This window comes from Lissotriton helveticus, chromosome 9 (genome assembly GCF_964261635.1).
Source record: "Lissotriton helveticus chromosome 9, aLisHel1.1, whole genome shotgun sequence".
NCBI classification, from domain to species: Eukaryota; Metazoa; Chordata; class Amphibia; order Caudata; family Salamandridae; genus Lissotriton; species Lissotriton helveticus.
This window is the reverse complement of record NC_136070.1, coordinates 1,173,961,276-1,174,033,364: the sequence shown is the minus strand read 5'-3', so window position 1 is coordinate 1,174,033,364 and position 72,089 is coordinate 1,173,961,276.

Below are 72,089 nucleotides of genomic sequence, written 5' to 3'. Positions count from 1 at the left end.
CACGATGCTTCTAACCCTGACCTGGCAACTGCCCTCCCTCCTGATTTTACCATCCTCAGGCGGGACAGGCCCAACGGTCGAGGAGGTGGGCTGGCTATCATTATTAAGAAACTCTTCAGGTGCCACACATTCGATCTAGCCCCCCTCAAGGATTGCGAGAGCATTGGCTTTGTGATCCACATCAATTCCTCCTCCTCCCTATCAGGAGGACTTGTCTATCGTCCCCCGGGGAATGCCACATCATTCTTGGACTCCCTTGACGAGACTCTGGGATCACTCATGACCCACTATCCCACCTTCACCCTTCTCGGGGATTTCAACCTTCCCTTGGAATCCCGCACAGACCCTCTCACCTCCAACTTCTTACATTCATTGGAGATCTTCGGCCTTTCCCAATTGGTCCACCTCCCTACCCACCAGGCCGGACATACACTTGACGGCATCTGCTCTAACCTGGCTTTCCTAGAAGTCTCTTCCCCATTACCGCAAATATGGACAGACCACTGTTTCATCCCCTTTTCCATTTTGACCAAACCCTCTTCGTCATTGCGCCTTAAACACTTTCCCACCACCTTTCCCACCAATTGGAAGAAAGTAGCTGAGCGCATCAAACTGAACCCGCAGCCCCCTGTCCCCCCCCCCCTATCGAGGGAGAGGCATCACAGGATTCTATAAACTTTCATTTGTGGATGGATGGTGTGGTTTCCGCCAACTCCAACCCCACCACCCAAAAACCAGCCCAAGGCAAAAGGAAGCCTAATGCCCCTTGGTACACCCAGGCCCTCACTGAGTGTCACCTAAAGTGTAGGGTCCTGGAAAGAGAGTGGAGGAAGACGTATGACCCCTCATCCAGATCTATATACATCCTTCAGAGGAAACATTACCTTTCTTGCATAAAAAAAGCAAAAAAAGTATTCTTCACATCAGCCATAGACGCAGCCAAACAGAAACAACAAACCATTTTTGACATAGTAAAGTCTTTCACCCACCCAAAGGCACTGGCTCTTGAAATTCCCCCATCCCAAATCCTCTGCGACCAAATAGCAGACTTCTTCATTGATAAAATTAAGAATATCCATCAGGATTTCCCTGCTCCACCTACTTTCATACAAGACTGTGGCACAACCACTCCCTCTTTGAACAACTTTACCTCAGTCTCCTCGGCACAAACACAAAAAGCCATTATGACCTGCAGATCAGGAGCCCCCACAGATTCCTGTCCCCCGATTATTTTACAGCACCTCATCGAGGCTGTCACCCCATCAATCAACGCCATTATTAATGAATCTCTTAACTCCGGCACTGTCCCTGCTGATTGGAAGAAGGCTACAGTTAAGCCCCTCATGAAGAAACTAAACAAGTCCCCAACTGATTTATCCAACATGCGCCCAATCTCCCTCCTCCCAGTACTCGGCAAAATCACCGAGCAGTTAGTCCACGAAGAACTAAAAATTTTTGTAGAAAACAATCGCATCCTGCATCCACAGCAATCCGGCTTTCGCCCGGGCCACTCCACAGAAACTGCACTCATCGAATTGTCGGACACCATTAAGTTCTTGCAGGATGGGGGCAGACAAGCTGCTCTCATCCTGCTCGACTTAACCGCGGCCTTCGACACCATCTCTCATGCCATTCTCATTAACAGAATGCGTGAGATCGGTGTCGCAGGCTCCGCCCTGGCCTGGATAATTTCATTCCTTTCTAATCGATCGCAAACTGTATCCTTAGGCCCCTTTCTTTCCGGCGAAAGACCCATCACCTCAGGTGTGCCCCAGGGATCAATACTGAGCCCTCTCCTCTTCAATATATACATGGCTCCCCTTCTTACGTTGATCGAATCCCATGGGATCCTCGTGACTTCTTATGCTGACGACACTCAGCTTGTCGTCACCATTGACAAAAGACACCCTGACGCCGCCCTTGGATTTCAAAATTGCCTCTCCCAAGTTTTTCCTGGTTTAACCTCAACCATCTTAAATGTAACAGTGCCAAAACTGAAATAATACCTCTAGGCAAGGACATCCTCTTTTCCCCTAAAGACTGGTGGCCTCAGAACTCCCGTGTGCGGTCACCTCAGCCCGCAATCTTGGAGTCCAATTTGACTCGTCTCTTAGCTTCGACAAGCACGTACGCATTACTGCTGGGCGCTGCTTTAGCCTGATTAGGCAGCTAAAGAAATTTTTTGACTTTCTGCCCATCTCAGCCAGGAAATCAGTCGCGGTGGCCCTCATTCTCTCCCGGCTGAATTATTGCAATGGCCTCCTAGCAGGCATAAAGAAATCCTCCCTTAAGAAATTGCAAAGTGTGCAACATGCAGCGGCCAGGCTTGTTCTAAAGCTCCCCCGCAGGTCCTCGGCCTCTGCAGCTCTTAACACTCTCCACTGGCTGCCCCTCCATAAGAGAATTCTTTTTAAGCTCCTTGTCACTGTGTTCAAATCCACCAGGCACACCGGCCCATCTTACCTGATCAAGCGCTTTCCGCGCTATATTCCAACGCCTTGTCTGAGGTCTTCAGGAGCCAATTTAATCTCAGTACCCAAAATTAAACTGAAAACTAAAGGTGGGAAAACTTTTGCTTTTCTGGCTGCTAAGGCATGGAATTGTCTTCCCCCCAACCTTAGGCATGCCCCTTCAGAACGCCTCTTTAGGAAACTCCTGAAGACCTGGATCTTCGCTCAATCTGACTCATTGGTCCTCGCAGCTATCTGATCCTGCTCTCTAACGCTGGTTCTCTGTGTGCTCAGCGCCAAGATGCTCCTCCCGGAGCGATAGTCGCGCTTTACAAATTTTAGTAAATATCAAATATCAAAATATCAAAGGGCGGCAAGGACGGGTGTCACACCCGAACTCTAGTTCTGTGTGGACTACAGAGGGCTCAATTCAGTCACAAAGACTGACGCACACCCCATCCCCAGGGCCGATGAGCTCCTTGATCGACATAGGGCTGAACTGCACCTCAGCACATTTGACTTAACTTCTGGTTACTGGCAGATCGCCTTGACTGACGGGGCCAAGAAGAGGTCAGCATTCTCCACACCAGATGGGCATTTCCAGTTCCGTGTTATGCCCTTTGGGATGACGAATGCCCCTGCCACCTTTCAGAGGTAGGTCAACCAGGTGTTGGTTGGACTGAATGAATTCAGTGCCGCCTACCTGGATGACAACGCAGTGTTCATTGCCAGTTGGGAGGAACATCAGCGCCACCTCTGGGAAGTGTTATTGGCGCTGCGGAAGGTAGGCCTCATGATCAAGGCGAGTAAGTGCCAGTGTGTACTTAGGACACCAAGTTGGGAGTGGCCAGGTGGCGCCCCTACAACCCAAGATTGAAACCATCCTGGCTTAGGAGCCACCCAAAACCCAGACAGAGGTGAGGGCCTTTTTAGGACTCGACTTTTGTATTTCGTCCGAAACCCAAGAACAACATCTCATTGTGACAGTGTTTCACCATATGGGCATGGCTAACAACTGTTTGAAAATGTTATGTGGCCTAATGATATGCCTATGGGATGTCAACTGTTGATTTTGTGGCTACACCAAACCCTTTGAACTGTCTACACTACTTCAATCCTCACAAAATCACCTTCCTTCCCCACTATCCCAACCTCACCCTCTCTTCCAGGCACAACGTTCATGTGTAATGTATTTTTTCATATATGTGCTCTTGTGACCACCTGGATTCCCTCCATTGTGGTCGCTCACCCTGCACTCGGCTTGCACTTCGGAGGCTTCTCTCCCAGCTGCCTGCCTGTCCTGAGACCTGCTGCCTGCCTGCCCTGACACAGCGCATTGCGCAATCTATAGCGCTTGGTATCGTTATTAATCAATTTCAAAGCGCTGTTTATGTGACATTGTATGCACGCGCTATCGGTCTACTTAGCATTTAATTTATTTGCATACCTAGCATTGTAGTGCGGCTAAGAAGCGTGACTATTTACTTTATTAGGGAACCTCACTCGAACTCGAAATCCAGCCCTGCCCCAGTTTCGATTTTGAGAGCGAGCGGCCATCTTGATGTTTATTTTCTTGTGCCCGTGGCTCCTCCCCGCTCCCCGCCTCCCAGCTGACCCTCCCACACACGGATAGTTTACTATCGCCCCGTCCTCTCCTTCTCTGTGACCACCTGGATTCCCTCCATTGTGGTCGCTCACCCTGCACTCGGCTTGCACTTCGGAGGCTTCTCTCCCAGCTGCCTGCCTGTCCTGAGACCTGCTGCCTGCCTGCCCTGACACAGCGCATTGCGCAATCTATAGCGCTTGGTATCGTTATTAATCAATTTCAAAGCGCTGTTTATGTGACATTGTATGCACGCGCTATCGGTCTACTTAGCATTTAATTTATTTGCATACCTAGCATTGTAGTGCGGCTAAGAAGCGTGACTATTTACTTTATTAGGGAACCTCACTCGAACTCGAAATCCAGCCCTGCCCCAGTTTCGATTTTGAGAGCGAGCGGCCATCTTATTGTTTATTTTCTTGTGCCCGTGGCTCCTCCCCGCTCCCCGCCTCCCAGCTGACCCTCCCACGCTCCGCCCCCTCCACTATCCACTTATACTCTCCTCGCCTTCAACGCAGGACGCACCCCACTATGCTGCATAGCTACCCCAGGACGTACCCACGGCCCATTCTCCTGCCTCTCCTGTAAGTTCAACTGCGTCAGGACCCTCACCAAACACACTTCCTCCACACTCAGCTCCGAACCCAACGACTTGAAATGCATCCTACTGAACACCCGCTCGGTCCACAGACACGCAACCGAACTTTGGGACCTAATCGACACTGTGTCACCTGACATCGCCTTCCTCACTGAAACTTGGATGAACGCATCTTCTGCCCCCGACATCGCCATAGCCATACCGGACACTTACAAGATCATTCGAAAAGACCGCACCATTAAAAAAACTGGAGGAGGCATCGCCATCGTCCATAGAAACACCATCAAAATTACAACCAGCTCTGACGACAATCTTGCAACCGCCGAACACCTCCACTTTCAGATCCACACCGACCCCAGGACCACCCTTAGAGGAACCCTCATCTACAGGCCCCCAGGCACCCGATCTCAATTCAGCGACGACATCACTGACTTCGTCAGCCCGCACGCCCTCGCCTCCGAGAACTACATTCTTCTAGGAGACCTCAACTACCACCTTGACAACATTCTCGACAACAACACCACCACCCTCCTGGACAACCTGTCCAATCTCGGACTCAAACAACTTGTTGACACCCCCACTCACACAGCCGGACACACGCTCGACCCTATCTTCACCTCCAGCAAGCACATCTCCTTCGATCACACTACAGCTCTCCACTGGACGGATCACAGCTGTGTTCACTTCAGCTACAAAACAACTCTGACCCACAACCGTCCACAACCCATTCCCCGAAGAAAATGGAACAAAATCACCACCGACCAACTCCTCGCATCCCTCAGCCAAAACACTCCCACTCTAACAACGGACCCAGACCAAGCGGCCACAAACCTCAGGCAATGGATTACACACAGTGCGGACGAACTAGCACCCCTGAAAAAACACTAGTTGAAATCATTCAGCAAAAAGGCTCCCTGGTTCAATGATGACCTTAAAAAATCCAAGAAGGCATGCCGCACCCTGGAGAAGAATTGGAGAAAAGAACCAACCTCAGACAACATGACCTCCCTCAAGACAGCCACCCGCAAACACCACCAACTGATTCGATCCGCCAAGAAATCAGCATTTAAGGACCGTCTCGACAACAATTCTCATAACAGCAAGGAACTCTTCAATATCGTCAAAGAATTCACCAACCCTCCCGCAGCATCCAACGACATCACTAACTCCCAAGACCTCTGCAATGCGCTATCCTCCTTCTTCTACAACAAAATTGCCGACATCCACAACAGCTTCAAGAACACTCCCAATGACCAACTCACCCCACCCCCTTCTGATCCCACCCCTCCAACTAACTACCTCAATTCCTGGAACCCAATCACCATTGAAGATACCATTCGCCTCATGAACTCAATCCACTCTGGCTCACCTTCTGACCCCTGCCCCCACTACATCTTCAACAAAGCTGACTCCATCATCGCTCCCCAACTCCGCGATGTCATCAACTGCTCCTTCAACTCAGCCACCTTTCCAGAAACATGGAAACACGCCGAACTCAGCGCCCTTCTGAAAAAACCAACAGCAGACCCCTCAGAACTGAAAAACTACCGACCCATCTCCCTCCTCCCTTTCCCGGCCAAAGTCATCGAGAAAGCCATCAACAGCCAACTCGCAGCCTTCCTTGAATCCAACAACTCCCTGGATCCCTCACAGAACGGCTTTCGAGCCAAACACAGCACCGAGACTGCCCTCATTGCGGTGACCGACGACATCCGAGCACTCCTGGACAACGGTGAAACAGTGGCCCTCATTCTTCTCGACCTCTCCGCCGCCTTCGACACTGTCTGTCACAACACCCTCATACAACACCTCAACAACATCGGCATACAAGGAAAAGCCTTGGACTGGATCATCTCGTTCCTAGCCGGGAGAACACAGAGAGTCCGACTCCCCCCTTTCTACTCAGAACCCACCGAAGTCATCTGCGGCGTACCTCAAGGCTCCTCACTCAGTCCCACCCTCTTCAACGTCTACATGAGTCCCCTCGCCTCCATCGCACGTCGACACAACCTCAACATCATCTCCGACGCCGACGACACCCAGCTGATACTTTCACTCACGAAAGACCCCAACACCGCCAAGGACAACCTTCACGAAGGTATGAAAGAAGTAGCCGATTGGATGAAACAGAGCCGCTTAAAACTCAACTCAGACAAAACTGAGGTGCTCATCTTTGGATCCTCCCCCTCAGCTTGGGACGACTCTTGGTGGCCTTCCGCTTTGGGATCAGCGCCCACACCCACTGACCATGCACGTAACCTTGGCTTCATTCTAGACTCCTCTCTCTCAATGTCCAGACAAGTCAACGCCGTATCGTCCTCCTGCTTCAACGTCCTTCGCATTCTCAAAAAGATCTTCCGCTGGATCCCCCTCGAAACAAGAAAGACTGTCACCCATGCACTGGTCACGAGTCGACTAGACTATGGCAACACTCTCTACGCCGGAATTACAACAAAATTGCAGAAAAAGCTCCAGCGCATCCAAAACGCATCAGCGAGACTCATATTAGACATCCCGCGCCAAGAGCACATCACCGGTCACTTAAAAAACCTCCACTGGCTTCCCGTCAACAAAAGAATTACTTTCCGCCTTCTTACCCACGCACACAAGGCCCTTTATAATCTAGGACCAGAATGCCTCAACTCCCGACTGTCCTTCTACTATCCCACCCGCCAACTAAGATCATCCATTCAAGCCCTCGCCGCAGTCCCGCGCATCCAAAAAACCACCATGGGTGGCAGATCCTTCTCCTTCCTGGCTGCCAAGACCTGGAACTCACTCCCCACCCACTTCCGCCTTACTCAGAATCACATCTCCTTCAGAAAAGAACTGAAAACTTGGCTATTCGATAAACAATGAACCCCTCCCTCTAGCGCCTTGAGACCCTCTGGGTGAGTAGTGCGCTTTATAAATGCCTGAACTTGAACTTGAACTTGTGAGGATGTGAATAAATAACATCTCTCACTAATTCAATGTATAATTTCCTTTTTTACAATATAAAGAATCTGTTTTTGTTCTTTTAAGAGTGTATACTGGGACCACTTTTCTCTGCAACATTGAATACCCAGGTCCCAGTACTTTTCGGTCAACCCTTTATGTAATGGCTTGGGGGATTGGCCTGCAGTGGTTGCCTTACTGCCAAAGGAAGGAGAAAGGAACTTTGTGTACTTTGCTTTCAACTTGTGAAGGATCTCCAAGGGCTTGAAGAAGAGCTTGCCTCCTGCTGAAGTCTCAGGGATAACAGACTTCAACCCCCAGCACCCCAGAGGTCTTGTGAAAGGGCCTGCTGCTGTTTTGGGCCTTCTGAGGAACTACGTGTCGCAAGGAGCTGGAAGCGCGACGCAACGAGATCGAAGCATGTCGCTGTCGCTGCTGCCGCCCTCGCACTTCTGAACAAGGGCGTCGCCGCTGGAGTTGTCGCACCGCATCGAGAAATGCGTGCTGCAACGAAGAGGAAGCGCGTCGCCGTCGCTGCTGCTGCAGTTGCACTTCTGAACAAGGGTGTTGCCGCTGGAGTTATCGCACTGCACTGCATCGAGAGAAGAGTCTCGCAACGAGGTTTGGAGCGTGTCGCAGTCTCTGTGCCTGCCGTCGCACTTCTGAGCAAGGGTGTCGCCGCTGGAACTGTCGCACTGCACTGCATCGAAGAAAAGCACCTCGCATCCCCGAGAAGCACGCTGCCGTCGGAGCTGCTGCCGTCGCATCGTGGATGTCGCCGCTGTAGTTGTCGCATCGTGCGGAAGCTTCACGCATCGTGGAAGAAAAGTGTCACAGTTGGAGGTGTTGCCGTCGCATCGCTGAACAAGGGTGTCACCGCTGCAGTCCACGCATCGAACCGAGAACTTCTTGCATCCCCGGAGAAGCGTGCCACATCTGGAAGATCTTCATGTCTTTATTTCTTTGCACCTGAACTTTGCCGCATTTCCCTCCCTGCGACATTGCTTGTCGTGGAAGCGCAACGCATCGTAAGGTACATTCACGCAAATGACTGAACGCAAAGGACTGAACTAAACTAAGCTAAATCTACTACCTTAAAGTGACAGTATTGTGTATTTTTGTCGCTTATGGTCTTGTGGTAAATCTATTTAAAGTATACTTATTTTTTACAAAAAAAAAAAAAAAACTTGTGTGGTGTCCATCTGTAGTTTTGACTCTGGGTTACTGTAAGTGTTCACATAAGCTTTACACGCTGCCTCTGAGATAAGTCTGTCCGTTCGTGCCAAGTTACCAAGGGGGTGAGCAGGGGTTATTTTAGGAGTGTAATCCCCTTATCCTGACTAGAGGCAAGAGTCCCTATTTGTCACAAGTACCTACCTGTGCCAACTAGAGACCCCCAAATCTAACAAATATATATAAAATATGATTATTGCATAACTTACATACATATTTAACTTCCCGCCATATACCCCTACAAACCCAGCAGCCCACATCTAATATATATCTTAAACATTTAATTATTACACACTTCACATAATAAATAAATCAATAAATAATTAATAAATTAATAATTAATTGTTAATTCATTATACTTATCTTTCCCCCCTAATCCCCTATAAACCTATAAACCTGCTAAAACACTATAAGTTACTATAAGCAATTACATAAAAAATTATGGATCACTTAAAAATTACAAACTATATGTAAAAATATTATTAACAATTATACAAACAATAACACAACAATAATATATGAACTAAAACACAATTAAAAAACAATATTTTTTACAATCATATTTTTGAAAATGATATTTACAACTATAATCTTGACTTCAATATTACTAACCTGAAGAATCGATATCTTGGCAATGATATTTCTGCATCACAATATTTTTGTTTTTCAAAAATGTTTTCTGATTTTTTTTTTGTTTAAGAATTTTTTATAGAATTTTCAAGAACAAAAAAAGAAGGAAACAATAACAAAAGGGAGAAGCGTACATAAATGTGTAAAAGAAACATATTACAAAGTGTAATTAAGCAAATAAATATGCAAATGTAGTATGAGTATATCAAAAGAAAGAGGAGAAAGAAAGAAAGGGACAAAAAGAAAAGATAAATGGAAGAGAAAAGATAATTATATATGAGAAGAGTGAGGGGCAAAAAAGAACTAGAGTAAGGAAGCATGTGAAAAAAGATAAGTTGTGAAAGGTAACCAAAGAAGATCAGATTTGATTTTATGAGAGAGAGAGATAGAAGACACAGTAGCAATTCTATGTTCATCACAAATGAAATTCCATCATAATAATGAAGATAGTTTAGAATTATCTTTCCAGGATGATAAAATAACTATAAAGGCTACTGCAATAAAAAGGTCAAATAACATGGAGATAGAGGAGAAGTCATCGATATCAATTGTAGAAGAACCTAGAAAAATGTTTTGTATCGACAATGTTAAGTCACATTTGAACATTTTCATACAAATATTCCAAACAGATCTCCAAAATGCTAACACATTTGAACAGTCATAAAGCATGTGTCTCAAAGTACCAACAGCATTAGAGCATGACCAACATAATGAAGAAGAGGATGGGGAAAACTTGGAAATACAAACTCGGGTGATAACAGCCCTGTTATAAATTAAATACAGAGATTGGGTTATGCGTGCAGCAGCAGAAACTTTAAATAACTTAGACCACAATGTATCCCAACCCTCAATAGAAAGAGATATGGACAAATCAGTTTCCCACGAAAGTTCAACAGGGAATTTGGGTCTTTCAGTAACATTTGATAACAGTAACTTATATACAAGACCAGCTTTATGCATCGGGAATAAACTATATAATGGAGTGTGTGGAGTGAGAGAAGGTGTATCAGTTTGAAGGACAAAAGATGCTAATTGCATTTGTAAAGCATTTGAAATTACGGTATATTAATTAATGCAACGATCAGGTAACTGAAATTGTGCTTGTAGGTCAAGAAAAGGAATAACAGAATTATGGTGAAGTAATTGGTGTACAAATATAATTCCCTTCTTCCAGTATTTGTAATAAAATGATTTGCCTTTCTATTTAAGAGATTTATTGTACCATACTGTGGATGATAAAAAACATTGAAATGTAGTTAAACCACTGGAAAATGTATTATAAAGTAAACTCTGAGAATATTTTAAAATAGGGTTAGTGAAAATGAAAGTACTATTGAACATAGAAATTACATTCTGAAAAGAAAAGGCTTTTAGTAGTGATCATTCGAAGACAATCCATCTGGTAATAGGGACATCAGCAAAATCATAGGATAAAACGAAGGATTGCTTCATCAAAAAAGCTGAGTGGTAAGCTTTAAAATTTGGAAAATGTACTACAACTTCAGATTTAGGACAAATAAGTTTGGCAAGGGCAATTCGTGGATGTTTCTTGTTCCATAAAAATGTTATACATATGGAGCTAATTTGAGAAAAATAAGAGAAGGGAATCCGGATTGCTAACATAGAGAGTGTACAAAGGACATGTGGCACAATCCTCATTTTGATGGTATCTAACCTACCACACCCGAAGAGAAAAAGAGGAGACCAAGGGCCATATGTATCAACAAACTATTTTGCATTTCCTAAAAAGCGATTTTTAAGGAATTGCTATTTAGGAATTGCAAAATGGTATGTATGAAAAAAATCGCTATTTTTTAGCGATTCCTTAATCTTCCTTATTTGCGAATTCGCATTTTGCGAATTTGCAATTAAGGAATAATTTCCAATGCATTCCTATGGGCCAAGAGGCCCATAGGAATGATTGCGAAAAAATTCTCAAACTGCGAATTCGCAATTTGCTAATCGCAATTTAAGAATTATTTCAAGGGTGCAGGGGTGTCTCAAAGACACCCTGCTGCACCCCTGAAATGTACATGTGTGTGCATATGGCGCACATACAAGCCCTATGGGCATGTGTGTGCATCACATGCCACCTTAAAAAATGCCAAAATATGCATTTTTTAAAGAATTCGCAAGTTACCATCAACTAAAAGTTGGTGGTAATTTGCAAATTCTTAACCATAATTCGCTAGCCAAAAATGCTACATACATAGCATTTAAGAAATCACAAAATTGCGATTCCCTAAATGCTGTGGCAAAATAAGGAATCGCACAACTTTGCAATTCCTTATTTTGGGAATGTTTCATACATCCCAAAACATGCAAAACGGCCGTTTTGCGAGTCGCAAAGGACGAAATTCTGCGAATTTCGGCCTTTGCGATTCAAAAACGGCTTGATACATATGGCCCCAAGTGAGAAGGAGCGATTGGATTTTAGTAATTAATGCAGCAAACATATGTTTAATTGTGGCAGAAATGGAAGCAGAAAACCTGACCTCATCCAAAAAAGGCAGAAGGGAGGTAAGGGGATTTGACATGACAAGTAATATATCATACGCATAAGCTGATATTTTGGTTTCTATGGAGTAATAAGTAGGACCAGAAATGTTTGAATTAACACAAATACGCTCAAGAAATGGTTCAAGGCACAAAACAAATAAGAGAGGGGAAAGAGGACATTCTTGGCCAGTGCCTCTAGATAAAGAGAAGAATCTGGAAACATTATTGTTTACAAAAATACTGGTGCATGGGCAGGAATACAATAATTTAATATACAAAATAAATGTAGGCCCAAAACAAAACCATTGGAGAGTTCTGAACATATATTGCCAATTAATACGATCAAAAGCCTTTTCGGCATCTAAAGACAGAGCGGCCAGGGAAGAATTATATTTTTTCCCATATGAAATAATATTTGCAAACATTCGAGCATTATCCGATGCTAGCCTGACTTTCACAAACCCAACTTGGTCAGTTTTAACCAGTAAAGGAATATTATTCTCGAGACAGGATGCAAGTATCTTGGCAAATATTTTGCAATCATAATTAATTAAAGATATGGGGCGATCATTTTTGCAAAAAGAATGATCTTTTTCAAGTTTAGGAATTAGATAATTAAGGCATCCATAAAAGAACCAGATGCCTTAGCATCAACTATAAAAGAATTAAAGAGGTTTAGAAGTTGGGGTACAAAAATAGAAGTAAAGGTGTCATAAAATTCAACAGATAAACTATCCGGACCAGGAGCTTTTGATTTTTTTAAGGATTTAATGGCATTAATTATTTCTTGAGCTGTGATCTCCTTCTCTAACGCGCTAAAATCTTCTGATAAAGAAGGTGGAGAACGAAATCCCGAAAAAAAGTATCTAGGTTTTGATTAGAAGGATTTGTGTCATCAGAATAAAGATATCGATAATAGTCATGAAAAACTTCAGCAACATCTTCATCCGATGACCCCAGAGTGTCAGTGGATTCATTCAGGATGGGCCCAATATTTTTACGCTCAGATTTGATTTTTAAATAATTAGCTAACATCTTACCCACTTTATTTGGACCACCATGATATTTGGATTTAATTTTAAGAAGAATATTACAGGCGTCATAGCAAGTTTGCTAAGTTCAGTTTCAGCCATAATCAATGCATGAAGAGTGGAGGATGATTTGTAAGTAAAGTAGGTATGTTCCAATAATTTAAGTTGTTGTAGTTGAGCAGTATATTTTTTCTGTGTATCTTTCTTTTTTCTTGAGACATAAGAAATAGTAAAAGCACAAAATGAGGTGTTTAAGGCATCCCAATTATTATGAACAGAAGTGTCCAGTGGATTATTGAAATTGAAAAATTCAGTAATGAATGTAGTAGCCTCTTTGATGTAAACAGTATCAGATAATAAAAAGTTATTACGTTTCCAACAACTGAATTGTTGTGAGGTAAGTGAAAGGTCCAATAAAGCATGGACAGGTGCATGATCAGAAATAAAAATGGAACCAATTTCTGATGACTGAATTGAAGGAAGTAGGGATTTACTAACCAAAATGTATTAAATTCTCGAACGTGTTTGATGAACATTGGAAAAAAAAGTATATTCAAGAGAGTTGGGATTACAAATCTTCCACACATCATATAATGAACAAGAGGCAATGGCCGATTGAAACGCTTTATGGGATTTATCAGGGTTAAATTTACATTTAGATAATCTATCAGAATAGGGGTCAATCCATTGATTGAAGTCACCAGCTACAATAATGTTAGGGCAAACAATGGAAGAGAGTAAAATCTTAATGTCAGACCAAAGCTTTGTATCAGGTTTAATAGGACCATAGATGTTTAGTAGGAATGTAGTTTGGTTTCATATAACAACCATTACCCAGCGTCCATCATCATCATTTTGTGTAGACACAATTTGTACAGATAAAGACATATGAAACAATATAGCAACACCCCTTTTCTTGTTAGAGGCAGGAGAATAAACAACTTGACCCACCCAATGTCTTTTCAATATATGCGACTCAGCTTCAGTACAATGCATTTTCTGCAGAAAAGAAACCTGTGAATTTAGTTTGGATAAGTGGGATGATACCTTTTGTCTTTTGACAGGATTTCAAAGGCCATGGCCATTCCACGTGACAAACTTACACATGGTGGAAGGAGAGGGGGATGATACACGAACAGAATTGACACACGTCTGGGAAACATCTAAAAAAGGAAGCACACCACACATGAGATGCATAAATGACAAATGCTACAGAAAAATAAACATTACTGATGTACACATGCAATGAGAAAGAAATCTCCATTAAATAGGTATAGAAGAACCAGGAAGAAGGGAAAACAAAGAACAAAAAGAAAAACAGAAGAAAGAGAGGATAGATCAAGGAAAGATATCTAGATCTATGCAGAAAAAAAAGCAAAAAATGCATGGGACACAGCTGCAACGACAAGTGATGGAACAACAGAGAAAAAGATACAAGTACTAGAAGAATACACAGCCATAATGAATAAGATAAGCAGAAAAAGCAACAGGAACATTAAGGATGACTAGAAGAGTTAGCTTTGGTATTTGTAGAAATACTTTGGAGAAAGGACCGCAATTTAAGAGGATCGTCAAATGAACGTGTGGAACCATTGTGAGTAATTTTACATAAGCAAGGGTGCAGAATACCATATCTAATATTCAATTGTCTCATCTCAGACGTAGGGCCAAAAACTCCATTCTACGAGCATTAGTGGCATTGGATAAATCTTGAGAAATGAAAATGTTATGGCCAGACCATTTAAGATGACGTTTTGCTTTAGCAGCAGAGAGGACACACATCGTAGTTCCAGAAACAACATAATTATTCCTCTAGGTTTTGAAGCATGAGTTTGTAGTCTGTCAAGTCTATGGGCACATTGGATATTTAATGCAGGTTCTAATGGAAGGTCCAAAAGTTCTGACAGAAATTTCTTCAGGAAAAGAAGCATATCAGGACCCTCGAGATTTTCTGTTAGACCATAAAGACGTAAATTATTGCGTCTATTGCAGTTTTCAGGGTCCTCTGTATGAAGCTTTAATCGTTGAATTTCCTGCTCCCAAAGCAGAATTTTAGTAGAAACACCGTGCAAATCACTGATACGTTGCTCCATATCTAGGACCTTTGCTTCCATACTAATCCATCTGTCTTCTATTTGTTGAAGCTTCTCGTTGGTCGTGGACATAAAAGATTTAAGACCTCTAACTTCATCCAAGATAATATCAAGTACAGGGTTTTGAGATGAAAGAATTGGAGAAGGAGGGTCATTTTTGGCTCCTTTTGGGCTTGGTACCTGTTGAGGAGGCTCTTGCAGAGTGCGAAGTTTCACTTGCCATCTTAAAATCGTGAGGAGAGTGAGAGGCAATCTTCAATAAAGTTTTCAATCTGCCCATAAGCCAAATAAAAAACGCAATCAGAAATGTATAGGGCGCTGGAGAAAAATATAGTTAAAAAAGAATGACGTCACCCGCCTGTCACATATTCGCTAAGTAAAGGATATACTAAAAGCTATAGGGCAAGTAGTAAATCACAAGCCACTTGTACATGAGGCTAAGGGGTGTGACCAAATGTAGAACAAAAATGCCATAAGCTCCATAAAAGTAGTGAGAATAAAGGAAAAAAAAAACTTCGGTCATTTATAGGCTGAAGAAAGAATTAAGCATGAGAACAAATGTGGAGCAAAAAGTACTGATGGCATTTTAAAAAAACAGCAGCATACTTGGACTGTATACGCTGACTGTAACATTGTTGGGGCAAGATACTCAATACCTTGCAATGTGAGGGAGTTATTTTAAAAAAAAAAATGGAAAGAAAAAGCAAAAATTACATGTTGCCACGCGTTTAGAAAGAAAACGTAAGATGGCGGCCACCGCTAACATCTGTAGTGGAGAAATTTCCTTTGTTGCTGTTTTGGTCCCCGGTGGCAGTCAGAAGCTAGGAAGTGGCTCAAACGCTTCCCCACACCTTCATACAGATGTGCCCGGCATGGGAAAGATCCGTTGCGACCAATAAAGGGCTGAATTCCGCTGAAGAGCCCCGCTGCCGTATGGAGCTCACGGGAAAGGCGCCATCATCCTGCAGCACGAGACCACGACCCCTCTGATATTTCTTTAACTCAATATTTTAAACTTGATATTTTGGACAAACCCCCCAACACCTCATGCCACCTACGCTACAGGGGGTGCAAGATTCAGAGACGCAGCACTGCCTGCCTCTGCAATATCTGTGATGGGTAATGGAGATACCTAAAAAAAGGAGCTACAAACTAAACCAAACACCCTGGGGCATTGAGGAACCAGCACGCAAAAGTGAAAATAGAGTTAAAAAACAGGGTTTGAAGTGGACCAGAATTGGGTGGATGGAGATTAATGTAGCCTATGGGGCTGCAAACAGGATGAATAGTGAGCCGGAGCAGGTTTTGCGCTTGCACAATGCGGAGAAAAATTAGTGCTTTTTTGTACACAAAATGCGTCTTCAGTGTCATTTTTTAGACGTGAGATGCTGTAGAAGAATTTTGAAAATTATGCATCATTTTGCATAATTTTCCTGTGAATATATGAATGGAAATTACACAAATTTTGCACACCCTTAGTTATTTTGCCATACACGTATAGGTACCTGAAAGCCATGTAGCCTTTTTAACAAGTTACTGAACTTCATTTGGAGCACAGCCTGTCAATGTTATGGCTCTATTCATTTCGACACAGCACTCTGTTCAAAATAGTGATATTTGGGTTGCAATTGTTTAAGGCTGCAAAGCATCTAGTTGATGCCATTGGCAATTCTGTTGATTTGGGGAGGGAAGGAAGGCGCAGAAGCAAGCAGGATTCCCAGAGTTCCTGCCTCAAATCAGAGGGAGGTAGAAATATTCCCATGTTTGGAGCAAAACTATAATGCAATGAAAAATACACTGCTACTTTCCACACCAAAATATTAATCCACACACATATATACAAAGAAAGCTCTTTGATCATATTAGAACTGTGCCCTGGCAATCTGCTAACATTTTACCTTTTTTTTTAAATTGTATTATCTTACATTTAGAAGGGCACCTAATGCTGTATGAAAGGCTGTGCCAGAGAACATACATTTATAAAGTGAAGCAGATAAAACATTGTGCCCCCAGTGACACATCTGAGTACTCCTTTACACATGTTTTCAGTGGTGGAGAGCAAGGCAGCAGTCACACCACTACAATTCCAGATACTCCTCTTTAATCATTCAGCGTTCCAGTTTTACTTCTTAGAGTATGCTGCTGTAGTCAGCTTAAAATCAGAGCGTGGTATAACTTCAAATCCCACTTACAAACGGGAACCTAAAGGCTACAAGTAGCAAATCACAGTGAATGCACTCACAGCTTACACATCTCAGTGTGTCCCGAGTATGAAGGATTTTATGTAGAAGTTAAGGGCACCTAATTGACAATACCCAAATTCAAATCTTATTTTATTTTACAACAAGTATTCAAGTACCTTCTCTTCCCCTCCCTTCCCTTCCCTCCCTCTCTTCCCTTTCCTTCCCTTTCCTTCCCTTCCCCTTCCCTTCCCTTCCCTTCCCTTCCCTTCCCTTCACTTCCCTTCCCTTTACTCCCTTCTCCTCTCCTCACCTCACCTCCCCTCCACTTGACTTCTCTTTCCCTATCTTCCCTTTCCCTCCCACACAATATCTTCCCTTTCCTTAATTTCTTCTTCCCTCCTTCCATATGCATTCCTTTCTTCCTCCCTCAGTCCCGCCCTAAATCCCTCTCCTCCTTACCTCTCTTCAACTTTCCCTTCCACTTTACTCAAGTTCAAGTATTCCACTTTTTAAATTCTCTTCAGACTGAGCATTTCTAGTTAACTGCAGCAAGGTACATAACCTTCAGTACTGAATGTTGTGTTTTTCAAGTGATGAGCATTCTTCAGGCACCAAGCGATAAATAAATAAAGCACTCCTTCATTTCTAAGCCACTCGTATTCTCCTTCAATATTTTCTCTACCTCTAAATTTGCAGCTGGAATAAGAATCTCTAGGTCCTCGTGTACTCTCCAACAATATTTTATTTTACATTTATTTTCCGATATATATGTGCATGATGTCGTGTGAAGTGAGGTGTGGCCAGTAGTGGCTCCTCGAGGGAGAGCTGCGGGGCGGTGGGCGGGGTGGGGGAGGGGGAGTGGTGGGCAGTAAACTCCGGCATATGGCCGAATGGAGGTAAGTAAAGAAATAAATGAATAAAATGAATTGCATTGCGTGCGCTGCATCGCCATTTAGCGTTGCAGCGTGCGCAATTTAATTTTTTTATTTTATTTATTTCTGTACTTACCTGCATTTGGCCGTATGCCGGAGATTACTACCCCCCACCCTGCCCCTCCCCACCCCGCCCCACGACCTCACGTCACTCCCTCGAGGAGCCCCTACTGGGTGTGGCGCACGTATTCCAAGCTACAAGCGTCCGTCAGTGCTTTTCTGGTACAAAATAAATGATCGCCCAGTAATGTTTAGATAAACAAGTATGTTATAGAAGTAACAACAATCATCTATGCATAAGCAAAGACCAAGTGGACAGAAACAAGAATGAGGAACCCTACATCTCAATGCTGAGTGATTTATTGTTCTTTTGTTGTATATACCCAGGTTTCTGTGGCTAAATTGCATTTCTTTAACTTCTTTTCAGGGTATGTTTCAACCAATTCTTTCCTTCAGGAAGTAAAATCCATAATTGCCATGGAGTTCATCCAAAGAGAATATTAAATATTTGCAAAGAATTATTGAACTGATGAGCACCTTATGGAAACAAAGAAAACACATGAGATACAAATCAAAATGTTTGTGAAAGGAAGTTGATTGTTTACAAAACTGTGAACTCTCCAGCCTACATTGTGCTGAATAGTTGTGTGAAGAGAGGCATTAATCATAATGGATTCAGTGCTATTCAACTGCTGCTAGTGACAGTCTGAAGTGAAATATGTTTACATGCACACTGAATTATTTGCATCAATTACTCAACATTTCATGAAACAAGGATTTGCATTTTATAAGGATTGTTAGACTACAGTAGTTGTGGGTTACTTAATAGTCACTTATGAGTGTTATGTACAGTAATTGGTTTGATCATCTTCACAGACACTATCTCACCATTTCTGTGAGTGCATCATAATATATCTCAAATGAGTGCACATTCCATTATTCTTCTGTGCAGCTTAGTTATAAATAGGTGCCAGACACAGAGGGAAGCCTGCCGCTCGACTGGCTTTGAATTAGGGATGAAACTTACCACTACTTAAATTTGTAAACATAGTCCGCACACCAAGTGTATTTTCTCAATATTTATTCCTTCCTTTTTGAATTCCAACTCACACATGTTTCGTCTAGTGGGAACATATCCCTTCAACTTCATCAGGGCTACAAAAATCAATAACTAGCCCAATCTTTATTTCAACCATTATGAAAATGAAACATTTCTCTCCGTACATATAAATTGTATTCCAGGGACTAAAGTCTTGTGAATTCTCTAAAATTGCATGTCAATTCAGAAGAACAACTCGTAAAGCTACACTCAGCTGGCTGATCTTTCTATGCATTTTCTGTCATGATTATCTCTACCAGGGTTGGGTTTCACACCTGGTCACGAGAGCAAAAACACCTAACCGCATTACACCAATCCTTGTGGACATCCATTAGCTCTACTTGATGTTAGTATGGAGTTTAAGATTAGAGGCATCACATTCAAAGCCCTCACTTATAACAATTAGCCTTTCTCCACTGCAATCTATATAATGTTGAAGCAATAATTGTCAAAATAAACATGGACAAACCCAGCCTACACCCCTAATTCCTCTGAAAAGGAAATCTAACTCAGCAAACAATATAATTTGTATCCCTGTCTGTGAGATCATCAGAAATTCTCCACATCTGGTTTCCCAGGGCAAAGCTCTGAAACCTACCTCAACCCAATATCCACCTCTCCCAAAAGGGAGCTGTGCTACAAGGGGTGCTAACTGCTTACTTTCCCTAAGTTTCTAATGTATGCAGGGAGGGTGTTGTTCCAACCAGCACAAATATGTACCTGTCCCCGGTTGCAGCTGCTGTCATAAGACTCACATTGCACCCGTAGCTTGACATACAGCTGAGATCTATGAATCCAGTCCAGGTTGGAGATTCCTTGGAAACACTCACACATGCTGTGCACAGAATTTGATTCCCAATCACCACCGTTATTGTGGAAGGATTTTGCTAATAGGAGTGGTCATTTCACGATTGTCCCAGTTGCGGCTGACTACAGAGGGCCTTGCTCTGGACTTATTTGTCTCCATTTGCTACCAACATGGGAACGAAGTCCAAGATTCATGCTGGCCACACCACCCAGAATTTCACATCCAGTTCCAACATCAAATTCTAGTTAGGGGGAGTCTCTTATGAGCATAAGAAGTGTGCTCCGTGCAGTGTTTCAGTCCAAACCAGCATGCATATTTTGGGGGGGGGGGTTTGTATAGCGCGAGCTCGACCCGAAGGCATAACAGCGCTTTACATGAGCACCAGTTGTGTTACAGATGGACACATTCATTTTGTTAGGAAGGGGGGGATTAAGGCATTAGCCCAGAATCACAGGATGTTGAGTGACTTGCCAAGACTCAAACCTGGTACCCCAGCTTTGAGGTCGCCCGCTCTATCCGTTAGGCCACATCTACTCCCCCATTGGGATTGAGTTTGGCTACTATAGTCGTGCCTGCTTATTTGCTTACTTGCTTCCACTTGCTCCTTCAGTGGTAAGAGTCTCTTCTCCTATTGTGGGACCCCTCTTGCCTGCGTCTTTATGGTGCACCCACTTGAATTCAGGCCCCAGAATCAAACTTGCATGCTATCTCCGGCATGACATTTGGCACCCACAACCAATTTCAGAGAGAGGAAAAGGCATCCCAGCATAACATTTGGCTCTTACCACCTAGTCCAGATAAGGGAAGAGGCATACCTGGGAAACAGAGGCAGCACAGCACAATTGCTTCCTTTAAAAACATAGACAAACTTAAGGCTAAGCATGTTTCTTGTGATCATCAAAACAGGAATGAGCCTAATAAGGCATTTTTTTGGCATATCACCAAATAAAAGAAGTATCTGCTGCCAATGCAGAGATTGACTCTACTGCATCACATTTAACAGTAGTCTTAGCCAGCACCATTTCTAGGATGGGAGTTTAAGAAAAAGCAATATTAAGTATTGTAACAAAAACTAAGGTTATCATGATATCCCCTTCTCTTGTAGCTGCTACTGTCCAAAGAGGGCATGTCCTGCAAATTGTATTGCCACATATTGGAAAATCTGTGGCTGAACCTGGGAATCATTAGGAAAAGAAAACACTTCAAAATGGCCCGAGGTTTTCAGCTTTGATCCCTAAGCATATATTTCCTATAGGACGAAATCTTAAATAGTGACTCTATGACTAATAGTTGGATTCTAACAATGATAACAATGGAAGACCCCTTCTTATGTCAATTAATAGGAGACATTGTTGCTTGAAACTTCATTGCTGAGCCATTCTACCTAACCTTGTAAGACATTACTATGACAACCAAAGTGAAACTACTCAACTTAACATGCTGGTGCCAAACTGTTGTCGATCTCCCCAGGTAAATGGTCAGTGTGTTAAAGGTCCTATGTGTTCATCCAAGTTCTCGGAAAAGGTGAGTCACGTTTAAATGTATACTCTGTTATATCTAAGTATGCAGTGGCTAGGAATAATACTGTGCAGGGTGCATTTATAGACCAACCCTGAGCATTTGCTAATGTTAACAGAGGACAATTGTGGAAGGACCAGAGAGATTTGGTATACTTGTCTGGCCTAAGTACCTGGACTCACTTTATATGGGCTGGGTAATATAGATCTCCCTCTGGTGCGTGCCATCCCTGCGTCAGGTGATCTTCTACTTCATTGGCTTACAGATTGAAAAGCAACCCTGAGTCAAACACCACCTGACATTGGGTGATGACTTGAAGAGATTGATACATTTGTTGTACGCATTGAACAAAAATACAAACTCAGAAGGTGCCAGTGTAGTACTACACCTACACATGCCCTACACAACCACACTTGAGCTACGCCTTTTCTACTCATCCACCTCTACCTAAAGAGTCGAGGATGATTAGTGATGTCATACACCCTTGCTTTTCTAGTACACGGAGAACTGATTACTAGTGACCACCAGCATTTTAATGTTTGAGGAGCTTTATGTCCTTTCCATCTGCATGTTTAATTGTCCGAACAGACAGTGTCAGTCTGGTTTAAAAAACTCAGTAATTATGGATGAATCTATTCTAGGCATTTAAAAAAATTGTACCTTCTGAGATTGTGCCTTTTGTTCTATGTCAAATTAGTTCTTTCTGGTTAATCTAATGTGCTAATGGGATTGTTATGAAACTAAATAAATACATCTCCAATCCTGCTCTGATATCGAAACACAAGTTTAGACTAGTTGCCAAACTTGATATTGCTGTTTGCAGGCTACCATCAGTATTGCAAGTTATGGGTTTCAATTATTATGTTTCCAGGTAGAACCTCTGAGGATTTCTTTGCAAGCCCTGAAAGCGTTCCTTTGGCTAAATGTAAAGTTGACATGTCTGCTATCCAGCACTGTGTCAACTATTCTGTACATTTCATTTTACCGATAATTTGCACTGACTTTTTATTTGCTCCCACGCAACTATGGACATATATAGCGATGTTATCATTATGTCGTGCTAAACACATTTCTGCTTTCTTTCGATTCTTTCACAATCTAATCATTTCTTTTCTACTGCACCACTCCAGACAGGATGCAATCTACAGTAAATTAGTTTTGAGACCACCTACAAAGAAAATGTTTAGCCTGACATGCCTGGCCATGTCCCCATTGAAACACAAGTAACCCTAGTTCATTATGATTGTGGTAGGGTATATCACAGCCTAAATATCAGAGCTTCACAATGTCATGATCCGTCTATCGAGGGACATACTATCAAAGAAGTAAGTAGACAGAGGGAGCTATGGATTTACTATTTTTAACTCCACATCTATGTATCTTGCAGATATATCACCAAGTTACCTATATGTAGAGTTAGGTACAGAAAATCTATATAAACTTACCCTTCGATATTTTGTCCCTCAATATTCTGGTCATTTTGTTGGGATATTCTGGCATGGTTAGTACAACACCGCCCGGTATCAAACTTATTGAGCCTTACCAGTGAAAAGCAGCTGCAATCCTACAGCCCTGCAAGCATGGATCCCACATCTAGTCATAGTCATTCACATTTAGGACATCTATCACCCTAAGTTCAGAAAAAATGATAGGTGAATGCTTGTGTATGCCTCAACCACTAGCAGGTTGCACTTCAGCCCATCTTCTATGCCCACTATACCGAATCATAAAGGTATCAGCTGTATGCAAAGCAGTCTTGGTTCTGCTAAAACAGCAGCTAGCTCTAACTGTTAGGTCATGTTCTAACAAGCCTTTCTTTCAAATGTTTGCAGTAAAATTTAGTGAGACTTTAACTCTACTAAACAAGGTTTTTAATGTGATCTCTAACTGTCATCCTTTCAATATCTACATAACTTCCCCTCTTCAAGAGTCACAACTAAATTCTGTTGACATGCAGAGAGAATCTTGATTAAAGATAACAGATGCTATCATTATGCACAAACCTTTATTGCTGCCCCACATGCAACTCTTTAAAGAACTTAAACATGTCACAGAGTAAAAATGTTCCATTCTGGAATCACAGCACAGTATATATGCCTGCGTCACACAGCTATCTTCCTCTTTTAGACTGTGACATCAAGACATCTTGAAATAACTTGAAACATCTCAAACATCGTAGTCAACATGAAAACAACCATTAAAGTGTAGCCTCCCACAGTGTCCTCTCCATATTAGAGATAAATAAATCATAGCCACAGAAACAGATAGTATTCAAAATGCATTTCTCATAGGGAAATAAGCACCTTTTTCTTCCCTCCTTTTAAAAAAAACATACTCTTTTACACCTGACCCTAATACATGTTACATTATTGTGTGGCAGGTGTGATGATGATAACCTCGGTTAGAAACAACATTTCATTACCAGACAGGAGGCTATCATTATCCATATTTAAAGCATTCCATAACTTTACTGCTTACATGCTTCATTGGTTTAAAGAAGATACTTGCAAAGGTACCTGCAATTGACCAGTCTGCTGCTTTCATGATTTCAGGAAGAGTACCAGGAGCCCAAAATTCTTTACTAGCCATTGCCCCTCTGGCTGAATGTTCACCAAATTTGGGTAGATCTATAGCTGCCTCAACCATTATTGTTCTATCTCATCTAGATGTTGTGGCAGTAGATACCGCCTTATGTGGTTTCACATAGGATATTAATAGTTGAGTCTCGCCACTATGTCTGAATTCTAGCAGCCTTTGTTCATATACTTTCATGCAATTTACCACGCTCAATTTCAGACAATTAACAGTCTCTAGAACTTTAATGTTTGAAATCCTTCTGAAAGAGACTAAGCCGAGAAGTATGGCTAATATTTGAGAAATCTATTTCTGAGAGAGGTAACTATTACCTGGCCATGAAACAAACAGTTTGAATACCAAATTAATGTCTCATATGGAAACATAACGAGCCTTAGAAGGTCTCTTATGTCGGATCCCCTTCATCATTCTTCAAATTAGAGTGTTGCATCCAATTGCGATGTCACTTACTAAGGTATTTAATGGTCCTATAAGACAAACCTGTTTGAAATAATTTGGCTAGATAAATTGTCAAATATTCTGATGCACCAACAACTCCACTAACACCAAACCCCTTTGCATAGCTTCCTAGTACCTGGTGTGATAGATTCATCCAGTGAATCCTTAGCCTTTCCTGAAAGGGCAGAGCATCTTCCAGAGCCCTTGCTAAACTCCAAACAAGAAGGTTCAACTTTTCTCCTACCACCATAGGATGTTCTTCTACTTCTGGGCCCACCAGTAAACCCTGATGTTCTGGTATAACACGTGGTCCCTCTACTGCAAGCTCCATAACTCCTGGTAACCAAACTTGCTAAGTCCAAAATGGGGTCACTAGAACTATCCTGCACCTCTCCTTCCGAACCTTCCATAATACCCTCTCGATCATTGCAAATGGCGGGAAAGCATAAGCCCTCACCGCAAACCAATCTTGTTCAAAAGCATCCACTGCTATAGCCCCTGGATCTGGCCTCCAACTGAAATTCCTTGCCACTTGACATGTGAGTCTGCTTGTGCACAGGGCTACTTCCATTGGCCCCCACAGCATTTGCATTTTCTGAAAATCAGTAGGCTCTCAGAGGTGACACAAATTCCAATCTGACCTCTGATTCTGCGCACCTGGAATTTGACCTGCCTACAAAACAATCGGTGTTCTCAGCAGAAATACCATATTTCCTTAATTACATATGCTAACTGCTTTGACCTTGAACTCCTGCAGGTGATTGATGTAAGAAACCACTGAAAACTGTCCAAATGAATTAGCACAACATCGTTCGCTTAGGAGGTCTTGAAGCTCCTCAAAACATTCAGTCCTGCCATCAACTCAAAGCACTTTACATGTAATAACTTCTCTTCTCTCGCCCATCTCTCCTCTGTGTCTAGGTTGCTCAGGCAAGCTCCGCAGCCTAAAGTGCTAGCAGCTATCTCTAAAGTAAACTCTGCACATTTCCAAAAATAGCTTTGCAATTCCAGATCTCCAGACTGTTTACACACCACTCCATATCTGATTGATGCTCCGGGGACAAAGTCATTGAGCCTGCGTACCATAAACGTTTCCTCAAACTGAGGGGCCGATTATGGTGGCGGACGGACCTGAGCCGTCCGCCACCATTGAGTAGGAGGGAACCTCCGCATGGCCTGCGGAGTTCCCTCCTGTGCAATTAGGATGTGACCGCCACCCTGGCGGTCACATCCTCTATTTTTACATTTGCGGCGTGTGCGGCTTCAAGCTGCATCCGCCGCAATGGTAAAAATGCATACATTGCATTTGTATGCAGAAAGCGGCAGGCACCGTGCGGTGCCTGCCGATTTCTGCATACAAATGCAGGGGGGTACCATAGGTACCCCCCATGTGCACCCCCTCCCCCCCCTTCACCCAGGGGGCCCGCAACATGCTTTTCCACGGCAGAAAACCCGCCGCGGAAAAGTATTTTTTACAGCCCATCCTAATATGGCTGACGGTGTCTGAGAGACACCGTCACCATATCAGAGCTTTTCCCCCACGGTTGTAAGCCAACCGCGGCGGAAAAGCTGAGAACGGAAACCAGGACTCACCAGCCATCCTAATGTGGCGGTGGGTCTTTGGTGGGTCCGCTGCGGTTTTTCCGCATCCTCCGGGCCGGCAGTGGCTTCCGCCGGCCCGAAGGATGCGGAAAAACCGCAATCGTAATAGGCCCCATAATGTGGCGGTGGGTCTTTGGTGGGTCCGCAGCGTTTTTTCCGCATCCTCCGGGCCGGCAGTGGCTTCCGCCGGCCCGGAGGATGCGGAAAAAACGCAATCGTAATAGGCCCCCTAATGTCTTTAAAATCTGAAGAGCGCTGTAATGCAGGGGTCCCGGACAGATTGTTTGGATAGATGAAGATAGGAGACCAATAGTCCTTGCCAAGTCTCTAACTGTTACCACCTCCCTTCCTAAAATGCACCTTAATTGTTTCTTTATATTTTTCTGAAGGAGAAGTAGCTGAGTTTGTAAAGTGTCCACCTGAAAAGCTAGAAAGTCTAGAGACTGACTTGGTACCAAGACTGACTTCTTCATGTTCACAGTGAACACTAGATCTTATAGAAGATCCCTTGGCATCTGTAGATGATCTATTAACACTGTTTTCTCATGACCCATCAGCAAGATGTCGTCTAAATATATTATGAACTGAAACCACCATGAAGTGGAGGATAACCCAAAGGGTAGACTACAAAACTGGCACAATACACCTTTCCATGTGAAACAGAGATATTTCTGAAAATCTACCTCGATAGGAATCGTGACACTTGCGTCCTTCAAATCCAGTTTTACTAACCTATTCTTTTCCTACAAAATGTGTAAAATATGGATTTTCTCAATCTTGAAGTGTCTATAGAACAAATACTTGTTTAGATCCCTCATAATTATCACTGGACACCAACACTTGCCTTTCTATTTTACCAGGAAAATTGTGCTCATAAACCCTTCTGTCAAGTCTGATACTTTTCCTATTGCAACCTTTTCTAATATTTGGACAACTTCCAAATCCACAAAGTTAATTCTCTCCCTTTCAAAGATAATCTCTTGGGGTTAAGACCTTTGAATAGGAGCCCCCCAAATAGCTTTGCTGAAAGCTCTTATAGTTTCTGGAACCCAAGAGTCGCTTGTCCCTTCTACCCACTTGTGTGCAAATAGCTTTAGACTTCCGGCTACCTTTACTTGGAACGAACCAATACAATCCTTTGTACTCACCTTCATGTCCTGGACCTTGAGATCTAGCTCTACCCCCCTCTGGGCATAGATCGTCCTCTTGGAGAGTAGAAAGCTGTTGAGGGGTTGAAGCCTCTGTCATATCCTCTTTAATTCTGGGAGTACGAATTCTGTGTATAAAAGTGGGCCCTTCTGATACCAATGGCAACAACCAGGTCCCGGATGTCTGCCCTTCCAAAAAATGTGTGTACAAAACATACATCTCATATTATATGGAGCCTTACTCAAGGCTGTAAAGGTGGATACATGCTTGCCTAGATACTTGATGAAGTTGTGACTGAATAGGAGACCATCAAGGTCACTTTCTGTCTCCTTATTGGTCAACTAAGCAAATTTTGGGCTCATCCTCATAAGGATGGCCTTTTTTCTTCCCTCCTTGTTCCTGACCAAGAAGAGGTATTTAGAGGTCTGTTCAGATGCCTCTTCTTTTTAAGGGATTTTCCTCCCTTTTTAGTAGGGTTTCTGTGTCTGTCTTCCTCAGAAGTTGAGAAGTACTCGTTTGAAGGAATGCTTCTCTTTGGTTTGGACATAGCAGCCTCCATCGCTTCTTTGATATAGGTCTTTAACCCCTCTAAACCCCTCTACCTTTTAAACATCTCTTCACTTACCTCTAACGTAAGGGTTTCCTTTTCTCAGCCATTTTACTACTAAAACCATAATTGTTACTATATTGATTCTTATTTTTTTGATTATTTAAGCTTTACACCTAAATCTTATAAGTATTGTAATAAATATCTAAACTATAAACGTAAATCTATTAAATATTGTACAATCTACCAATATATGTTATTTTGTTTTTGCAAGCTACCTTACCTAATACTTTGCTAAACACTGCTTAAATGGACAAGAAAAAAAGAAGGGGCCACTTTAGGTCATGGATAGTGAAAATATTGTTACATTTTCGCAGGGGAGACAAAGGGGCACCACCAGCTGTCAGCCAGTCAAAACACAGTATGAGTACTGAAAGTTATGTAATAATTGGTGATTGCCTTTGAAACAATGGCGTTGCCATGGTAGCCAGTAATGATTTTCTTGCACCATTTCAAATTGGCGCTAAATTCAGTCCACTTTCTATTACTCTTGTCTGTGCACCCACACTGTGATCCGCATGAACAGCTGAGGGCAAAATAATTCTTCTGATCACCATCGCTACTGGCTGAAGTGCAGAGAAAGGCAGCACAAGCATTGCACGTGGCTGCCTCCCTGTTTACGGTCCCCCACCTCTAGTGCACTGGGAGGGATTGGTCGGGATGTCGCAAACATGTGGGCCTGGGGAGCCAACAGGCTGTATTTCCCTAAAACTAGGATGCCCGTCTTGCCCCCAAGAAACCTGCAATGACAGGGTCTTCACGCGAGTGATCCGCTCGCTAGCACAATAAAGATTAAAGCATAAAAACAGCTGGTAAACTTTGCAACCTAGAGAATTTGAATTTGTTTGGGAGTTTGCTGGAGAAATGCAATTGCTGTAATCCTGCCACCATTGGCACCTTAATAGTGTGGAGAAGTGTGGCTCACTGGTTAGAGGCGGCAGACCCGTAAGCAGAGAACGGCCCGGGACCAGGGTTCGATTCCCGATGCGGCAGGGTAGTGGACCAGGGTCAGCGGACTCGATAATTCTCGCCTTGGTGCCTACTCTAGTCAGAAACCACACTCGGCAACTCTGGGCATCAGCTTGCCTCATCTTCACAACGGCCCCCCAGACCGCCGGGGATGCTTGGTCGCACCTTAGAGATACCCATCAGGGACCATCTCTCAGGGTGAGCCAGGACGGGTTCCCCAGCGGTCGAAGCGTGGAGATACTCCTCCGGGAGTCGATTCCTAGCGCTATATAAACCCGCAATTAAATTATTAAATTAAATTAAATAAATAAACCATAAAAAGGCACTTTAAGGAGGAAACAAAACCTATGAGCCTAATAGTTACTCCATAGATTGAATAACTCAAATATGTTCTTACAGTATCTATACAACTTATCACAATATATTTTAGTTAAGTGCATACATCAATCTAAATAATAAAGTGCCAAGAAAATAGTAATGTACTTAACTGAGAATATCGAGACAGAATAGAAGGTGCACTCTAAGAAAAGTCAATATCCGGAATTGTCTTTTTTTATGTAAATTCTTCTTTATTTAGAAATTCTTTCAAACATCATAGGCACAGCCAACGCGTTTCGTTCCACTCTTTGCCTTTTGGAACTTCGTTAGGGCGATAAATAGTAAACTTGAAACTCCGAAGAAGTAAAGAAGATTTAAGATAAGATACGGTTCAGCATAATAATCTGTGCCGGCCGGACGTACGTTCAGTACTAAAATTATACCAGCCTCTAATCGTATTTCAAACGTCGAGGTTCCCCCGGAATGTGATAACAGCCCCAGTGCCTGAGATCGGTGCAGGAATTGTAAACTGCAAAGTGCCGAACCTGTGATAGGGTATCGACTGCCAGACCCTCGGCGTGCGCGGCGTAATGTACTTAACTGAGTAAGGAGCAGCTAATAAAGAGGAAAATAGCTGTGTGACATGGGCATCATATATACCATTTTATGTTTCCAGAACAGAATATTTTTACTTAATGACATGTTTAAGTTCTTTAACCCCTTCCATGCTGATGACGGCCCCCAGCCGTCATGCATCATGGTGGGCGTGTGCTGATGACAGCTGGGGCCGTCATGAACCCGCCCACTCATTAAAACGGCAGCACAGGCGCAGAATCGCGGCCACGCCCAAGCGGTTAAAGGGCTGCATGTGGGATAGCAATAAAGGTTTATGCATAATGATAACCTTGTAATGAAATTAACACAAAGCTAGTCCACCCCAAACCATATCTGGAAAAATCCAGCTACTGCTTCATACAATAGACTGATTTTGTAACTCAGCTTTCTTCAGATTTTCAGGAAACTATGCCTACTGTCGTTGGCACTGGAAGCAGACCTAGTAAGGGGTGGCTGCAGCACCCTGGATATCCTTCATGAGCTTCATATGAAGAAGTAGCTATTAGTTTGGAGCATTTACTGTTTGTTCAAGTTCAAACGGTCACATGAAAGGCAACTTTGTTTGACAAAAGTGCTGCTAATTATTTTTACACAGAAAACTTTGTTTAGTGTTCCTTTCTCTGACTGGAAATGTTAGGATATAGTGAACATTTAACCAGTGACACGTTTGCTGAGCTATAGGTGAAAAGAGAATGTCACAGGATTCCCAAACGTTTCAAAAACATAGGAATAAAAACGTGCTTGATGTACAACTTTCTCAAAATGTATATCAGCAGCACAGAAAGTACAAACTATGTACTTAAGATGATGGCTAGAACCCCAACTTGCAAAATTGTTCAATCACCACTAGCTGCTGTGTCTTCAAGCATTTCAGAAATGATATGAAACTATTATGTAGAGTACACAATGCCATTGTTCATGTCCTCTTTCTGTCTTGCTTTCTCTATCATTGACATGGTAACAGATGTCATTAAGGTACCAGTGATCTCATTGCCGTTGTGATAAAATGTTATTTGAAGAAGTGATGATCCCATTTTCTCTTCCTGCTGTAGGCAATCAAGTGAATGAATGTAGGTTACTATGTTGTATAATGTTAACATGTTACTATGCTGCATTCAACAACAGGTGTACACAGTTAAGTTTTGAATCATGCATTTTTTATGTGCTCTGCTAGAAGTAATTATTTGTCAGTAGCAACACACTGGGCTGAGGGCTGCTGAGGGCTAATCTTATTGGCAAGTTGTGTGATTTGCATAGAATTTAACGTGCATGGGTAGAGGAATTCAGTGCACAGGAAACACCTGAAATGACATTTGAACAAAGGCATTATTGCTAAGGAACATTTAAGTGCTCCTGTGGACAATTCCTAGTCACTGCTGCAGTACATTTTGTACTATTGGCAGACTCAATGCAATGATGATAGGTTGCATTTCTTATTTGTGGGTTATATTGTTCTTAGAAGAAATAACCTGAGAAACCTTTGTTTGCTTGAATATGAAACCATAAAAGATTTCTGGAACTGTCCCTGAAACATTACAATGACCACAGTAAAGCAGTGATCCCCAGCCTGCCAGCATTACTCTTCAGAGGGTTCGTTTCTGTGCTCTGAAATAAATCTACTGATCAATACAATGAATAATTAAATAAAAGTAGTTCTGGGATTCTGTGCTGTATCATTTCAGTTAATTAAGGTTCCTACTTTACTATAATAGGGACGGGACTCAGCACTGAAGTGAAGTGGTTGCAAATTTTACTCTTTGAGAGAGAGATTTGTAGCTGTGTCCCTGAAGGGATCAGCTCGATTTCTGTGCAGATGGCCTGATGGAGCCAGGAGAAAATCGTGGCTACAGACAGAAGGATGAAGCTGCCTCCCATCTATTGTTAGAGTTCAACAGTGCACTTATAGATATATTAATCTCAGCAAAGGAGTTTCAAGATCCTTAGAGAAAAATATAGAATGTCACACAATTCCCACCATGATATAGTTATTTCCCAGAACTGCCTGTCCGCATTGGAAAGAAATGGTATGGTAGAGATAACCGAATATAGCAATTGAATTTGTAGCCAGAGGATGCTACTGGTATGCTCAGTATGACCTATAGAAGCTACAAAGGTGAACGTTTACTGCTAATGTATTACATTGAACCAATAAATTAAAGAAATCAAACATTTTGTTGATGTTGTTGAACTTTTCAACACACTACACATTCTGATAAATGCAGCGGTTCAATGTGCAACCTGACTGTAATGATTACAATTGAAATCCAACTATTTGTTGTAAGAGGATAGTATAGGGATTGGACAGATAGCAACTGTGATACAGTGAACGACAGTCAGGGAGAAAAGTAATTGGTCAGCAGCATCTCACAAGATCCCCTACAAGTATAGCCAAGAGGTCACAGAGAAAATACAATGATAGATTGATTTATGGATTCCTGTGACTTATGGATCCAGGCGAACTTTCAGTTTTTAATTTGGAAATGTATAAATTGTTAAAGCAGTCTCATCTCAGAGAATAAATGTGGAGTCCTGTGACCTTATTGTAGCAGGCAATGGTTTGCTGGTATTCTAAACAGGCAGTCCCTCTGGTTGTTCATGAGGATGTGCTCCTTTCATTGGGACTCTTTTTCGATGTTCCTTTCTTATCAACCTCTTTGGGCTGATTAAACAGATATGGTTTGAACACAGTTTTAATAGATAGATTTGTGAGTTGCCATCTTTGTAGGGCATTTACGCACTGGGCTCCATTACACTCTTCAAGAAAGGTTTTTGAAATCTGTTGTGAAAAACAACTTTTAAAATACTTCATAAGAGCAAACTGTATCAGTTTTGCCTTGTTACCTTGCTCCGACTGGCCATCTGGATGACAGTAGAGCTGCTTCTATGAGCAGAAATACCTATAGTAATAGCTCTAGTGGTAGATACTGCTAACTCAGTACAGGATGAACTTTGGGGAATTAGATGGCACCTCCTCTTCAATGTATTAGGTATAAATTTGCAGGTATATGAACAAGACGGCAAGTTACACTTCCTGATTAGAGGCTTAGAATTGTAGGAAACGTTCAAAATGTTGATTATATATCAGTGGCTGATCACTGAAAAGTATCTTAGTCTCAAAGAGCAAGTATATTTGGACTTGTAAACATAAGTAAATAATTTACATCCCTGAGTGTGTGTATATATATTGTGGATCACTGGTTTTATTGTGACATTTTTTAGCTCCCCAGCAACCTTTTATCTATATCAAGGAGATTATAATTGAAACTTCATTAAATTTGAAGGCCTCTGTAATTCATGTGTTATGTAACATAATTGCTGATTCAAATATTGACCGGCTTGGTTATGTTCAAAATTCACGTCCAGCGAATGTCACTTGCTGGCTGGGAACTTTTGGCCTCTTTGCCCTACCGAATTTTCTACTTTCAGTCTTAGCCACTTTGGAGGTTAGATTCCTCTCGCGGGGCAAGGCTGCAGGCTGTAGGCTAAGAGAACCCAACAAGATTCCTTCTCTGTGAGGTCCAGCTGTAATGGATTTGCTTTTGCTGAAAATCTCTGAGCAGGAAAGGTCTGAATCTTCAGCCCAACATCAACACACTTGGTTGAATTGATTAGCAGGTTTGTTCTGGTCCTCTGTATGTTTTTGGAGCCAAATTGTTATTGGCTTAATAAGAGAGTATCAAGAAAACAATCAGCATAAGGGAAAAACAGAGCATAGTGAATACATATAACTAAGCAATATTATGATAAAAGGAATGATACTGTCATGGTAGAAAAAGATTGTAAAAAGCAACTCTACGCTATAAGAAAAGTTAAAAGAGATTAGAGTACCTACCAAATAAAAATTATTTATATATTTTAAGACAGTGAATAAGAAAAGATAGAGGTGGGATGAGAGGAATAGAAGAGGAGAGGGGAGGGGAAAGTTATAGTCAAATAGTGATTAGTTTAAAGATGAATGAGAAGATAAGAAAGTTGTAAAGGGTAACCAGAGTAAATCAGACTTGATTTTTTGGGATAGCCTAGTTGCTGAAACAGTAGAAATTCTGTGCTCATCACAAAAAGGGTTCCACCAAGTTAACATACATATTTTAGAAAGATCTTCCCTGCAAGTGAGAAGAACTTTGAATGCAAGAACAATAAAACGATCAAATATTCTTAACATTGAGAGGGTGTCAATGAAAATCAACTGACCTGGATCCAAGAAAAACATTTTGAATTGATGATGGGATACATTTAAATATGTTAGAGCATTTAGACCTAATAGATTTCCAAAATTGAAAAACAAATCATGCAATAACATATTAAGTGGAGTAGTGTACCATCAGAGGAAAGCCATGACCAGCAAAGAGGAGAAATAGAGGGATTCATTTTATAAAGACAGGTGTATGAACCGCACTATTGAATAAGAAAAATAGGGATTGGGTGAACTTTGCAGCTCTGGAGGTGGCAAAGATTTTTTGCCATAATTTATTCCATTGTTGAGTCGAAAGGGACATCAAGAGGTCTTGCTGTCAAGCAATTTCAATCTAGGATTTTAATTTATCAGAGATAGAAGTAAACAAATGTTTATATATGAAAGAGGCTTTGGGGTTAAAGTCAGGAGAGATGTTATGCAAAGGAGTCAAAGGAGTAAATGGAATGGAGTGAGTAGGAAAATTCTTGATTAATAAGAATGATTGAAGTCCTTCTGATAGTTTGGAGTATTGGGGTAAGAAAAAATAGGATAAATCATAGCGTCTTTGTAGTGTAGTAAAGGGTATAACATAGTTATGGGATACTAGTTGGTGAACATATAGAATACCATTCCCTTTCCAGTGTTTGAAATATAATGACTTGTGGCGAAACTTAATGAATCTGTTATACCAGATGGGGAGGCAAGAAAATCTTGATAAAAATTAGTACACTCTGTTAATAGTGAATGTTGAGATGTTGGGAGTATTTTAAGATAGGATGCTTAGAAATTAAAGTGCAATTAGACATAAGACAAATATCATAAAAAGAGAATTCATGTAACAGAGAATCCAATATCTCCTGAAGGGTGATATCTTTTTCAAGGACAGCCATAGCATCAGGTATGGAGAAGGAGAGGGAAGACCATTGAAAAATTACTGGGTGTCATTGTCAGAAGAGTGGGTATTTTGCTTATATAATAAAATGCAATAGGACTGAAAAGCATTAACAATATCAGAGTCAGAGTATAGTAAGTTGTTAGTGAGAACATTTCGAATGGTTCCAATGGTTTTCCTTTCCGTTTTGACTTTTAGATAATTGGCCAACATTCTACCCACTTGGATTTGATTATAAGTCGGATGTCACAAGCATCAATTGTAGCCAGTTTGTTTAAACTGTATTTAGCTTTAATAAGGTCCTGGAGGTGAAAGGGACATTTAGAAGTAGAATAAGAGTGTTCAAGAGTCTTAATATGTTTAAAGGTGGAGAGGTATTTGGAATTCAACAACTTTTTCCTTCGGGTAGTGTAGGCAATGTTAAAGGCTCCAAAGGAGGCTTTAAAGGCATTCCAGTTATTGTGAACAGAGGTATCACTAGGTTTATTAAACTGAAAACATTCTCTTATAAACGAGGGAGCTTCTAAAATATATGTTTGATCGGATAATAGGGAGTTGTGAAATCTCCATCGGGCATGTTTGGAGGTGGCAAAGGACAGATCAAAAAACAGGGGTATGATCGAAAATAGAAAGGGAGCCAATCTCAGAAGATTGAAGAGAAGGGAGTAAGGGTTTTGAGATCAAAATAATCAATACGAGACATGGATTGATGAACATTTGAAAAGAATGTAAACTCATGTTTATCAGGGTTACTGGTCTTCCATGCTTCATATAGTGGACAAGTGGCAATAGCAGACTGACATGCTTTATGCAACATATCTGGTTTAAATTTACAATTTGATTTTCTATCAGAAAAAGGGTCTAGCCAATTATTGACGTCTCCAGCAACGATAATATTAGGGTTAGTAATGTTATACTAATATTATGCCAAAAGTCTGGATCAAACTTAACCAGTCCATACATATTGGAAAAGGTTGCCTGTTTATTATAGATAAGAGCATTGAGTGTATGTAACCCATCGTCCACTTGTGACACATTCAGTTGACAACATTTGAAGTTTTAGAGATTTATGACATAAGGTGGCAACTCCACCCTTACGATGGATAGCCGGAGAAAAAACAACTTGGCCCACCCATTGACGTTCAAGTTTGGAGGATTCAACATCATTCCAATGAGTTTCTTGCAGGAAAGCAATCTGACAATTAAGTTTCGATAAATGTGAAAGTACCTTTTGACGCTTTTTGACCCTTTTGACCCAGACCACGGACATTGCACGGCACAACATTAAACATGTTATACTAATATTATGCCAAAAGTCTGGATCAAACTTAACCAGTCCATACATATTGGAAAAGGTTGCCTGTTTATTATAGATAAGAGCATTGAGTGTATGTAACCCATAGTCCACTCGTGACACATTCAGTTGACAACATTTGAAGTTTTAGAGATTTATGACATAAGGTGGCAACTCCACCCTTACGATGGATAGCCGGAGAAAAAACAACTTGGCCCACCCATTGACGTTCAAGTTTGGAGGATTCAACATCATTCCAATGAGTTTCTTGCAGGAAAGCAATCTGACAATTAAGTTTCGATAAATGTGAAAGTACCTTTTGACGCTTTTTGACCCTTTTGACCCAGACCACGGACATTGCACGACACAACATTAAACATGTTGATGACTAAAAATAGGGGTACAGGAACAATGGTGACACACTGCACAGACCACAATGGAATCATAGAAACACTGTTCATCAAGAACTGGGTAAAATGGAGGAATTACCATAAACATGAGGAAATGACACAAATAAACAGAAAGAGAATAGAAAGGAAGGCATAGAGAAAGAGGGAATGAGAGACGAATTGAGAAGATGGGGAAAAAAAGGACAGATCAAGGACAAAAAGCCAGATCTTAAGTAAAAGGAAGAAGAAAGCAGGGAGAACCAGGCATGACAGCACTCTGAGGCAAGAGTAGCAATAGAGAGAAAAGAGACAGCAATAAGATAGAGAGATTCAGGCCATATAACCTGTATATGACAAGCAAAAATAGAGATTACAACAAGGAACAATTAATGATTCAAGGGCATTGTGCATTTATGTCCATTTGTGACTTATTGATTGATTGCAAAAACAGTTTTAGTTTAGACGGATCTTCAAACGAGCGAGAGATGGCTTCATAAGTAATTTTGCAAAGACAATTGTGAAGTATGCCATAGCGGATGTTCAGACATCTCAGTGGAGTACGTAGCGCTAGGAATTCCTTACATCTAGCGTTGGTTGCATTACAAAGGTCCTGTGAGATGAAGATGTTATGACCAGACCAAACAAGATAACGTTTCTCACTGGCACTTTATAATAGACGCATCAGGTCAGTGAATTCTAATAAGAGCATTATATAATACGACATGGTCTAGTAGATTGAGGCTGAGGACGACCAAGACGATATTAAGAGGAGCAGAAGATTAGAGGTATGGAAGATCAGGCAAAACTTTCCTTGAGAAGGAATGCAGATAAGCGCCTTCAACATTCTCTGGTAAACCGTACAGGTGAAGGTTGTTCAGTCTGTTGCGGTTTTTGAAGTCTTCAGTGTGAAGCTAGAGGTTATGAATTTCTTGTTCCAGCAAGGGTATTTATTGGTAATAACTTGAAGAATACCCACATGTTGTGCAATTTCAAACATTTTGCCTTCCATATTGATCCATCGGTGTTCAATCTATCGCAGTTTTTAGTTGGTGGTATTCATGAACGGTTTAAGTGCACGTAGCTCATCCAAAATTGTGTCCAGGACCGGCTTAGGAGATGACTGGATCGGAGATGGAGGGTCATTTTTGGCTCTTTTAGGTTTAGTGCCGGAGAAAGATGCCTTAGCAAAGCTGAGGGAATCAATAGCCGTCTTGGTGATGCGTACCGGTCAATGAGTACGTTTTGTTAATGGTAGAGAGCCTTCCCATACAATAAGGAACTGGTGTGAGAGATTTCGATAAAGTAGTGCGATGATTTATACACAATGGTAAAGAGGAGGGCAGTTAATTATATGCGACAGGGACACAACAACACAGGAGGCCATGAATCGAAGAATTATAGAGGATTTCATGCAAGGATCCATGGAGAAGAGAGTTTCCTGTAGTATCGTCTCACAGCTTGTGTGACCTTCTTCAGATCCCCTCAGGCTCAGCCTCACGAAGCAGCACTTGTCATTTGTCCAACAATGCCAATAATAATATACAATTATGTATATATAAGGGTAGTTATGCTTAAAGGCTTGAAGAAAACTGGTAACGTAGCAACCTTACCATGGAACCATGAAGGAGAAGGACATCTTGAGGAAAGTCAATACTTCAGGGTTGAACCATAACATAAGTTCTCCAAAGATGCATGAGTAAAAGTTAAGAACAAAAGGAAGCTCACCCAAGCCTTGTTGGCCGCATAAAGAACCAGAGAAAAAAGAATACTAGCCGTGCGCAGACAAAATGGCGGCTGCTTGCATGTGAGGAAAGTCGTCTTCGCGGCTAAATTAGGTGAAGGAAGGGTGCATAGAATCAGGTCATGATAATGCCGCAGCAATGCAATGAGTGAGACCAGCTTTGGGATCGCTGGGCATGGTCTCAAAATGGCCGAAAATCATTTTGAAACTCCGTGAAAAGATGGAGCTTAGAAGTCCGCCGCCATCTTTTCTTGGCACCTAAGCCACACCCCGAGCAAAAGCATCAGATTTTCCAGGATGTTAGGCAGAGTACATTTTTATTCAGCCAGGAAAACTAGACCCTCAGTAACAGAATTGAGTTTCAAGACTCACTCATCCAGAAATTACCAGCAAGGTCCAGGGCATCTGAAGTTTGAATTGCTCAGCTGGACTCTTCAGGAAAAGGCAGCTTCTTGCAGCTTGTTGTGGTCCTGTGGCCAGCTGACCCTTTAGAGCCACTTCTTTGACGTTGATGCATGTGGGAGCTGGTCCAGCCTTTGAGGTATTCTCACCTGTCTTAAACAGCAGGGATATACTTTCTTCTGTCCGTCTTGCCACTACCTTGTTGGTTGGGGTGACCTCTTGCCTATCCCTAACCAATAAGGATAAAGGGCTAGATATGCGAAACATCCGATATGCGATATCCAAATTGTAAATATTAACAAATCGCAATGTGGTAGTTGCTGGCCAGCTACAATTTGCAACTTGCAAATGAGTCGCTTTTTAATTTTGAAAGTCGCTTTTAAGGATTACAAAATTGGTTGCAAATGCAGTCACATATAGTAGCTGCATTCGAAAATTAGCGATTCTGCTTACCGGTTCAAGAAGATGACCACTGAAGCAGGAAGTGCAGGATCCCAGAAGCCAGGATTGGGAGGCAGAGAGAGGCTGGAGACCTGAAGATCTCAGGCAGTGAACTGAGGACCCCAAACATCAGTTTTCCCAATACCAGCAATGGCCAGCCAGGAGCAAGAGAAGGAGGCAGGAGGGAGAAAGTGAAAATTCAAGTTCGCATAGCAGAAACTTGAGATACTGAGGAGTGCTGCAACAACCATTACCTCCTGTTTGGTTGGTCATCTATGACAGTGCCTGAGGCACAGAAGCTCAAGATATGAAAGGAGATGCAGCAGAAGATACATGCTGTAGATGTGCACAGCGCTCTGTAGAAGAGATTCACAAGATTTGGCAAGGCCTTCGATCTCGCATGAAGGAAAAGGTGACAATGCACCAGAGCGAGTCCGGTGCCACAGGAGACAGACCCTGACCTGCCTCCACAACGACTACACTGGAGGCACGTAGAGACCACCCTGGAGCCAAAAGCAGTCATTGGTTTTGCAAACCTGGACACGTCTGCGCGTAAACGATCAACAAAGTAAATACAAAACTTTAGAAATTGTAAATACAAACAAATGAAAATGGTCAACAGGAAATTGCAGACCATGCAATAATCCATGTTCAAAACAGTGGCCAATGAGTTGGCAGACAATCAGACAAAGATGGACACAAAAATGGACCCTCTAACAAGGGCCCTTGCAAAACTCTGCACTCAGATCTCAAAGGACAATAGCACTCAAAGGCGTAGAGAGAGGAGCAGTATTGTGTCCATTGATGCCTTAACCAGGTCAGTTGGAAGGCTCACATAGGCCACCACTACCTAAGCATACTATAAAGCCACAGGTGGAAATGGGCCACTTCAGTAGGGATGTGTGAAGGGGCCTTGGCAAGATAACTGCTGCAGTGGAGGCAATCTAAACTGCACAAATTACTAGTGGTGTGGGTGCAGGGCGTCCTGATATGGAGAAGTTGGACAGCGTCAGCAGCATCACTGCCCCAGGTGCATGTGTACTGCGATGCAGTAGCAGCCACATTCCTGCACCTCGACATTGTGGCATAACACTTATTTGACACAGTCACAAAAAGAATTGAGGGATACCAATCAGGAAGTGGCTATATTCATTTTTTCCTTTTTTTGTCAGTGTTGTAACAGATGTACAAGTTGACTTCATGATGTGAAAATTCGTGGCAATGACAGCTTGTCTGTCAAATGTTTAGTTACACATGACATTAAAGGTATCTTTACTTTGAGCAACCAATCAAGTGTGGTGCCATTTTGTTACAGTATTGTGGATATGAAAATGTCTTACCTTGAGAAGTAATGTGTAGCAATGTAGTCCCTGCGCCTTCTCCCCTCCCTGATCTGCTCTCCTCTGTTGGCTGCTGAACTGGTGGGCCAGGATCTTCCTCCTGTAAACCATGTTAGGACACTGTAATGTGTAGACCTCTCCTGCAGGCAGTATTGTAAAGGAAAGCAAATGTTGCTACAATCTTATAAGCTGTTTCTGGAAGATATTGTAAGGCACCCCCACTCTTATGAAGGCAGCGTAAATGCGATTTGAGTAGTTAAAATGTCTGCTCTATCACAGTCCTGGTGTTACAATGTGCAGTGTTGTAGTGTCTTGCATTTTGGTTGGTGGGAGAAAGGTAGGGTGTCAGGATCCAGGGTCATAGAGCATACGAACTGTCACCTGAAACACATATGCCAGTGTGAGACAATTTAAATATTGTGAGGATGGAGCACTTACATATCAGCATTTACATTCATTGTCAGTACCTAATAAGTATCCTTCAGCAAACTGCCCACTTTCCAGTCATCTGTATATTCTGCTGTGCCTAAACATGAAGGAGTCATGGGTGCTCTGTGGATATTGTGTCACAATGTCAGTTATTAATTTGTGGGCATTGCAAAACACATGTATGTTAAGGGGATGCATATTTTCCTGTTCCTAAAAAGGTATTCAAGATTAGATGGAGGGCATATGGGCACATGTGTCCAATCTATATACCATATGACCTGAGGAAAAATAGCAATCTTGTAAAATTCCTCATCATTCCTTGACATGTCTATGTGGCAGTGGATGTTGAGAAGCATGGCATCAATGAATGTGTAGATGTAAAGAAAAAGTGCAATTTGCGATATCCCACATGCAACACATACCATATCCTGGTAACTGCCAGTGTCTAATAGGTGTAACAAGCACAACACCTGGACATGGGCGGGGATGGAATTGTGGCAAAGAGTACTGCTTTCTAGGTGTGACTTTAAAAGGGCAATTAACTCCAAAATTACACTGCTACTTAGCCTGTATTTGTCATATATCTTTTCCTCTGGGCAAAAATTGTCAGTCTGACTCTGAATACCCTCTCTTGTCTCCGCCTCCTTCTCTGCTGAGCAACCAGTATGCGCATCCTCCTGGCTATTATGTACAGGGCAGCCATCCACGACAGCCGTAATGCATTCTGGGCCTGATTTTATATTTTGCAATCAGTTACTACCTGGTTTGAACTGGGGGTAAATTGCATGTGCAACTGTGTCAATAGTGACTAATCACCAATTGCAACTTCCTCAAACATCCCATTTGCGAGTCGCTATTTGTGATTTCCTATTTCCGAATCACTTTCTCTACTCAAAAACAATACTGACTCGCAAACAGGTTGCATATGTATTTTTGATTGTGAATGGCTTTTGTACATGGCGAACGTCCATTTTTCAGTTCGCCAACCACAATGCGACCATTTAACAAGTTGCTATTCTTTTGTAAAGCTTGCCCAAACTTCCCTGGGGTAACCCTACACATGTATGCAGCATAGTGGAGAAGTGTGGCTCAGGGGTTAGAGGCAGCAGACCCGGAAGCTGAGATCAGTCCTGGACCAGGGTTCAATTCCCCACCTCGGCGGGTCTTGGGCTAAAAATTCCACGGAATCGATAATTCTCGCCCCGGTGCCTCCTCGACTCACGGGTTCACACTCTGCGACTCTGGGCAATAGCTTGCTTAATCTCCACAACGGCCCCTCGCGGCGGGATGCCTGACTTTCACCTTGTGGATACCCTGCTATCTCACAGGGGAATATCAGGACGGGTTCCCTAAGCAAGCGCCAGGAAACCCACTGCGGGTAGCTGTGCGCTATATAAGCTCAACTACATTTACATTTACATTTCTGTGTGCCCTACTGCAAGCAATTTCACAGTGCCCCTCTCACCCTAAATCCAAGACGGAGAAACCCTTTTACCGCTGTGCAGTGCCTGTGTGTCTACCCCAAAGATGGGACCAGGGAAATGAGCAACCCTTCCTCTGTGATCCTTAATACCAGTTCTGAGGCTGATCCCTCCTCACTGGTATTGGAACCTGCCTAACTGGGGGAACAAAGAAAGAAGCCTGCCCAGTAGCCCTCATTGCCTGTGACATTGGGGGCCTCTTTGAAGTTAATGTAGTTCTTATGCACTACCAAATTGTCATCCTGCCAGAGAAACAGAATATCTCCCCACTCCTTGGCCTTCGTCTCTTCTCTGGGAGCAGTTTTTACACCTTAGAAGTTAAGCTATCAGATGGCTGCAGCTGGAGGCTGACACAATTTACATTAGGCAGGTAAGAGGTAACTTGTTAAGAGTGGCTTTGTCTTAATAGTTATTAAAAACTCAACTTCAGCAGTGACTTAAGCTTTTAATAAACATTAATAAGAGCCCAAGAATGGAATTTATAAATATTTCCTAGCCAAAGATAGAATTATTAAATGTAACAGTATTCCCTAGTGGCTCTCTATGTAAAAGTCAGCTTTACAACACTGAAAACAGCTTTTAGGTTTGAATCACTGTTAGGACATGTATAATATTAACATTCTACATACCATACTTTAAAATAGCATGCAACCTGCCTTATGAGCTGTAAGGCCTACCTAGGAATGACTCATTAATACTCAATAGGAAGGTTTCATCTGCCATGAGTGTTTATTTTGACAAGTACAATTGCAGTGTTTAAACTGCCACAGACAGGCTACAGTGGTAGGCCAGAAGCCACATGTACACTGTCACTGTAGTGGATGGCACAATAGGTGCTGCAGTCTTCAAGAAACATTTGACTTACAGACCCTGGGTACATTTTGTACCATACACTAGGGATTTATAGGTAAGTTAAAATTGGAGTGTAACCAATTTTTGGCATGTTTTAGGGTCAGAGCACATGCACTATGGCCGGGTTAGCAGAGTGCACAAAGTCAAAAAATGGCAGCATCAGACCACAAAAAATGGGGGTGATGACCCAAAAAGAGGCACTTTCCCACACTGACAGCAAAAGGAGTGACACACAGGAAAACCAACATCGATGTGGGCCATTCAGGGACTCTGGCGGCCAAACGCAATGATGCAGCATGATTTTAAAAAGTCATAATACACAACATGTTTATACACAGAAGACACAAAAGGTTGAAAGGACACATTGCACATGTTAGAAAGAGTGACACATGAAAAGAGACAATTGTACTAGAAGCATCGTACAAGCATGCTTTAAAATGTGAGATAAGGGAAACATATTTCTAAGACAACACTAATACAAGTAAATGAGTTGCGATAGTGACATTTTAATGCACATGTTACTTATTAACATATATTGATGAGAGTTGTGATGTTGTGATGCTAAGTGAAGTGACCTAGTATTGTTTATGCTCTTTGCTGAAAATGCACCAGTTAGAAAAGTTGGTGTAAAAATGTTTAGCAATAAAGTACAAGCTTGGTATTATGCAATATGATATTACAGACTCTATATTTATGGAACGCTAAAAATGAATTTTGTAGGATGAATTTAGAAAAAGATGCATTTATAAGAATATTGTAAAAATTGCAGTAGTAGGGCATTCTAGCGTTAGCCATTTCCATATAATAATTAATTGGTGAAAAATAAAAAATGCTGCCTTTTTTAATTAATTTAATTTTAATATATTTGATGTTAGTTTAGCGGAAACCATCTTGATGTTTTAATCATCTCACGAGTTCATGATGCACAGATAAACATGTGATGATCTTTCGATTGCTATAAACTCTATAAAAGAAGAAACCGCAAAGGAGGGGCAATACAACACTATTGGTTTTTGCTTCTAATAAATGCTGGAACACTATACCTTTTCTTTCCCCATGTGAATACGATACAATACTAACTGATCTTTTACTTTGGACTGTTTGTCGATGCTACAATCGGTAACTGATGGACTAGGAACTACTTTGCCGAACCATTTCTATTTTTTCCACTTTCTATTATATCTTTAACTCTAAACTAAATACTTGCCCCTATTGGACTCTAAGTCTGGATCCTTTCCTTTTTGTAGGACCTAAGCTGTTAAAAAATGTAACCATCCTTCTGCTTTGGGGAGTAGTGAGGGACTTTGTAACTCTGAAACTGAATTTCTTAACCACTCGATAAACATGTGCCTAAATCTTAGGTGCTTTATTGAAAGCTGTAATATTCCTGACTGAAGCTCTTAAGAAATTGCTCATTTCATGAATTTCGATTCTTTAATACAATAGCCAAATTTACCTAAGTCTATCTGAGTCTATTATGGAGTCCTGTTGGTTCTTTCATTTAAACTATGCTACTGTACTGATAATTTAAATACACTGTAGGGAGAATCAGTGAGCTCTATCAGAACATCATGTTTTACTTCTTTTATTCTGTGTTGCAATTGCTGAGCTTTTGGTTGGCATAATCTTAACTCAACTTAACTTCTTCAGGAGGTTGGGTCTCCCAGTTGCTCTCCTTTATTTCTAAAGTATGGTCTTAAGAGTGGTGTACCCAAATCTGATTTCTAACCTGTGAGTTGGCTGTCAATTAATGGTCCTTATTTGACAGCTAATGTGAAGTTTGGTCATCCTAATTTCCAACCCTCCTATCGGCGGAGAAAAATTCATCAGAGGATCATTGCCTCTGTGGTAATGGAAACGCTTTAGGCTGTCTAATCGTAAAGAAATAAATAATGAACAAAAACAGTGCAAATGCCGCAAAATTCAAAAATACACATTTGTTTGTATAAACGTACGGCTTGAACAATATGTTTATTGAATAAATTCAAACTGATTTTTATATATTTTCAATTTTTCACTTCTATTTTGATAGTGATTTCCGCAAATCTTATACAAATATTAAAAACCTGGGGTGCACAACAATAATTATTTACAGTGATTACAAACTCATTGTTTGCCATTCAATCATCATTCATACCTCACTCATCCCACAACAAAACAACAACTCACTACAAAAACGTGAATGATTCAATAATTCAATAAATGCTGTTAACAAAAACAGCAACAAAAGCCAATGTTTACTTCACAATAAATTTGATATAAACAAATGTTTCTGCGTCAATTATTATTGAACCAATTTGGCTACTAGAAGGTCCTATTGAATCATTCACGTTTTTGTAGTGAGTTGTTGTTTTGTTGTGGGATGAGTGAGGTATGAATGATGATTGAATGGCAAACAATGAGTTTGTAATCACTGTAAATAATTATTGTTGTGCACCCCGGGTTTTTAATATTTGTATAAGATTTGCGGAAATCACTATCAAAATAGAAGTGAAAAATAGAAAATATATAAAAATCAGTTTGAATTTATTCAATAAACATATTGTTCAAGCCGTATGTTTATACAAACAAATGTGTATTTTTGAATTTTGCGGCATTTGCACTGTTTTTGTTCATTATATGCTTGTGGCAAGCGATGCCGGTGGGAGCCCAGACCCAGTGGTTTTGTTTTCATTCGTCTAATCGTAAAGGGCACAGTATGGTCAGAGAAGTAAATGAGAGTAAGTGTATGAGGAAAGAATAAAAATTGTATGCACGCTTCAGGCTCCAACAGAATCATTGGGAAAAAATGGAGAGAGACTGTGGTCATCCGGCATCATGGGGCTGGAATCTACAAAGATATGCCCTGGTCCTCCTGCACACACCAGCTGCCATCAGGTAGGGTATGACTGTTCTAGGCCACCCAGACTCCCAGGGATTTACAGGAACCCTGCGTCTAGTGCTGCTGAAGTTGACTCTTGAGGCCAAACTCAGACTCTGTTGTGTGGTGACTAGTGTGGGACACGTCGGAAAATCACCTCCTTTATTGAAGGGGATATAACCAGCCCCACTTGAAGAGAAAGAGGGACTCATGGTTATTGCTCAGGACGACGCTAGTGTACCAAACTTAAGAGACCATGGATATTATTTAATGTGTGTTTTTTATACTTTATAGGTTTCTATCAAATCACCAAATCCTGTATTTGACTGGTTAAACAGTTATTGCGGTTACTGTGTGTGTCTATTTTATGTCTTGTGCCTGTGTGCACCATACACCCACCTCTCCCATAGTGCCTTGGACTGATTGTTTCACACTACCACTGAGAGTCAAGTGCTGAAGGAGTAGTTCTTGGCTCATGTTTTGAGGACTAATTGTAGGTCAGGTCTCAGGAGATCAGAAATATAATACCGCAACACCCATGGTTGGACCCAGTAATCTTTTCTTGCCCCACAGGCATCTGAAAGGGGTTTTGAAACAGTGTTTTTCAGCAACAGGGAACTACCTTCAGTTGGAGCCACTGTCACCAATGTTGGTGGATGATCAGGCAGTATCCTCATTCAGAAATTCTTTATTCATTCACAAAAGGTGCTGATAGGGGATCATCCAACCATATTTAAGTCAGCATATTTCAATTGTAAATTTGGTGTTAGCTAGGCATGGGTGTAGTTCGTGGAGTTTTGCTATGCGGATCTCCGCAAAGTTACAAAAAAACTACAAGAAGATGCAGGAGTGGAGGATTGCAGTGCAAACTGCTGTTTGTGCTGGTATTCCTGCCGCTCGGGTAGAAATTCTACCGGAGCAGCAGCTTGCGCTTGCAAACTTATCATTTGCGATCTCGAACTTGCTCTTCGCGATCGCGAGCGGGGAAAAAACTCCGCTGCACATCGCAAAGCAGAGTTTTCTGCACTCAGCGAGCTCCGCGGAATGCAGAAAACTCCGCAAACTCCATGAACGGAGAGAAGTTCAAAGCTCAGGCCTAGTGTTAGCACATGTGGTGTTAGGTGGTTGTTCTGCCTGGATTTCCTGATTAGATAGAACCAGCTCATCAGAGCCTCACTAACCCAGCCAGAACGTTACTCTCTGCCCCTCCCTAGGACCTATTCACAACAGGTATCTACCCCCTAAGGACAGGGAATTCCTAAGATACATACCATGTACCTCCTATAATATTAGCAATCAGTGGCCTCGCGGTCACTCAAACCCAGACCTCTCTACCCAGACGGCAGTATCAGAATCGGCGATCTCGCGGTCCCATTCGAACCCAGATCTCTCTACCCAGACGGCAGTATCAGAATCGGCGATCTCGCGGTCCCATTCGAACCCAGATCTCTCTACCCAGACGGCAGTATCAGAATCGGCGATCTCGCGGTCCCATTCGAACCCAGATCTCTCTACCCAGACGGCAGTATCAGAATCGGCGATCTCGCGGTCCCATTCGAACCCAGATCTCTCTGCCCAGACGGCAGTATCAGAATCGGCGATATTGCGGTCCCATTCGAACCCAGATCTCTCTACCCAGACGGCAGTATCAGAATCGGCGATCTCGCGGTCCCATTCGAACCCAGATCTCTCTACCCAGACGGCAGTATCAGAATCGGCGATCTCGCGATCCCATTCGAACCCAGATCTCTCTACCCAGACGGCAGTATCAGAATCGGCGATCTCGCGGTCCCATTCGAACCCAGACAACCTACCCAGACGGCAGCATATCCTATGATTACCATTACATAAAGGGATCAGTCTCATTATTCATCAGGGGTATAGTACTACAATATTCTGGATCACACAATAGTTGCCAAATTAGGTGATGTACCACCTATCCTTCAATCCAAGAGCTCCTCTCTCCCTTATTCAGTTACCACTTACCTGATCAGGGTTAGCATCTGTTCACATAGCAGCATCTGACTAGAAGAACAGGTTACCTTTTCATACAAGAATAAGAAGCACACCGGTTCACTATGCAAAGGTTATTATCAAATGTAAGCTCTCCTCTACCCCCTTGCTCAGACCCACATGGACGGGAGATGCATCCGTTCACCTGCACCTGACTAGAAGAAAGGTTAGCCTCACTAAGCATAATAAGTTCTGCACAATGGTTCACTAAGAACTGGGGTATCTTTATTTCTCATTACCATAAACAAACATATAACACCATATTACAACACATAATAGACACATACACAGATCTGCAGGGTCTCTGTGAGGACCACATGCACATCTAACTAACAGGGACTGTAAATAGACTGCACACTGCTGAAAGGAAAAGGATTAATAATAATGTTTCATGGACACTAACATAACAGGACAGATATCACCTGATTAGTATGGAGTCTTGTTCTAGCTGTCATCTGGATTCCTCCCTCGTCTGTGATTCTCCTCTGCACTCTTGGACGTGTATCTGCGCTGATCACTCTGCACTGGACACCTCTCCCCCACGAACTGTCTCCGCCTTCCAGCTTCAGTCTAACCGTTCGCTCCACTAGCTTCTTCATTCTGTCTGATTATCTCTGTTCAAATGTCCAATTCACTCCAGCTGCTCTCACAGATTAGTATAACTTCAGTCTCTTCCAAAAGGCATCACCTCAGACTCCAGCTGATCAAAACTCCTCCGGATAAGTAACTACTTCTAACTGCTGTCTTCAGCTCCAAACATTGCTTCATCTCTCTCTGTTCAGAACACCATCTACTCACAACTGCTTCTAGTTTCTCTCTCTCTGGTTCCAGCTCACTGGCTGTCTGTCTTCCCTCTGTTCCAAGCATCCACTGTCTCTTCTCCCCTGCTCCATCTCCTCTCCTTCTGCACTCTAACGCTCTCCGTTCCAATCCACGACTGCACTCCTTCCAACCCAAAGTCCTTCTCCCTGACTCCGCCTCTGCACTTCACTAATATGGAATGCTGTCTCCTCATGGAAAGTTCCAGGCATCAGCCTGCCGCCCTCCAAATTCTTGCACCTCCCCGTACCAAGGACACATCCCCAGCCGGCCGGCCCGATGTTGTGTCTTCAGCACGAAGAGAAATACAATCCTTCGACAAGGGCCGGCCTAAACCGGTTCTCTCCAAGCGAACAACACCTCATAACTAAAACATTACCTTTACCCTGCAAGCATCTCAGTCTGCAGGGACAGAAAGCAAAATGGAGTCTCTCTAGTTCTGGGCCTTGTAGGCCTGAGAAGGATGAAATAACACTTAGCTCTATCAGAGTACCTACACAAACCATACCAATATGTAATATGAAGTCAAGACAACAGGATCCACCCTCTACTATAGGTAGAATCATGAAAGGACACATAATTATGTCAAAGCCAATAGGCAATAGATGGATTAGAGTCAACAATAAGGGATCTATCATCATATTAAGCAGCTATCCTCTAGTTTATGCTTCTAGGTATGGCAAAAAGGCCTTAAAAGGACCAACACAAGGCAAGAATAAAGATTCAGGATGGTAGCAAGCTTAAAGTCACCATCACTCATAAATAGAGCCCAAAAATCGAGCAGAACATTGCACCCTTTGACTTTAACTTGCTAACATCTATAAACAACAACAACCAAATAAACAAACATCGACATGATCTATCATCATATTAAGCGGCTATCCTCTAGTTTATGCTTCTAGGTATGGCAAAAAGGCCTTAAAAAGACCAACACAAGGCAAGAATAGAGATTCAGGATGGTAGCAAGCTTAAAGTCTCCATCACTCATAAATAGAGCCCAAAAATCGAGCAGAACATTGCACCCTTTGACTTTAACTTGCTAACATCTATAAACAACAACAACCAAATAAACAAACATTGACATGATCTATCAACAAAATCAAAAACAAAAAGACTCCCTAAAATGAATGACAACCAAGGAAATACCACCGAAAGAACAAATCAAAATATCTGATAACCACAAAAACTAACTTAAGCACCCTTAAACTAAATGTGCCTCAACTTCTAGTACTAACTCACGAAATCTATTAATGTAGCTGTGAAGTAAAAATAACAAAGGGCCTAAATGAGGCCTACCTACTTCGGCCAACTTAAGAAACTAACCTAAGCACCCTTGAACTAAATGTGCCTCAACTTCTAGTACTAACTCATGAAATCTATCAATGTAGGGACATGTCTGTGAAGTAAAAATAACAAAGGGCCTAAATGAGGCCTACCTACTTCGGTCAACTTAAGAAAGGATTTGGTAAAGTCTGACAAATAGACATAACAAAGGGTCAACTATTACTAGTAAATCTAGGACATGACCTAACTAAATGACACACCTCCCGGGACAACTTAAAGTATAGGGTGACCACCCTTGGAACTAATCCCACTGCTCCAATTAAAAGTTGATGGAGCAAAGTAAAAGCGTAATAACAGTAAAACAAGGACAACCCCATTCCTACAAAATAGCTGGTGTAGCACTATGCATATCAAGCAAGAAATCAGAAACAGTGATCTAAGTGTGGTGCATATACTCTTCTAAAAGATAATTCAGACATAGTCTGTCCAGAAATCCCTATAGCTAAAATAGCTGAAACTTAAACTTGAAAAACTAAGTGATAGGAGACCATGCCAAAGTCAATAGGCAAAGGTCATAAGTCATCTAACTCAGGAAACAGTGTGCACTAATCCCTCTGTATCAATCTGTGGAACACCTGTGTGCACCATCATGCAGAACACTACTTTCCTTTCATTGGCAAAACTGTTTTACAGAAAACAGGAAAACTATCCAATAGGTGAAAGATAAACAAGTGTAAAGTCAATCTGTAATAACATAGCATACTAAGATCAAAATATCATGTATCACAGGGCATCAGATTACTAAAGCAGCTCACTAGTTATATACTGCACCCTATGACTTTCAAACAAAATCATTTGCATATATCAAAAGGAATCATTAAACCAAAGGCCAAATTATGAATGTGGCACTGCATCTTTCAAACTGGAAAATCAAAAGCATAAACAGGACCTTACTATTGGCTTTGTCACCAAAAAATTTCTCTTAGGAATTAAAAGTGTCTCTATCAAAAAAATTAGTCTGTTCTTTCTAAAACAGAAAGCAGGTATGACAGTTCTCCAGTGTGCAAGACACACCGCTCCAAAGTTCTTTGCCAGGAAGGAATCCCATCTGATCTTGTTATCCATGGAACTCCAGCTATCCGCCGTAAGACACCGCTTCTCGCCATCAGCTCCGTTGTAGTTTGGGCCCAAGCTGGTTCTGCATTTCAGAAAATAACAAACTAACATAACAACAAGAAAATAAAAAAACAAAATAACAAACGGGGCGGGGCAGACCATCCATGCACTCCCGCACAAGCCATCAACCTGAAACGAGAGATAAGCATCAATCATCTTATAAAAGAAAATTTTCCATTCAAAAAAGCACCCCAAGTGCTTTTCATTTCTGTAAGAAGAAAACCTCCTAGTTCCTGAAAAGAACTCTCTAAATCCAAGGGATAATTTGAACACTCTACCTATACCATAATTTGTTTGGGCAAAATCCCCAATTTTTTTTTTTACACAAGTCAGAAGGGCTGGGGCCTAGTCACTCTCTCACTCCTTTGAGAAACAGCCCCTCCCTCTAGAAAGATGGTCGCGCTCAGAGTTTTGAACCAGCTCCAACCATAACAAGCAGGAGCCGTGCAGAGGACGGGCCTGAGTTATCTCGTTCAAGGTTACAACAGCAATTTTCTGCTTTGTGGAGTTTCTCACACATTTTTAAACGAAACTCCATGCAGCTGGTATTTTACCCTTCTCCTTTCAGACAAGCACCGTATTTCTCTAACTAATGTAATCAAGTTCTTAAGCTATTATTTTTCTATAGCCATATGAAAAGTTAACCAACATTCAAAAGACGGCATTCTGCACTAAAGTAATTTTAAACTGATGTAAGGGATATGAGTGTATTAAAGTCAAAATCAAAATAGAACCTCATATCCACCCTTGACTGTATACACGAACATCAAACAATTCCTTCATAACGGTTCACTATTTGCTGAAAGGGAAAAAATATTAGAACAACAATGCATGCAGACACATTTCATCTTTTATAACATGTGAAACACCATCAAATTAAACAAGGGGCAACATAACATTTTGCATTGCATAACCAAGAATTCATAATTAAGTGTGCAAACTTTTCCATTCTACCTATAAAAAGGGCCAGATTCATCATTTCATGTAAAAGCACATGGTTGCATTTCACCAATTAAAGCACATTCTACATTGAAATAATTTCATTTCCACAACCGAAGATTGCACCATCTGTGCACAGCTGAAAACGATCAAAACACCCCCTCACATTCCGACAGGTTGATGTACACCTCCGAGTCAAACTCATTAAATCATGTGTACAAAGGGAAGACACACAGAAACCCGTGGATGCATTCCAAACAGTACGTAAAAATGAACACTGCTGTCTCAATTCAAGATATCAACCCTTTGGCAGCTGAAACCTAAGCCTTCCCCGAGCGCAACAGACACAAAGGAAAGTCCCAGGACTAATCTCTCACGTTCTCACATAACAGTCGAGCTCCTTTCAAAAACACATTTTCTCCCCCAACAGATAGAAAGGATCCAACCCTTCCCTGCTCAATGGAGCAAACTATTCACTAATCTCAGGCACAAAGCGCTATGCACATGGTCTGAAGAAGCCACTCATACATGTTTAGCACAAGGCGCTATTCACAAGAAACACAATGATAACACGCTAATCACAGGCCAAATATACAAGGCACTACAGACCATATTTACAAGGCGCTATCCACAAAGTTTCAAAAGCCTTAAGCACACGGCGCTATTCACAAGAAACACAAGCCTTAGTTAGAAGGCGCTATGCACAAGATCCTTAAAAAGCCACTCACAAGTCAGAAGCACAAGGCGCAATTCACAAATAATTCAACTAGTCACTCACAAAGCGCTATGCACATGGATTCGCAATTCACAAATAATTCAACTAGTCACACCCGAGGCGCTATGCACATGGATTCAACAAACTATTCACAAGTGAGAAGCACAAAGCGCTATGCACAAGGCACACAAGCGTTAGTCAGAAGGCGCTATTTACAAGATTTTCAGCAAGTTATATCACAGAATACATTTCACACTTCACAGCATAAGCAAATGCAGCAAGCCATTTGATAAGCAATTTACAAGCCTTTTTCATACACAGGCACCCTTCAAGCCTGACAGTTCAAACACCAAGATGAAAAGCATTTCTCCTACACTGCATAAGTCAGATGCCATGATATACTGCAATCTCCTCACACTCCAACTGTTCAAGCCAATAGGTCAGGGACCACACCGCACCATGCAATCCACAGACCGTCCACAGATGACAAATTTGAAAGGGTTTTAAGTCCAACTACATAACAGGGGTCACTCCCCGCATCTCGTGCGAAAACTGCCAGACTATGCCAAATGTTCTGCCTGGATTTCCTGATTAGATAGAACCAGCTCATCAGAGCCTCACTAACCCAGCCAGAACGTTACTCTCTGCCCCTCGCTAGGACCTATTCACAACAGGTATCTACCCCCTAAGGACAGGGAATTCCTAAGATACATACCATGTACCTCCTATAATATTGGCAATCAGTGGCCTCGCGGTCACTCAGACCCAGACCTCTCTACCCTGCTGGCAGTACCAGAATCGGCGATCTCGCGGTCCCATTCGAACCCAGACCTCTCTACCCAGACGGCAGTATCAGATTTGGCGATCTCGCGGTCCCATTCGAACCCAGATCTCTCTACCCAGACGGCAGTATCAGAATCGGCGATCTCGCGGTCCCATTCGAACCCAGATCTCTCTACCCAGACGGCAGTATCAGAATCGGCGATCTCGCGGTCCCATTCGAACCCAGATCTCTCTACCCAGACGGCAGTATCAGAATCGGCGATCTCGCGGTCCCATTCGAACCCAGATCTCTCTACCCAGACGGCAGTATCAGAATCGGCGATCTCGCGGTCCCATTCGAACCCAGATCTCTCTGCCCAGACGGCAGTATCAGAATCGGCGATCTCGCGGTCCCATTCGAACCCAGATCTCTCTACCCAGACGGCAGTATCAGAATCGGCGATCTCGCGGTCCCATTCGAACCCAGATCTCTCTACCCAGACGGCAGTATCAGAATCGGCGATCTCGCGGTCCCATTCGAACCCAGATCTCTCTACCCAGACGGCAGTATCAGAATCGGCGATCTCGCGGTCCCATTCGAACCCAGACAACCTACCCAGATGGCAGCATATCCTATGATTACCATTACATAAAGGGATCAGTCTCATTATTCATCAGGGGTATAGTACTACAATATTCTGGATCACACAATAGTTGCCAAATTAGGTGATGTACCACCTATCCTTCAATCCAAGAGCTCCTCTCTCCCTTATTCAGTTACCACTTACCTGATCAGGGTTAGCATCTGTTCACATAGCAGCATCTGACTAGAAGAACAGGTTACCTTTTCATACAAGAATAAGAAGCACACCGGTTCACCATGCAAAGGTTATTATCAAATGTAAGCTCTCCTCTACCCCCTTGCTCAGACCCACATGGACGGGAGATGCATCCGTTCACCTGCACCTGACTAGAAGAAAGGTTAGCCTCACTAAGCATAATAAGTTCTGCACAATGGTTCACTAAGAACTGGGGTATCTTTATTTCTCATTACCATAAACAAACATATAACACCATATTACAACACATAATAGACACATACACAGATCTGCAGGATCTCTGTGAGGACCACATCCACATCTAACTAACAGGGACTGTAAATAGACTGCACACTGCTGAAAGGAAAAGGATTAGTAATAATGTTTCATGGACACTAACATAACAGGACAGATATCACCTGATTAGTATGGAGTCTTGTTCTAGCTGTCATCTGGATTCCTCCCTCGTCTGTGATTCTCCTCTGCACTCTTGGACGTGTATCTGCGCTGATCACTCTGCACTGGACACCTCTCCCCCACGAACTGTCTCCGCCTTCCAGCTTCAGTCTAACCGTTCGCTCCACTAGCTTCTTCATTCTGTCTGATTATCTCTGTTCAAATGTCCAATTCACTCCAGCTGCTCTCACAGATTAGTATAACTTCAGTCTCTTCCAAAAGGCATCACCTCAGACTCCAGCTGATCACAACTCCTCCGGATAAGTAACTACTTCTAACTGCTGTCTTCAGCTCCAAACATTGCTTCATCTCTCTCTGTTCAGAACACCATCTACTCACAACTGCTTCTAGTTTCTCTCTCTCTGGTTCCAGCTCACTGGCTGTCTGTCTTCCCTCTGTTCCAAGCATCCACTGTCTCTTCTCCCCTGCTCCATCTCCTCTCCTTCTGCACTCTAACGCTCTCCGTTCCAATCCACGACTGCACTCCTTCCAACCCAAAGTCCTTCACCCTGACTCCGCCTCTGCACTTCACTAATATGGAATGCTGTCTCCTCATGGAAAGTTCCAGGCATCAGCCTGCCGCCCTCCAAATTCTTGCACCTCCCCGTACCAAGGACACATCCCCAGCCGGCCGGCCCGATGTTGTGTCTTCAGCACGAAGAGAAATACAATCCTTCGACAAGGGCCGGCCTGAACCGGTTCTCTCCAAGCGAACAACACCTCATAACTAAAACATTACCTTTACCCTGCAAGAATCTCAGTCTGCAGGGACAGAAAGCAAAATGGAGTCTCTCTAGTTCTGGGCCTTGTAGGCCTGAGAAGGATGAAATAACACTTAGCTCTATCAGAGTACCTACACAAACCATACCAATATGTAATATGAAGTCAAGACAACAGGATCCACCCTCTACTATAGGTAGAATCATGAAAGGACACATAATTATGTCAAAGCCAATAGGCAATAGATGGATTAGAGTCAACAATAAGGGATCTATCATCATATTAAGCAGCTATCCTCTAGTTTATGCTTCTAGGTATGGCAAAAAGGCCTTAAAAGGACCAACACAAGGCAAGAATAAAGATTCAGGATGGTAGCAAGCTTAAAGTCACCATCACTCATAAATAGAGCCCAAAAATCGAGCAGAACAGTGGTCAAAGAGATATAACGCATAACTGAAGAAGTCGCCAGTGCAAGCAGTAGGTGGTCAATATGTGTATGGCAAGGGTAGGAGGACTGCTATAAATCAGTAGGTTTTCATCCATGCCTAACACATGGCTCCCTTGTTGCACTTGGTGTTGGGGGGAACTGTCAGGTTTTTGACAGTGAAGCCTAAGCTGGCCCCACCACTGGAAAGCTTAAGCTAGCAGCTTCTCCAACATGTGAAGCATAGCGGGCAAAACCATTAAAAATCAGAAATGGCCCTCAAATGCTAGAAAAAAGCTCCTGACTCATCAGAGCTACTTTTTTTAAAAATGTTATATAAACAACCCCTATTTGGGGGGGTGTTTCTCTGAATCAAAATGAAACACCAAGTGGGCTAACTTATTATGGAGGTATTACGTTTTTTACATACATTTTCCTACTGTATGGAAGGAAGCACTGTCATCATAAATAGTCTAGTTAAGAAGAAAGAATGTCATCATATGGCAGAGTTGCTGCCACATGGCCACTGTCACTCAAGTAGCTAAGGGGCATATCAGCAAGGACTGGAGATAATTATCGCTCAGCCCGCTTGATGCGAGGATAATTATCGCCGGCTAACGCTGAATTTTATTTCTGAGATAGGGTGCTATCAGCAGCGCTTATCTCAACAGCGATAAAATACCAGACGCAAGCTGCCAAATGTGCGTTTAGCGCTGGAAATCCAGCGATAATCGCACAACATTTGGAGATAGCTTGTTGATAGGGCAGGGCAGACTCAGCCATGATATCCACCTTCCATTGGATATCATCGCTAAGTCAGATGAAAAGCAGGCGTAAGGAAAGTAGCGATAATTGCGGTTAGCGCTACTTTTCTTATAGCTCTGCAGGTTAGCGTGAGGTTAGATAATAGGAGAAATGTTGGTTAGCAACATTTCTCACAACTCTTTTGGGAAGGAACGCCTCATTAGAGATGCAAAGCTGGGCGTTAAGAGAAAGGAAGCTAAGGCAAGGATTCACGCAATATCGTGACCTTGCTAATGAAGCGATAAAAACATTGCCCCTTTTGGGCCAATCGGACACCTTGATGATATGCCCCTACATTTCCTAAATGTATATAGACCCATCCACCTCCTCCAGGTAGTAGTCTTGAAGCAAGATGCAAAAAACATGCTGATTGTCCTTCTGACCCACTTGCCAAACAGAGCATGATTTGCTAATTTAATGTCTGTCCATTACTACTCATTACATAGGAATACCCTCCACCATCAGATAGAAATACCATCCGCCTGGTTTTACTGGATGACTCGTATTGCCTTCCCACTATCCGAACACCATTCCTAATATGAAACGGGAAGTTTCATGTATGTTGTCAAGGCAATACTGTTTTATGTATGAATTTATTTGAATTATGTCATGAACTCAATGCAGATCAGAAACCCGGTCATGTATACAGCGTAACAGTCAACAAACTTAATGAATTTCCTCCAGTGACCTAGACATAAAACCTCATTCTAACCCTGCTGGGTCATCCAGTTTTTCACACACACAAAGGTGTAATGAAACTTGAGGGGTCCTCCCTGCAAGGTACGTGGAGGGACCCCCTCTGGACTAAATTGGGAGCTTTGCAGCCAGAGCACTGTGCTGATGGGCCCTTGGAGCTTGGGGGTCCCCCACATAACGGGGCGGCGGGGGCCTGTGTTATGCCACTACACACACATACACATGCATGTGCACACACACACACACACACACACACACCCACTCACGTATGTGCTATTTATTAGGCGTGGGCAGCACTTCAATTGTGCCTGCAAAAATTGCATAATTTCAGGATTTGCGAACATATCAAAATTACCCAAATTACTGCATTACGCCACTTCACTTAATTGAACACCATTTGCGGTAACTATTTTCAGTGGTTGCCACAATTTACCAAAATCATGTACAGTGAAATCACAGGAACAATAGAACACCAGTGGCAGTTGTTCACAGTGCTTTTCTTGTATGTGTTCTTGTGACAAAAATTGAAGAGAGGATATATTTCATAACCAAATATAGCACAAAATGTTGGATTTGCATTTTGTGTAATTTCACCTAATTTTGCGCAAAATTTGCCCATTCAGCTGATTGGGGGACATGACTCATGGAAGACAAGGTCCTAAGTGCGTCATGATACCTCTTCCCTCACTCTATAATAGTAATACATATTATAATGCACACATCATTTTTATTCCGTGTCACTTCGTCCTATGTATTGATTTAAAGTAATGTACTTAACCAAAACCAGGATTTAAGGGTTACATCTGCACAATATGGTAAAATCACACTGAAGTAGCCTCCTGAGTAAGATGGTTATTTCCCTGTGCAACATCACTGTGACATGCCATCCTTGACCATGTTAACAGTGTTTTTCTCATATCACTTTCGCTATACTGTGATAATAATGTAGCATTTGACCTTTACGCTCTATTAAAAAAATATGTGGGATTGTGCATGCAGGACAGTTGTGCCTTATATTTTTGGGACATGGAATATTAATATGTACCTATATGCAATGGCTGTAACAAGGGGTGTGGCAGGTGCTACATAACCTCCAATGGGAAGATAATAAAAACAATGAGACTTCTAAATCAATTTTCTTTTCTTAGAGCATTAGCTGTTCTTTCATAATGCAGTGAAAGGTAAACAGAAATTAAGGACACATGAATAAACCATTCCGCATTCCTGGCTCGTATATATTATGTAGCTTCAAAGAGGTAATATTTGCTAACAAAGTTTTGTTACTTTTGTGATCAGATTGATTCTATAGGATAACCGATTGAGGAACATAAAAGCACCACTGTAAACAAATGGATTAAGTTTACAATTCTTCCAAATGTGGCTCATCTGCACCTTTTAATTGTAGAATGTGGAAACAAACCAATACACATTTATATTACACACGTGTGCGTGCACGACTAAATCTACTCCTATTAGGAATCGTCTCTTTTTTAGTGACACAGGGGCATATTATCAAGGAAACGCGATATATATCACATTTTCTACTTCGCATAATTCTGTTTAACGCCGCATATCGCCGGATTTAATCGCCGCAATATCACATTATTATCAAGGCATATCTCCACAGCGATTAAATCCAGCGATAGCAGCTTGAAACTGAATCGTGCAAAGCGGGAAATGTAATATTTATCTTGTTTCCTTGATAATATGCCCCGTTGCCTCAGCCGTACAATCCACCTGCCATTAAAAGTATGGCTAGGTTAGTTTCTGACCAGACATTACAAACCTGTGATAACCGCCGTCAGTGTGATTTATTTTATTGCATCACAGGTTTGCTTGAGGCTTGATAATCTTGCGCTGCCATGTCAGTGCGGATTTCAAGGGAGAAATGAAAGGGAACGCCTACTTTGCATGTCATTAGCGATATTTATCGCTAACATGCAAAGTGGCGTTTAAAGGGCTGCTAAAACAAGGAAACACGCGTTAGCGTGCCCTTGTTGATACTGCGATAGAATTATCGCCACTTTTCGGACAAAAACAGCCGCTAAAGCGGCTATAATTCTCTTGATAATATGCCCCACATTTTTTAATAAACCTTACAAAATATATCCATACACTTATGAATATTGCATCAGAAAGATCCAGTGATTCCACATCCTTCCCCCAAACCCCACGAACACACTCCTCAATTAATGGTTTCTCCTACACATTTGCTGCACTCGCATGTTCAGTAACATTAGGATTTTTAGAGCCATTATAGTTTCAGTGAGTAGCTTATGCCTTTGGCCAGCACTCCCACTCAGAAGATTGTCACAGCACCAAATCGTATGCATGACTACCTGTGATGACGTGTGTTTTGTGTCTTTTTCTACTTTCTGCTGATTTCCAGTATTACACCATATATTCTAAGATCACCTGAAACTACATTGTTCTAGCATTTTTTTTAATTTTTAATTAAAATTCTTATGCCCTATTTCTTTTTCCAAAGCTTTGCCCTGTGCTTGCTATGTTTCTTTGATCTCTCCATCTGCTTTTATTTTATATTTTTTATTTAGCTTCAAGTTTGTCATGGTGAAATTGAGTTTTCTATAGTCAGTTTGTGTTTGGGATGTTCATAAACAGGAATTATTTGCTCATTTTAGGGATTCTGTGTCTTTGTTCTTTATGTATTCAATGAAATAACATAAACGTTATCAAAATAACACCAGTGAACATCAAATTTGAGATTTAACGTGGTTAGAATCAATATTTTACCATTTAGAAATTTTAGAAGCCTCTTTTCCTCAACAAAGAAGTGAGTTTCAAGATCTTGTATTTTGTAATGCATTTTTATATTAACCCTAACACTTCAGCTCCATACACAGTACAAGGCTTTTACATGTGAGGCCTATGCAGAATTGGTAATGAAGGTTTGAAGCTGAGTTTGCTGTGAAATGGCAAAACATTATTAATTTAGAGGGATCTGTCAATATAGGTAAACTTTTCATCTGACTGGAATTTCTTTGTAGATTTCTAAAATTATTTATTTACTTGTTTCTTTCTACATAGTTAGTAGCTGTTTAAGTTACTCGTTAAACATATTTCCCTAGAAAACAAAAACAGTTATTAAAGCAGTAGTTGTTTAATAGTTTCTTTAGAATTTTCTATGAAGATGTACAGTTTCTCCCAGGTGGATCACGCTTGGTTGCACTAAAGCCATTTGATGCTGTTTCTCCTCTGATGTGTGTCTATCATTTATTGAAACAAAAACTGTGTTGTCTGGTTTCACACAGTGTAGATAAGCGCTTCAGGGGAATGGGGTTATAGATGATTGCACCTATCTTACATCCTATATTGTACAGATTTTTAGGTGCCAGGGACCGGGAATTCAAAGTCCCCTAAATCTCCCAGGGCAGAAAACTGTCCTTACATATAAGCTCAATACAAAAGGTGGTCCAGCACACTTATACAGAAAATAACTAAGTTTTATATATAAATATTAATCATTCAAGGGCAGAATCAGTGGTCTTGTGGAAGTTCATTCTTTATTAAATCTTCATTTAAAAGTCTCTAGCCATAGCCAACGCGTTTCGTCCTTCACAGACTTCTTCAGGGCGAATTGACTCTGTATCATAGAGTGGTCATGAGCCAATTTCAGTGTGTCCTCTATCGAGGACAGTTTATAGATCATAAATCTCAAAAAAGTTTTCAGGTCCTTCTAATGATAGTGCTTCCTCTAAAATGATGCTCGCTTTTACGTTGGCAGTTAACTTCAAAAGCAGTAATTCCTTCAGAAGGTCATTCTAGTTCAGATATCAGCCGGCTCCATGGCGTGGCGTCCTCCGTAATGGCAGTGGTATATTTAAAAGTGAACAGAGCCATGAGAACTTCACTTTTAGCAACGTTCTGGTGGCGCTATGCTCTTCTCCTCATTTACAAAGAAGTGCTGAGTCACTTTGAGTGGCTTAACACCACCTAGTAAATATAGCCCCTTTGCACACATCACTTGGGGCCCGATTACGATGTCGTCAGGAAGGCCTCCAAATCGGATTTGGCTTTCCCAGATCCGATTTGTAGCCCTTTTTTCTGACCGAATCATACACAATCAATCAATCAATCAATTAGGGTACTTGTAAAGAGCACTACTTACCCGTGAGGGTCTCAAGGTGCTGAGGGGTGAGGGTGCTGCTACTGCTCGGCGACGGCCTTCATTCCCTCGTGGAGGTTGGTTTTGGCGGTGTGCGGGTCCTTGGTGAGGGAGAGGATGAGCTGGGTGTCGTCAGCGTAGGAGATGATGTTGAGTTTGTGTTGGCGGGCCACTTGTGCGAGGGAGGCCATGTAGATGTTGAACAGCGTCGGGCTGAGGGATGAGCCCTGGGGGACGTCGCAGATGATGTCGGTGGCCTCGGATTGGACGGGCGGGCGGCGGATGCTCTGGGCTCTGCCGAAGAGGAAGGACGTGGTCCAGTCAAGGGCCTTCTCTTGGATTCTGGCTTCTAGGAGGCGTGTCTTTGGAGTGCAATGGTAGACTGTGTCGAAGGCGGCTGACAGGTCCAAGAGGATGAGGGCTGATGTGTCGCTGTTGTCTAGTTGGTGCCTGATGTCGTCTGTGGCAGCGATGAGGGCTGTCTCGGTGCTTTTCGTTTGAACCCGGACTGGGACGGGTCCAATATGTTGTTATCTTCCAGGTGGTGGGCCTGTTGCATGTTGACGATTTTCTCAATGACCTTTACCGAGAACGGGAGCAGGGAGATGGGCCGGAAGTTCTTGAGGTCCTTGGGGTCCGCCTAGTGCTCCTTGAGGAGGGCGTTGATTTAGGCGTGTTTCCAGCTTTTCGGGAATGTAGCTGTTTCGAAGGAGATGTTGATGACCTTCCGTAGTTGGGGTGCGATGGCAGCGTCTGATTTGTTAAATGCGTGGTGTGGGCACGGGTCTGATGGAGATCCTGAGTGGATGGAGTTCATGACCTTGCGTGTCTCATCGTTGAAGTTGGACCAGGAGGTCAGGCGGTTGGTGCTGGTGGTGTTTACAGGGCAGGTGGGGTCTGGCGTAGTCGGGGCGGTCATGGTGTTGAAGCTGTCATGGATGTCAGCGATCTTGCGGTGGAAGAAGATGGCTAGTGAGTTGCACAGTTCTTGGGAGGGCGGTATGTCATTGGCGCTGGGGTTGGAGAGTTCCTTTACGATGCTGAAGAGCTCTTTGCTGTTGTGTGCGTTGTTATTCAGGCGGTCTTTAAAGGGGGATCTCTTGGCTAATCTGATGAGGTGGTGATGTCTGCAGGTGGCGTCCTTGTGGGCTGCGTGGTTGTCCGGGGTGCGTTTGTGGAGCCATATCTTCTCCAGTTTCCGGCATGCGCCTTTGGAGGTCTGCAGCTTGTCGGTGAACCAGGTGGCTCTCTTGCTGGCGTGGTTGTTGGAGGGTTTCTTGAGTGGGGCGAGGGTGTTGGTGCAGTCGTCACTCCACTGTATGAGGTTGCGGGCTGCGGTGTCTGGGTTAGTGGGGTCGGTGGGTGGGTTTTGGGTGAGGGTGGTGATCAGCTGGTCTTCGGTGACTTTGCTCCAGCAGCGGCCAGGTAGCTGTTGGGTGCGGTGGTGCGTGGTTGGTTTATTGAAGGTGAAACTGATGCAGCAGAGTTCGGTCCAGTGGAGTTCGGTGGTGTGGTCGAAGGTGATGTGGGTGCCTGTGGAGAAGATGGGGTCCAGCGTGTGGCCAGCGGCGTGGGTGGGTGCGGTGACGAGTTGTCTGAGGCCGAGGTTGGCGAGGTTGGCGATCAGGGTGGCGGAGTTGGCGTCGTTGTTGTTTTTGAGGTGGAAATTCAGGTCCCCGAGGAGGATGTAGTCCATAGAGGCGATTGCGTGGGTGCTGGCGAGGTCGGGGATGGAGTCCCTGAAGTGAGCTCGGGGTACAGGGGGTCTGTAGATGAGTGTTCCTCTGAGGGTGGTGTTGGGGTCAGTGTGGATCCGGAAGTGCAGGTGTTCGGCGGTCTTGAGGGTGTCGTCTGCGTGGGTGGTGACCTTGAGGGTGGACTTGTGGACAATGGCTATTCCTCCTCCGGTTCTGTTGGCGCGATCCCTGTGGGTGATCTTGTAGCCGTCCGGGATGGCTATGGCGATGTCGGCGCTGAGGAGTCGTTCCACCAGATCTTTGTTAGGAAGGCCACATCTAGGGCGGAGGTGTCAAGTAGATCCCAGAGCTCGACGGTGTGTTTGTGTGCGGAGGAGGTGTTGAGGAGTATGCAGCGAAGGTGGTTGGGTCCAGTCCTTGGAGGTTTGGTGGTTCTGTTGAAGGTGAAGCTGCAGGTGTGGCAGGAGAAAGGTTGGTGAGTACGTTTCGGGGCGGCTTGGAAGCCAGTGTGGTTTCGTCCGGTGTTGAGTGCGTAGAGGGTGCTGGCGTTGTAGCGGAGTCTGGTGTTGTGGCGCTCGCGGCTACAGGGGTTCTGGAACTGGGCGCGGTCCAGGCACAAACGGCCTTGCCTTTGGCGCGCCGGCTGTGCGTGGCCGCTGCGCGGGCGCTGTGCGGCTGCTGCGCGGCCTCCATAAGAGGGGGATAGGGAGTGAGGAGCAGCTGGGAGGCGGGAGCGGGGTGGCCAATGGAGGGCAGGGGGGTCGGGTCGCAGGGACACAGCAGCAGGAAGGATCGGGAAACGGCGGGAAAAACAGGCGGGCGGCAGGGAGCAGGTACGAGGCACCTGGCGGCTGTGTGGTGGCGTGGGGAGCGACCTGCCTGGGAGCAGGGTCAGAGGCCGCTCCTACGCCACTGCGCGGCCTCCTTAAGAGGGGGATAGGGAGAGAGGAGCAGCTGGGAGGCGGGAGCGGGGTGGCCAATGGGGAGCAGGAGGGCGGGCCGCAGGGACACATCGGTGGGAAGGATCGGGAAACGGCGGGAAAAACAGGCAAGTATGATGTGAAGATCGTATCGTGCAAATCGGTTCTGAAACCTAACCTGCCCGTACGACTCTTTCCTAGCTGAATCGTGCCATGCAATGGAGCTGGATTACGACCAAGTGAGTACGATGCACGATTTGGACAGCCGTCTCGACTCAGTCTCAGTGAGATGAAGCAGCTGTTGGAATCATACTTTCGGGGGCCGTAGCAGCGCCCCTTCACCCGGGGCCCTCCGAATCTATCATGGGGGTGCCCATGGGTCCCCCCATCCAAGCATGCACAGTGTGGCAGGCACCATGGGGGGCCCACATCAGGGTGTATGCTTTACCCACTTACCCCTTTTTGCTATGGGAGCCTGTGTACGCATCCAGTATACAGGCTCTCATTGAGTTCAATGGGTGTCCGAGCAAACCGAGTCCGTAAGCATACGGATGCATAGTACTCACTCGTTTGGACTCCAGGAGCACGAATCACTCGGAAAGCCCTCCGCATCAGAGTCGTACGGAGGGTTTTCCTAGCGAGATCTTAATCTGCCCCTTTGAAGGACAGGAATGTGCAATGGATGTTGTTGTGGGCGTTCCACCGCAATTCCCATTGCTTTTTCACACCGCCCCAGTTTTAAAAGGATGTGTAAATCTGAGGTAACGCCAAAAACGAATGCAATGCAATAGCAGGAGTTAAAATGGTGCACCAAGGACAAATACTTTTATTTTTACTCATTATTGCTTTTCTTTGTGTGCTGAATTTTGTAGTACACATAGGAACAGCAAAATACCATTATTGATTGTCTATGTGCAGGATGGTGTCCCTTCGCGCACATAAACAATCATTTAATAATGATGATTTGCTATATCTATGTGTGCTGCAGAATCATTCCCTGCAACGTAGGCACTCTTGCACCATGGTGCAAGGGTGCCTGCGCAGCCACTAAGCAGCTATTTTTAGCAACTGTTCTAGGGAAAACACAGGGGTGCACCATATTGTTAACTACAGCGCATCCGTTAGTTTTCAAAATGACAACTTTGGCACACCTACTTACTCCGCCATTTTCTTGTAAATATGTCCCACAGTACCTTATGATGGATGATAATGTTTCTGGGAAGGACTGACAATGTTCACAAGTCATAACAAAAGAGCAACCAGTTGCACTTTTGGTCAACTGCAGTACTTCATAATTAGCTGTTTGTATCACAATGAACAACATTTTAAAAATGTCGAAAAATTGATTCGCATTTCTTGTCTGTGTGCACAATTCCCATCAGAGGACTACCGAAATGTAACATTGTTGTGGCTCTCAGACCGCAACCAAAGACGAGTGGGGGAAATCCTGAAGCTTCAAATAATGTGGTGCTTGTTGGACTGTCTGACTACTTTCAATATGTGTTTGGCAGCAAGCCAAGGTCCATCCTATAAGGAATGAAGTCTAAAAAAGCTTTAAGAATCAGACATCCTTTCCAAACACTGTCCTGAAGATAAAAAAGTTGGCCCCACACACATGGTAAGCTCTTTGGGCAGTTTCCTCAGTTTATTCTCTATGATGCAAATGTCTTTACTATCATGCTGAGTTTTTTTTTATATCTCTCAATATTTCATTCTATAAAAAAGTATATAATTTCTATTGTTATACTGTAGTTGATGAAATGTCAAATTTGTAATCTCTTTGCCACTCTGATATCAACGTTTACAATGGGAAGAGTTGATTTTTGAAATCTAATTTAGTTGTCAGATGGTACTCGATGCAGTAAGTAATCAGTATTTCTTCTACAATTTGCCAGCACATAAACAACTCTTTCCATCGTAAACTTTGACATCAGAGTGGCAAAGAGATTAATAGATCTATGAAAGCTAGTTTCCAGAAATGTGCATTGAAAGACATGAGATGTTCTAGAAACTAAACAGAGTGAATATCTCTCTGATGGTTGCAGGAATGGATAAGAAGGCAGCTTTTAGATCTAATAGAAAGGCAGGCACATGTAGGCAAAGGAATAATGATAGCGAGAGGTCTGCAAGGAGTACAATCCCTCAGATAATGAACTGAGTGAACGTATTTATAGAGAAATTAGGTATTTCCTGAGGTAGTTCTCAGAGGCAATACAAAAGATGAAAAGTTGCTTACACTTCAGGCGTGTTCTACTCCAATCTTTCCGGTGCCTATTGGGAAATCGAAAGATGTATGGACAGGCCAGTGCCTTAAAAAGGCTCAGTTGTCAGGAACACTGTCAGTTATATGGCAAGTCTGCCTTAGGTATGACAGCATGCTGAAGAAGCCGCAGGACATTATACAAAAATTGGCCTTTGGAGATGTAAATTGGTCTGGGCATGCTTGTTGTGCCTATGAGCTCGAAGTGCTGGTATCGTATTAGAAATATACCAGCAACGTCTGACATCACTGTCTCTTTTTTAGGCCTGGTAAACTCTCAGAAGAACTAGCCTGTCACGAAACGCCCTAGTTGATATGGATGCATAAGGCCTGATTTAATTAATGGCATATGGAGTATTTACCATCGCCATGGTGGAATACTTTACTCATTCCATGGTGATGGTACTCCTCCCAATGTATTTAGAGATCTCCGCTGCCACTGCAGACAATGCTAGCATTTCCAGGAACCAGTGTCACTGCAGTTTGTTTGATGGACAGCTTCGTTAACATGATAGAGCCCTAAGGTAATCTTACAACTTCTTATTGATTTTCAAAAAGAAAATCCAAAATTGAGATTTTGAAAATACAAGATCAATGACCCTCTCGCCATGGGGCCATTCTTTCATGTAGTGGGGGTCATTTAAAGGAAGCACTGCCCCTTCCACCATGTTTTTTATGACCGCGACGGGCACACACTCTCTAGGACCACTGGAGGTGTGTGTAGGTGGCGGAGATGAAGAAGTCTCCATCGTTTATACACTGAAGGTCTGCCTGACTCTAACTAAAGCGGGTAAAATTTCAGGTTGGCTGAAAGGGTTCTTTGTCGCCATTGCCACGGAATACTCTTTTTGCCAACTTATAAATCAGGGACTTAATTTTTACTTTTGTTTCTTTTATCTCAGCCAGGTATTATAACTAGGGATGCATCTTTTTTCTCAAAGGCTCATAACTAATTATAATGCACGGCTGAGCTATAGTTTTAAAGTATGCACAAATGATGGATGGAATGCTTGAAAAAATCTCAGGCACTAGAATTTACTGGGGCTGCATTCCAATCCATCATTATTTTTCACCCCATGTTACCTCAGTTTGGACGCAGCTATATGCAAATTAGTCTTGACCTGGCTACTACGGGAACAGTCCAGCCTGAACTGTCACGCCAGGTCCTCCTTGACCCCCAAAACAAGCAACCCTGGACTGGTTTCACACTTGTTATAGGCTTATCAGCGGGGTATAACTTGGTTCCACTGACCCAGTGTGCACCGGGCATACCCATCCCAATTAGGATGGCATGGAATTCTTGAATAAATCTCAGCCTCTGGTAATCACTGTGGTCCGCATTCTTGTCTATCGATATTTTTCACACCATGCCACCTCCGTTTGGACCCAGCTGTCTTGACCCTGCTCCAATAAGAACAGTCTAGCCCAAACTGCCACGTCCTCCTTGAACTGAAACACAAGCAACCCAGAATGAGTTTCGACCTTGTTATGGGCTCACCAACTGGATATGAGGCCAGAGCATTAGCCAGTGCCTGAGATTAATTCAAGCATTCCACAGGCTCCTTGTTGTTTTTTAAATTTATGCTCCAGGTGTGGCGGGTATGCCCAGATGTGGGTTCTGGGCTCCCTGTGCCACTGTAACCAAGCTATACTTGGCTGAAGAGAACTAATAAGGGCAAAACCAGTCATGGGTTGTGTGTGTTCTGGTTGAGGATAGTCCTGGCCTCGGATCGTGCAAATACCTTGCAATTAAATTAAATTAATAAAACGAATTTCGTAGCATGCTCTGCATCGCATTTTGCGATGCAGGGCATGGAACGAAATTCATTTTATTAATTTTATTAATTTAATTGTTTACTTACCTGCAATCATCCAGATTCCGGTGTTTACCACCCCCCACCCTGCCCCTCCCCCGCCCTGACTGCCTTCCCCACCACAACTCCCTCCACGGGCCGCGGCTAAATCCAAAGTCAAGTACCTGCGCAAGAACTTCACAAAAGTTTTAACATTTTCCTGGCGAGAGGCCAATGCTTGTTGGCAGCCAATTAGAGGCAAGCTTGTGCTTGGAGGGTTAGACTCCGCTCAGATATCGAAACTTTCTATTTTTTTAATACCTCAGGAACTACTGAATGTATTTACACCATTTAACAAGAAGGTCTCTTACTGAACCAAGGGCTACCTTTTTGCCAAATTTGGTGTAATTCCGTTCAGCAGTTCGGGCTGTAGACGTGTCTAAAGTTTCCTATGGAAAATAACATGGGGAAAACACTTTTTTGGACCCCCTTTTTTCTCGGCCCCCGCTTGGCAAACACCCCGATACTTTCAGGATAGGAGCTGACCGGAGCGGGCCATAAGTTTTGAAAATATCGTGAAGATTTGCCAACCGCCACCAAAGTTGTTGGGAAAACAAAAACGCTTTTCCTATGGAAGCTAGGTCCTAACTATAACTATCTGCCGGTGACCGCCAGTAGATTATATATATATATATATATATATATATATATATATATATATATATATATATATATGTATATATATATATATATATATATATATATATATATATATATATATATATATATATATATATATATATATATATATATGACGCTCAAACTCTTCGCGTATAGCTCAAAGAGGCAGCACTCACAAACCAAGAGGTGTCCAAGTTGTTTATTCGGGAACAAAGAAGCACAGACGCGTTTCGGCGTTAGCCTTCGTCAGTGTGTCACTTGTTAATTTCAAAACATCCCATAGAAATACAAAAATTTGTAAATGTTGACATAAACATAGGACTATGACCCTTTGTGCCTCTATGGGCGCCATATTGGAAGGGTGTATATCCAAATATTGGATCTGTTACAATTCATCCATTGGTGCTAAGGTGAAAATAAAGCCGTGGATCGGCTAATGTCCTATGTTTAGAAGTAAATGTCATATTTACAGAAAAACAGTGCAGAAAATAATAACAATAACTATGGTCTCAAACATATAAAAAGAACGTTCAGATGCAGGGACGTAAGGGAAAGAGTTACATATGTAAGTACGATGTATCCAGAGTGGTCAAATCATCCTTGTGCTGCTATTCATTACATATTACTCTGGTTATTCAAGACCCATGATGGGGAGCAGCAAAAGAAAGAAAGAGAAAGGGAAAAACCTACTTTTCTATCAATTCAGGTTCCGATTTGAACCAATCAGATTCCGTACATACATATTTTCATATATTGAATATATACATATCTACATAGTTACGTCCCTACTTTGAACTGACATTCCAGCGGAATGGGTAGAGCGCAGTCTAGTGGTCTTCTACAAGAAATGCAGTTAATGCAATTAATTTCATTCCAGCAAAGAGAGTTGATATTTCGGGATTTTTTTGATGTTATTAAGGTACAGTATTTACACTATCCACAAAATATACAAAATATACAGTTTACAAAATGTACAGATGGTCTTCCGGCTGGTAGTAGATAGAGGGTGCTTATCATGGGTCCTACTACAGGTCATAGTTCTATTTCCCCAAATGACATGAAAGCTCCTCACCGCTGTTCATCCCTCCCGGATGTTTAGCCGAAAGGTCTACGATATATCTAGACTCGAGTCTGCGGAGTCTCCTTAAGCGGTCACCTCCTCTTGCATTTGGTGGGACGATGTCCAATCCAAAGAATCGCAATTTAGTGCGATCTTTGTCATGTTCCTCAGCAAAATGCCGAGCAACCGGGTATGTAATATCTACTTTTTCGATTGCTCGCTGGTGTTCAAGAATCCTCAGTTTGAGTTCCTTAATAGTGCTGCCGATGTAGCTGAGGCCACATGGGCAGACTAGGCAGTAAACTACAAACTGTGTACTACATGTGATAAAGTGCTTGATTTGCACTTTCTTGCCGGTGTCTGGAATGACGTATGACAGTACACGTCTGCTGCCACTGCAAGCCTTGCAGTGACCGCAAGGAAAGAAACCAGCCATCTGTTTTAAAGAGTTGGTTTTAGGAGGAAGTTTGTCTAGATGACTCGAGACTAACATGTCATTTAATGACCTTGCCCTGCTGAACGTAATTAAAGGATGTGCGGGTAGGTCATCCTTTAATATACTATCAGTCTTCAGTATGTGCCAGTTCTTGTTAAGCATAGCTTTCAGATCTTTAGCTCCCCTGGAATACGGAGTAATTAATCTGAATTTTCCACTCTCTTTGTTGATGTCTCTGTTTCTCGTCACGTTAGGATCAACTGTGGCCAGTAAAGTATTTCTCTGTATCCTCCTTACCTTATTCAGGGTCTTTTTCAATAAGGTATTGCCATAGCCCCTCATTGAAAATCTCGCTAGGCACTCCGAGGTAGCCGCCTCGAAGTCAGAGTCTTTGGAACAGTTCCTGCGGATTCTAAGCAGTTCTCCATAGGGAATGCTATTCTTTAGTGGGGTAGGATGGCTGCTGCTGGCAAAAAGTGTGGAGTTACCAGCAGTTGCTTTTCTGTACAGAGTAGTCTGTAGGAGGTTATCTTCAATGTACACTCTCAGGTCCAGATACTCCGCTGCCACCGGGCTCACTGAACCTGAGAAGTGCAAATTGAGGCCGTTGGTGTTAAGGATCTTTATGAATTCTTCTGCCGTATCCATCCCTCCATCCCACACGATAAACAAATCGTCGATATAACGATACCAGCATTCGACCTGTCCTGTGTCTGTACCAACTGTACAGCTCCTGGGCACCTGCTCCTCCCACCAGCCAACGAACAAGTTCGCGTAGCTGGGAGCGAAGCAGGTACCCATCGCCGTCCCTGAGGTTTGTATATACAGCTGGTCCTCAAAGAGAAAGCTCCTGGTTGATACACGCAGTTTGGAAAGCACTCAAGCAGCTGCGTAAGGCTCAACCTGTTCCTTGAATCACTGGTAAGGGCAGCATCCGCCTGCAAGCAGAAATAAATGCAAATCACTTTTTTGCCTGACGCGTTTCATTTATTCACTTCTTCAAATGCAATACCATGATGAACACTCCCCCATCGCTTTTAAAGTCTATTTAACATCTGCCAGGCCCAGATGGGCTGTCCGAATGGCACTGTGGTGATTTCTGGAATTGGAATGTCCGAAATCAGCCCTATATATACATATATATATATATATATATATATATATATATATATATATATATATATATATATGCCAGGCATCCTCTCTCAGACGAAAGAAGGAAGGGACACAGTGGGGTTTGTTTGGGACATTTAAATAAACAGAGGTCAGCATGACTGGGCTCGGCGTC